Source organism: Amblyomma americanum, chromosome 1 (genome assembly GCF_052857255.1).
Source record: "Amblyomma americanum isolate KBUSLIRL-KWMA chromosome 1, ASM5285725v1, whole genome shotgun sequence".
Lineage (NCBI taxonomy): Eukaryota > Metazoa > Arthropoda > Arachnida > Ixodida > Ixodidae > Amblyomma > Amblyomma americanum.
In genome coordinates this window covers 266,292,143-266,364,231 of record NC_135497.1, presented here as the reverse complement: position 1 = coordinate 266,364,231, position 72,089 = coordinate 266,292,143, and the positions used below count along the sequence as shown (strand labels likewise).

Sequence of the window (72,089 nt, the reverse complement as noted above, 5' to 3'; positions counted from 1 at the left end):
GCTCTCAAAGGACTTGCTGTAAATAATGATGTCATCGAGGTACACATCACAAAGCTAAGATTGCCCAATGGGCCTGATAGTATGACGTCAGCCGTTCTCTGCCATACTACCGCACTGTTTACGAGTCCCATTGGCATACGGTCCCATTCGTAGTGCCCGAAAGGAGTGTTGAAGGCTGTTTTTCTGTCACGGGTATCCATCTCTATCTGCCAGTATCCACTCGCCATGTCCACCACAGTGAAATACTTCGCTTTCTCAAGCTGCGACAGGGTCTCGTGAATGTTTGGCAATGGATAGTGGTCTACCCTAGTGACCCTATGATTTCTATAGTCGACCACGAAACGGTAGCTTCCATCAAGTTTCGCTACCAGTAAGGCTGGTGCAACCTACGGTGACATAAAATGTTAGATGACGCCGGCCCTAAGCCGGTCTATCTGTGCTTCCATCTCCATTTTAGCGAAAGGGATCCTTTAGGCTCGACGGTAGACAGGAGAAGCGTCCCCAGTGGGTATCTGCTGCTTAATGGCCTGGCAAAGCTCGAGGTTGGTTGTGCTGGTTCGGAATGTTCGGAAGAAAATATTTGAATAGCGCACAAAAACGTCAACCGCTGTGGTGCAATGTGAAGAACAATAGGCGCGTGGCCGTAATAGCAAAGTACAGCAATTATAATTAAGAGTAGGTCCGACTGGCAAAAGTTAAATAAAAGAAAACAGAGAGCAATGTACATAGATCACTAAGAGGGTGACAGGTGACAAGGCTAGTATACAATACATTTTTTTACGCACTCATAGAATATTCCCGTAGTGCAGCTTCAAAGCCCTTAGTCTCAGAATTTATAACTTCATTGGGTAGTTTGTTCCAGTCATCTATTGTCCTCACGAGAAAAGAATAATGAAAAGAGTGTCTTGTAAGTCAATGGTTTGATATGTTTACTGTGTTTTGTCCTTGAGTGGATGGAACTGTCTGCTACAATGTACATTTCGAGTTTTACTTTGTAATAGCCACGTAAAATATGATAAAAGAAAACAATCCTATTGTGTTCCATTTCCATCTTAACAGGGGTTAATCCAGCTTTTATTCTTAGTTCTGAAACTGACTGCATTCTAGAATAAGCATTATAAATGAACCTATGAGCCTTGTTCTGCACACGTTCACATTTCAAAATATTCTGCTCAGTGTATGGCTCCCAAATGGGGCTTGCATAGGTAAGTAGTGGTAGGACTGTCATTTTATATGCTAACAGCTTGACATCTGGCGTGGCATCAGTTAGCTTCTTCCATAGCGTCCAAAGCTTTCTGATCGCCTTATCACAAACTTGATCTGCATGCGATGACCAATTTAGATCATATCTGAGACACAAGCCCAAGTACCTGAACTCAGCGACATCTTTTAGAATGACCATGAATTTTATAAGAAAATACAAAGGGTTGTTTTTTACGTGTCATATGCATACAAACGGTCTTCTCTGTGTTCATGTCCATTTGCCACCGTTTGCATCAGTTACTGATTATGTCCAGATGGTCATTCAGTCTCTTCTGATCATCACAAGATTTTACATTACAATAAGTAATAGTATCATCTGCGTAATGTTTAATCGTTATCTCTGGTGAAAAGCCGGTGCTCATATCGCTAACATACAAAGAGGAAAGCAAAGGACCTATCACAGGGCCTTGTGGAACACCTGATCGTACATTTTTATTTGAGCTGGCAACGTTATTAAGAAAAACAAACTGCTGTCTATGCGTTAAGTAGGCCTCAATCCATTTTATTACAATAATATTTTTCAATAAGTTGTGAAGTTTCAGTAGTAGCTTTTGGTGGGATATTCTATCAAACGCTCTCCTAAAATCAATAAAGATGATATCTATTTGCCCTCTTTCGTCGATACATTTGGCAATGTCATGTACAACTTCACCTAATATGGTAATAGTGGAATATCCGCGCCGGAAACCATGCTGATGGCTTCCCAGCACCCCATTTGCTTCAGCAAATTCTATTAAGTGTTTAGTTAAAATGTGTTCAAATGTTTTGCAACACGTACTCGTCAAAGATATTGGTCGGTAGTTTGTTACATCGTGTTTTGCTCATTGCTTATGTATTGGTATTACTTTGGCATACTTCCAGTCGCCAGGGACGTCACCAGATAGAAGAGACTTGTTAGATATTTCTACAAGATAGTAGGAACACCATTCTGCGTACCTTTTTAGGAAGGTATTAGGAATTTCGTCCGGTCCCACAGATTTTTTTCGTGTCCAGATTAAGAAGAAGGTTAAGAACTCCGTCGTGACTATTTTTTATATCCGGTAAAGACGGTATGTTTGGCGAGTCTTCTAGATGCGGTGTTGTACAATCATCCTAGGCAAATACGGACTCGAAATATTCGTTGAAAAGGCATGCCATTTCACTACTATCACTAACTGTGCAAGTAGCATTTTTTAAGAACGGAATGGGGGATTTCTGTTTTGACAGGTACCGCCAGAATTTTCCCGGAGATGTTTTAATGAACGTAGTTAATGATTCATTCATAAACCGCTGTTTTGTTCTCGCAATCTCTGCTTTAAATGCCTGGGAAAGGTTTTTAACCCTTTCATCTGTTGCATTTGAGGTTGTATTTGCGCATCTTGTTCTCATACGTTTCAACTGGCGCTTCATGTGAATAATATTCCGCGATATCCACGGATTTCTCTTGCAAACTTTCTTGATGCGTATAGGAATGAAGGATTTTATGCATTTGTGAATTACTTTTTTAAACAGTTCCCATGCTTGATTTACAGATGTTGATTCAAGAGTTACAAAATTACTGAAACCGTCGAAGCCTTGTTCTAGACAATCCAGTACCCCTACATCGTCTGCTCTAGCAAAATCAGGGACTAGCGCAGTTTTTGCGGGGTTGAGTTTTTGGCACTTGATGGCCAGCCGGACGATTACCATCATATGGTCGGAAAGACCACTCATAACGTTACAGCGTGAATGATATTGTGTTGCTGACTGACTCAGAAAGACTAAATCAAGTAGGGATTTTCCGGATTCATGCATTCGTGTAGGCGTGCTGACAAGTTGAACCAAATTTATGGAAAATACGAGATCTAAAAAGGCACGGGATGTTGCCACATCAACCGTACCCTCCTTATAATTTACCCAGTCTATATGGGGCAGATTGAAATCCTCAGCCATTATAATTTTCTTTGTTGTGTTAGCAAACATGGGTATTAAACAATCATTTAGTGACTGTATATAATCTTCAGTGGTACCCGGAGGTCTATAGACCGCAATGACTGTGAAAGAGATAGTACGGATTTTCATACTGCACAAGACGCACTCTAGTTCTGGTGGTGACGGTATTTCAATGCAGAAAATACTGGATTTGTAAACAATGGCAACACCTCCATCTCTAGTTCCACAGTCTTTACGGAAAGCTGTGTAATTAGGTGGGAGAAGTTCTGTACTATCCATAAACTCGTTAAGCCACGTTTCAGTGACAACGATTATGTCTGGTTCATGCTCGAGAAGGATGCTTTCAAAATTTGAAGTCTTGTTCACTAAACTTCGCGCATTCAAATTTATTACGGTTAGCAAGTCAGTAAGGCGACTCCGCTTGCTCCGGGGTGTTATCGTTTGAGCTGTGACGAGCTACCTGATAAGCCACACGCGTCGCAGCATCATCGTCCCAGTAGTACGCCTTATCATTGACATATAACTTGTCGTGCACTAGACGCACACGTGCTCCATTCAACTTCTCGTTTTTGGCACTTTCCCTGAGGCATTTTCTGCGATAAACCACACCCTCTGAAAAATCTTCCCCAACAGAAATGCCCGTGTTTTTAAGCTTTTTGCAGTTTTGTAAAATTGCAATCTTTTCTTTGAAGTCGTATAATCGGAAAATCACCGGCCGGCGCGATGCTCCTTTTTTTCCTATGCGATGCATTCGCTCTATACTCGTAGGGCAGACACCAACCACAGTTAATAATTTTTCATTTACAGCTTTTGACAGATCATCAGGGGTTTCATATTCTTCGGGCAGTCCAAATACGATCAAGTTATTAAGCCGCTGGCGATTTTCCAAATCTACCTTTTTCGAAAGCTGAGTGATATCTTTTCTTAACTCGTTGACTACTTCTTGTGTCTTAGTTACACTGGAAAGTGCAGATTCAAGATTATTTAGACGGTCTTCGAGAATTTTTATAGCAGTACCATTTTCTTTAACGTCCTTTTGTACTGCTCGCTGGTCGCGCTTAAAATCACCAAGCGTTTTCGTATGTTCTTTAGTGTTTGAAGAATTTGTTCCAGCTTCTCATCAACGGTAGGGGGACCCGGGTTCAATTCAACATCCCCACTTGTCACAAGCTTAACAAATACAGACCAGCAATCACACAAAATCAAAAACAGTGTACGGGGGCACGGCACGACAATAAGAGACAAATGGTTGCTTCGAAACGAACGTGCACTCTGTCTTACCTGCAGGCAGGCAAAGATGAGCACATTTGAGGCCATGTTCGGATGCGTACCGTGCCCGCAACTGAGTTTGTGAGGATCCAGGTGCTTCCTTATTTAGACAATCGGCAGGACCGTGGTCGACGGTGATTGGTGAAAACTTCTGTGGTAGATTCCGTTGTAGACAGCGCACCTCGCCGTCACTGAGGGCGGCTGAAGATAAGGCTCGGCGATCGGCTTGTACTCCAGCTCGCTGAACATAGTTGATGGCGTTGTAAATGCACCGGTCAGTAGCGGAACCTGCAGGCAGGCAAAGATGAGCACATTTGAGGGCATGTTCGGATGCGTACCGTGCCCGCAACTCCCGTTCTTTTAGAGTTAATATTTAGAATCGGCTTGTCTACCACCACGTCTTATCAAATCCCTGAGTACCCTGTTTTTCCCGAGGCGTATGTTCTGAAGGGTTAGGTTGGCCACCCTGACGGGATAGTTTCATCTTCGCATGTTGTAATGAGGGCGGGCGCTCCTACAAGTCCATTAACCTCCAGTCGAGACACCTCTATCACCACCATCTGTCCGCTTGATACGGGTCACAAACGCCTACAAGATAGAAGGCACTCACTAATCGCCGGAAGCACCGTAGTCTCGATCAGCGTGACGGGTAGGTTCCCTTCGGGCCCATCGCACGCGTGATTCTGTATCGCCGGCCTTTGGGCACCCAGTTATCGATTGGGATATAAGCTCCGCCTACACGAATACCCGAGTACCCTACCCGCCTACCCTGGCTGAACAGCCTGTCGATCCATTGGTCTCTTAAGGTGTCTTGTCTGATGATGCCGGCTACAGGAAGCACGCCACTGTCGTCGCACACAAAAAACTGCTAATGAATACGTGGCAGCCAAGTGCCAAAGGCATGCGGTAGACGCTGAACGTGCCTTCACAGTCTCCGGTGATGCCGATAAGGGTTATCTGGCTCTCGCACCTTTAGAACACCTTCTCCTAGTTTGAGTTTATACCTGTCAGTGCGCTGCGCTTTAACAGGCTGACTCTTGAACCTGTGTCCACGAGACACTTCACAGGCGCGGCTGATATCGCCCCTACTGTGGCAATGAACGTTTCGGAGTGTAGCAAAAGCCCCGCTCGTAACGCGCTCCACTTGTCACAGCCAGAGTTTCGTCTGCATCAGGAGGAGGACGCTACATTAGAGGTCTGTCAGAGGAATCTAGGGCAACACTATCCTGGAAAGGGACAGACTGCCCATTCCCTTCATCTAAAGAACGGCGTTCTTTTCCGATCATACCAAGTAGGTCCCAGTCAAGTAATCGAGCAAGCAGCGGTACCGAAGTGCTTGCGCACTCACGTCCTCAAGCTGGCGCGTGAGAGTGCACTCTCCGGCCATCAGGACATACGAAAAACTACAGCCAGGGTACTCAGTGATTTTTATTGGACTGGGGTTCAGGCTGACATAAAAAAAAATTGTCAGGTCTTGTGATGCGTGCCAACGCACCGTGCCAAAGGGGAAGCTGAGGATCGCTCCACTGGGCCGAACACCTCTCACTTCTATACCACTTGAGCGAGTGGCGGTCGACATTATCGGGCTTTCATCCCCATCCTCATTTAAAGGGAAGCGCTACCACCGGAAGGGAAAGGGAACCGTATTTTTTCTATGGACGAACGTTTAGGATCCAAACCGACCATCAGTCGCTCAAGTATTAGTTCCAGGTCAAACATTTTAACAGCCGCGTGTTCCGATGGAGCCTCGTGCTCCAGAAGTATTTGTTCCAAGTTGAGCACAGTAAGGGATCCACAAATGTTGGCGCGGATTATTTGAGCCAGCTGTGAACTTGGAGGTGTTACTTTAGGCACAACACCAGTGTGATATTGTGCATAAGGTCTTGAACGCTTTTTGCCCACCTGGTTTGTTGACTGATTTGTTCACTTCTTTTGCATGTATACTGCGTTTCAAGCGCATGTGGGGTGAACCGTGGACCAGCGTGACCCAGCGGGTGGTGCGTGCTGTATGTGTGTGGTGCGTGGTGTGTCTTGTGGGGTGTGCCTTTTGCGGTGAAATGTCTCCAGCTTGTCAGCGACCTCATCAACCGTCAAGAGTGCGCCGCTGTTCCGATAAAGTTTCTTTTCCCTGGAAAATACTCTTCGCGGGGGGGGGGGGGGGGTGGCTCTTCTGCAAGGCACCGGCGCCACACTGCGGCTGGCGAAGACGCTCATGACGAGAAGAAGAGAAGTGAGACGTGGCTTAGAGTTAGAGCGCGTGCTGGGGCAGAACAGGAGGATTGCAGTCGGCAACGAACGGGGACTCTTGCTGCTGGCTCCCCGAGTTCCCAGGCTTGGGCCTCCGCTGCAGAAGTCCGGGCTGCCAGACCTAGACAGGCTGCCGTCGACAGCCTGAGCCACCAAAACCAGGCGCCGGTGCTTCCTGCTTTTCACGTGGCCGGCAGCCTCTGAAAGCGGGCCACCTCCATAGCCCCGCTGCTTCCCCGGGCTACCTGACCTGGGGGCCGCGCCTGCGTTCCACAGGTGAGGCGAATTCCTACGGCAGTGTTGAGGCCTGCCGTGGAGACCGCCATCCATTCTCCACCACCACCATCCATGCGACGCTTCTATCAGTGCATTGACCGGAGCCCACTGACTGCACTCCCCACGCCACACCTCCTCTCTTGAAGCACCATCTACCAAGGTCATACTTTCGCTGATCATTGAACGCTGAGTGAACCTTTCCTTTTTTCCTCAAGCTCTTCTTTGTCTTATGCGAGTGTTGTTTTTGTTTGTTTGCTTTCCTGTTCATGTGTTAGTGAATCCTTTCCTCTCAAGGCTTACGTTTTTTTTCCACATGCCGCCTGGTCTATTTCTTCAACCTATTTCATCTACCGTTAAACGTGCGGTAATCTGAACCTGCAGACTTTCCCCTCATAATCACGAAAGCCATTAAGGAATTGGGAGAGAGGTTGTTCATTTAGGATCTTGTGTCTTGCACTTTTCTTCAACGTGTCCTCGCCATAACGTCCCTCGTGGCCTCCACATCGAGTCTCTTCAAACGGCTCGCAAAAGAGCGTGCATCTTCACTAAGGTTCTGGTGCGCGTTCAAGAACTTTACAACTTTCATGCTCACCGGTTCGTTATCGAAACACTTCAATGCAAGCGCTTTGAAATATTTGTATGTGGCAGCGCTATCCACTTCCTCATCCCTCCATGCGAAATCCTGAGCCACCGCCACCATTTTGCTCATCTCCATCCCAATCGTTTGTTTTTCCTGTCATCCTCCCATGTTCACCAACTGTTCAAAAATTTGCAGAAAGTCCCTGATTTTGGGACCAGTGTCATCCCATGTGAACTTTGGAGTCATACTGCCCAGCATTAGTGCACTAGCTCCTAACATTCCGTCATGAGAATTCTGTGATTGCGATAGCGACATGTTGGCCCTTTCTCCTTCGGTGCAAGGGTGAATGTCTCGCACCACAACTTCAGCAAAATGCCACCGCTGCCACCACCTGTGACGTCCTCGCCTGTCGGGGGTCGGTCACACAATCTACGGGTCTTGCGGAAGCAAGGAGAAGTGAACCAACAAGGCGAAAACCCGGAAAAACATTATTTATTCCTCCCTGCCTGAAGGCGAAACTGGTGGTTCGCTCACCGCTGGCTTTTAGAAGTCCTGGCTGTCGGTCCGGCAGGTTGGGGCTCCACTCCGCTCGTCTTGCATCAGCGGGCCGCGGCTGCTTCGGCTCTCCCGTGGTCTGCCTCTCTTCCCGGCGTCTCGGCTGGCAGTGCTGTGATCGGTCAAGGCCTCAGGATTCTTGGGCGTCTCAGCTGGCGGTCAGTTTGCTACGGTCCCCGAGGTCCGGCTTCGCTGACTGTAGACCGACGCGATCTTGCATCCGTTCGCCTCGCCCGTGTCTGGTCGAAGTTTTTTCCGTTGTCCCTTCTGCCTCCGCCGCGTTTCTCCTGGAATTTCTTTTCTCTTTCTCGGGTAATCCTCGCCCAATGGTTTTCTGCCGTCGCTGCTCATGCAGCTGACCAAGGGCACCCGCCAAATTCCTAGGAACCCGCGGCTGTTACGACGGGAAAGCCGATGGCCTCGTTGGGGATGTGTCGAAGGGGATCAGGTGTCCCTCGGAGGGCAACGCTTCCCTGGGGTCAGTGTCTCGCCTCCTCTACCGGCAGCCCGTCTGGTGCCAGCTACCGGCCTCCCCCGCCCCCTCGAGCCGTTACGCCATCTGTCGTGCCCGCTGCCAGTAAGGCCATCTGTCTTCCTGCACAGCAAGAGTACAAACGTGACCGCCTAGGATGATAAATTTGACAGGCAAAATGTCTTGGGCACTAGTCGGTGGAGTGAGTTCTTTTCAGCAATGCCTGGGCCTCCCGTATGCAGCCCTTCGCAACCAGTAGATACAGCAAGGCAGCTGACAATAAAGGAAAGGTGGAATGCTCAGGAGTGACAGCCAGCAAGAGGGAGTACATGGGCAGTGGCCGAGACGGCGGCTAAAATAAAGCTGTTTGAGAGCCTGCAGTAATGTTCCTACACTTTGAAAACAGCTAAGAGGTGCCAGTCAGTCCCACTCTGAAATAAGACGAGCGACACAATGCAAGTGTAGCTGCAGTAGGCTGCAAATGCAAATTTATTTTCCAGCTCAGCAAGCACAGGAACAAGAGTTGCAGTCTGATCAGTGCTACGCCTGCATTATCTTAACTAAAATGCATGTGTGCTGTGCCGAGCTCTGTTCTCATGCATACACAGCAAGTGGTGTCAATAAACAAACCCTTATAGACTCGTTATGTTGCATCATTATAAGCACTCACATGGTAACAATGGTCTATCTACATTATCTACTTGGTCTTCTGTTTTCGCCCTCTCAGCACGAGCGTCTGCGTATTATTTTTAGCATCCTCTTTTCATTGATGTGCAACATTCCGTGCGATGTCAAGCAGGGCGGATATAACAAACGGTTGAGTTGGAATGAGCACAGGCATTTAATGCAAACACTAAGACAACCAAGCATACAAACAAAACAACTGTTCTACACAAACCGAACAAACTTGCCGCTTCAGCTTGCCTCCCTTCTAGTGCTTTGTTACCTAGGCATGTCTCTTCAAGACAGATTTGAAACTGCTTCCTAATGAGTATTATAGCGTTCATGGTTAGTTTAAGAACTTTGTTGCCTGCTCGTATGCAAGTTCCGCAACACGCAATATTCTAGAACGCTTTGTAGGAATGAAATGTCTTTTCTTGAGCACTAACACAAAACAGAAGAGTGACGAAGTAAATCGCTTGATTTCGTGCTCGCTGAACACCATTTCATGTTTGGCCACCATAAAAGTAAAGGTCATTGCCATGCATCACTATTCGCAGGGTGCCAGACATATGTGATAAAGGGGTCAGCATACAGCGAAGCGACAATTACCCCGGATTAAAGGGGAGGGAGCCTGAACCCTGTGTAGCTTGGCAAGGGGAAGTGGTGACGAATCCGGGCGATGACGGCCCGTATCCGCTGTAGTCGGTGAGGCCGCAGTGCGATTTTCGGTCACTGCTTTCATAGGCGACACCGACACAACGAATTCGCTCGGAAGAACCGGCAAAGTTCCTTGGTGTTTGCATAGGCAACCTATTATTAAACGCGACAGAAACATCACACAGAATGTGTTGATGATTTTATGACCAGCGTATTTTTAGATGCAAGACATTATTCCGTATGTTTTGTTTAGGATAAACAGTTTTGCTTCCACCGCGGTAACAGTTCCCACGTGACCGCACGTCGCACGCTGTCTCGGCGCTCCCCAATGGTCAGTCGCAGAGCGAACACACCGACGCTGCGACTGAATTCCAACCGGACGGAACTCGATCTCAAGCCGTCTGCGACTAGACCGACGGCCCTCCCCAGTCGCAGACCGACAGAATTCGCAGTGTCGCAGGCGAAAATCGCATGCATGTGAAACGGGCCGCAGGCGGGTAGCAGTACCCTGTTGCCTCTTCCCAGCCTGCCCCAAATCGTGGCACGTCGCACGTGGCACGTCGACAGGACCAGATGGTATTCCGATTATGTTAATAAAGAAGCTAGGACCGAAATCCAAGCAAACATTAATAGAGGTAGTGAACAAAATGATAGTGGATGAATGGCGATCAAGTAGAATGAACATGATATATAGGGGAAAGGGGGACAAAGCTGACATAAGCAAATACCGTCCCATAACAGTGAGGTGCGTGGTTTATAGGGTGGTGATGCAGATTATAAAGGACAGACTGCAGGCTTGGGTGGAGAACGAGAGGGTGCTATGGGAGCTACACAATGGGTTCCGGAAGCAGAGGAGGTTGGAGCTATCGACAATCTGTTTTCATTGACGCATTATATAGAGATTGCTGAAAAGGAACACAGGCCTCTATGGCTAGCATTTCTGGATATCAGGCGAGCCTACGGCAACGTTATTCAAGAGGATTTGTGGGACATACAGGGCACATTGGATGTGCCCAGTATGGCACATCCAATGGCGATCAAGTAGAATGAACACGATATATAAGGGAAAGGGGAACAAAGCTGACATAAGCAAATACCGTCCTTCAGAAACGCACTGCGATGAGTCTCGGTTAGCCTTAGCAGCTGTTTGTGGAAGGTATTAAGCAATGAAGAGGGAGCATGCCTGGAGCGTGCGAAGATGCGGTACGCGCGCGCTTCTTCGCTGCTATCGCGGTGGCCGCATAAAAAATCCCATAGAATCATCGCTATATTGGAATCTAGAAATTCTGTATTTTAAGGTGCAGACGACAATAAAGCGGATGGCAGAAACAAAATTGTCGGAGCGAACCCACGCAAGCGCATTTCGTACAGCACTGTTTGTGCCATCTGCCGCGGCATAGTTTCGTTTTTTGTGCTATCGTTTGCGCTAGCGTCGCAGCGTCGATGTAACTGTGCCAACAGACGCACAAAAATCACATGGTCTGTAAGTATGTTGGCGTTGGCCTGGGTGCTTCCAGACGCCGCCGAACGCAGCGGCGAACAAGTGCCTATATAGAGTACGTGTATAGTATCGCTTTTTCTGGCCGGCGTCGCCATTACGCGCGCATTGAACGAATTCCGGGACGGTGTAAACTACCATCGTGAGATGACTTTTGCGACGTACGACAAGGGAATTATGCAACAATTGGATTATGTAACAGATATAGGCGATCGAGTTTCAGTTGTAGGGGCTTCTGTGGCAGCTGGACTATCTGACTAATATGAAAAAAAAAAAACGTACCAGGAAAAACGCAGCAACCGCGAACGTAACAGCTGGTTCTACTAGATGTTTGTTTTGCAAAGGGAAAAATTAATCCTACCTCTTTTCATTGCGAGGGCTGGAAGCGCCAGATGAGGAATTCCATCTTATATTGATATCACCGTTTCGCTGTGCCTCATGCAAGCACTATAATCAGTGCGTTTAGTGGTAAAACCTTTTATGCGCGATCCTTCCTCAAACACACGCTCACACAGTGAATTCTCGTCGTTTCGTGCTCGCTTTTATAGCACAAACTTTCGGTCAATCTATTGGAACTGAATTAAGAGCGCCAAGAGTGAGCGCGTGTGTGCGGCGGTGGTTTTCTAGTCGTGCTCCCTTTGAGCAGTCTCATATATAAATTTGTCGCTATAATGACTTTTGAGATTTTCGACAGGTCTTTTGAAGATGAAGACAATATATCCAACGGTCATTACGTTTAGGGACAAATTGTGCGCTCGCCATGGGTGGGAAATATATAAATGGCCACGTACCAATGTTCAGGCATTCTACGCCTCGATACTTAAAACTATTAAGTGACCGAAAATTTGTTCAAACTATGCTGATTAGAAACAAAGGGTAAGAGGACCGAAAAATAGTTCTTTACACAGACTTCGGAATAAAGAGAGCCCGACCACAAGGGTTGGTACGGGTCTTTTGATTCTTATGCGACCGCTCATCAGCACTGTCAGCGGCGCCTTAGATTCCACACGATAGGCCCCGCATACGGTAAAATAAACTGGTCCCACGTCGTGGCAGGAACAGGAGGGCAGCTGGGGAGAGAAACTGCACTTCGAAAGCACCGTGTGACGGGGGTAGTAGACGAGTGGTTCTCCACGATGACCACATGCAGCGCGCTGCATTGCCATGCTTCATCGGTCAGGACAGGTAAGCTGTACGGCCGTTGCGTATGCTCTGTCGCACTGAAATGCGCAATTTTGACGGGAGCGAAGTGCCAGTTTGTAAATACCGTCGGTTTGAATTAAGCGATTTCCCTGTCTACAGTACACACCTTACATACCCCTGTGGCAATAATGGCCCTCAGCAGCTGAGAAACAAAAAAATAATCTGACATTAACAGGTGATGCGAATTCACTCAGCCACCGTTCTGCTTGAGAAAAGATAGGTTACAACAGTAAGAGAAGACTATAAATCAAATTTAGCAAATATTTAGGGCCTCTTGTTGGCACTTAAAGTCCGATATTACCCAGTTTGTGCACCCAAAACATAAACCCCGAGAACAAGGGTAAACACAATTCCTGCTCAAAAAGTGCCTTCAAGAGAAATGTAATTTTCCAGTGCAACAGTCTCAAGCTACCGTATAGAAACTGGCAGATGTCTTGAACCTGAAGGCAATGGATAAACTGGCAATGTGATGGTTTCCATGTCATGTCATTATGCTCTTTTACAGTGCAGTTTCGGGTAATGCGAATTTCAAAAACTGTCAGCAAGAGCCCAGTGCTACAGAATCCGCCTCGTTTGCAGCGAGTAGCAATCCCAGTAGCACAGCTAGGACTGTTATCTTGCCTTTGTAAAATACCTATAAAGAACATTCAATTCAAAGGGCCTCAATTACAATGTTCAATGGGCTTCAGCACACGTTTAGCAGTTGTCTCAAAGCAGTATGTTGGCGAAATTTCTTTTTTCATTCCCTTTGTGGAGCATTTTCTGCTACAATGGCATAAACAGGAAGGCAACGTGCAGTTCTACAGCAACACTTCAGACTGTGATGCGACACACGGCAAGCACTTACCTCAAAGATGAGTAGGTTGCTCAGAGGAAACAATGTGGTGGCTGGGAATGGCCTTAAAAAAACTGCTTTGTAACACGGTTTTTCTATACGGCCAACGAAGTTGTTACACATTTATTCACACGCTACATCAATTACTGACAAGGCGTGTCGGTAGGAACACTTTATTTGGCAAGGAAGTCCTGGCCGACGTGGGCCTAATGCGACTTTGCCTGTAGGCCAAGGTGCAGACTTGTGGGCACAATCTTGAGCCAGTAGCCTGGAACGGGGAATGGGTGCCTTGGACCAGAGAATGACGCGCCATGCAAGGTCGGCTGCTGCAGTCCCTCCACTAGTGTCAGTCATACACAGGGTTGGATGCCATGAAAAGAGAAAAAAGTATGCAAGCTCACAACAATAAAATGCAACTAATAAACCACTAAGAGAAACCCACAAACAAACAGAAAATGGAATGCATATGAGGGAAAAAAGATAAGGACATCTCCCAACAGGCTACAGCAGCAGCCCATGCACTCCTGTAGTGGCTTTGCGTATGGACATTAGAAAGACCCTTAAAAAAAAAGAATAAAAGGAACATTGTTCAAGATGTGCCAGAGAAACCACACACAAAAAGAAGTGTGTACAAAGCAGAGACCAAGAATGAATAAAAACAGTCAAGACAAACAACGAAAGGGTTTCTGAAAGGCTTCTGACACTGGCACACAGGAGGTCACAAGCTCCATATGCTAAACCCAAAACCTTAAAGGGGCAGAGACATCAAATTTTTGGTGGGAGTGTTCTTAGTTTCAAACATTGCATACTCCCACCCGGTGTGTGATACGTGCTCCGCAATTCAAATATGAACATTAAATATTACCGCATTATTCATACTGAGCGATTTCGGTTTCTGAGTGTCGGGGTGCATTATGACGTCACTCCCCTGGCCATGTGGGCTCCAAAGGTAGTGACACAGGGACCGCTGCATCGTCTGCTCTCGTACACATGTTGTGCTTATCAGGGCCTTTCCAAATGCCGGCCAGTACTGCGATATGCTTTATTTTCGAGTAGTTCAAATTATAAAACAGATATTTGAAATTACAATACAAACATGTTTCCACAAAATGCAGTGATGAAAAGAAACATTTCATTCCTCTTCATAATTTATCGCATCATAAAGCTTATTGAGCATCATGTAGAATGGTACAATTAGTCTGAGCCATAACTGTGTTCAGGAAAAAACATGACAGCTTGACTTTGTAAGCTGCCGAACGACAATCTTTCGGCTTTTCATTTCTCAGCCTTTTGGCGAAGATCATAGCACCGAAGCGCGGCCTTGTGGTAGAGCATCCGCCTCAAATTCGGGAGGTGCTGTGTTCGATTCCCAGTGACGCCGGGTACCCACTGGTTTTAAGATTTCCCCGCCATGGTGCTCGGCTCATCTGGGGTGAGATGCTTGGGAGAAGGGTCTTCGACCAAACCGTTGCCTTGACGGATCAGACATAAGTTCCGCCGTCAAGCAACCCTAAATCCACCTTGTGCAGTAGAAGACCATCTTTTTTTTTTTAACCCGTCATGCACACCTGCCGATGCGTGTGAGCCAGCCAGCCACAACGGTAGCAAGCAAATACCGCTGCACTTTGCTCGAAGGCAGTTTGTGAGCGGAGAGAGCTATGGCACATCTCTCTTGAGGCTAGAGAAGTGAACGTAAGTTTTGTAACTGGCACAAGGCGAGAGTTTTGGACTGCGGGTTTTAACCATGTGGAGACGTTTTTGTGCCCGCATTTGATGGGAATTATGAGGCGCAGGCTATCCTTCCCATGCAGTGCACCCCTGGAGAGCCGAGCACTAGGCCGGGGGACCGCCTGTTAATATTGGATTAATTGGCTGGTGGACTGGAGGCTGCGGGAATCATACCCACGACCTCCCGTAGCTGAAGCGAGCACTTAAGCACGAGGCCACAGCTGCGGTGGAGATGCTCTTGTCACAGTTCAGACACTGAAAAGGCGCATGACGTGATGTGGCATTGTTGAGAAACATGAATGACACAAAAAAGCTATGAACAGCAGCTTAAGCTACAACAAAAGTGAGAGCAAGACCTCTTCCACACTCCCTTGCGACACCGCCAGCTGTGGAATGCTGCCCCAGATGCAGCATTCTTGATGGGAAATGGCCCGCTTAACTCTTGTGTACGAGTTTCACCACACTGGAATCCCTGGCCGTAACGGACCCACAGATGCTGGCACATTTCAACTAGGGATCTGTGCAGGAATTTCAGCAGCTGTTTCCCTTCTCACTAGATGAAAAGTGCCTGTGTGATCTGGAGTCTTAGATTTGGAAGTTTGTTAAAATTATGCTCACAAGTTTTTCCTTTCTTTTAATGGTTCATAAGAGTGACCGCCATATGTGCTGACATTACATGTGCTTTCGCAAAAGAAACAAACAACTCTACTTTGAGAAAATTCTGGAAAATTTCTAAACGGAACACTCTGCATGCTTTCAGAGGCTCCATACACTGCTCATTGTACTGCAAAAGAATATTTCAGGCTTTCAAGAAGGAACCCTTGAACAAGAGGGCTGACAAAGGTTGGTTTGCTCATCACTGAGAAGCTCTGCCTTTTACTGCCTTTCCAATGAAGGCACACTCTGGCATCCCTTTCGATAGCAGCAATGCCACGGGACAAGCACCAAGCGATTTCCACAAAAAGTAACAGCTTTTTACGACCTTGTCATCACAGTTCGAACCGCAGAGAAACTAGACTTTATTTGTTTGCTTCTGCAATAGCCTACAAGAATGACGAGGCCTGAGAGCAAGATTTACAGATCGATTTTGATGCCACACTGGGGTGGCGTGGCACCTTGCATCAGTATACTGAATGTGCATGAATTCTGCACATTACTATGTCTACGGCTTATTCCATAGAAAATACTTTTGAACGTAGCTGTGTATTCATATGCACCAGCCCAAATTTAATGAGGAGTGTGGCAACCTATACAGAACCAGTTAGTTAGTTAGTTATATTGATTTTAATGGCACAAAAGCAACTGAGGCTATGATGCGCCAAAGTTAGAGCTTTTGTTAAAGGTTACGCTTTTTATATCTAAAGTTTGTATAAAACATTGGCTTCTCTGAGAAATTTAAAAATGCTGGAAAAATCAACCAGTGCTTGATCTCCTAAAAGTAACATGGGGTGTAGTGGGATGTATTCATTGTACAATGTTGTGAAATATTTTTTCCTCAGTTGTTCCAGTTTTTTGCATACAATTAAAATATGGTTTACTGTGAGTTCATCGCCACACATTTCGCAGAGAGGTTTGCCTTTTTTTGTCAGTAAGAAGTTGTGAGTAAGGTGTGTGTGTCCAATGCGTAGTCGACACAAAATAACTTCTATGAAACGCTCCTGATGTGTACATGATGTCCATTCTCCCAAAACAGGTTTTATAGAATGTAGTTTGTTTGTTTGTCCCATGCAATCTGCCACTTATTCCGGAGTTTACTGTGCAGTAATTTAGAAAAATCCCTCTGTGGTATGTTAACTTGTTTTATATGGCCAATTCTAGCTTGTGCTGCGCAAGCACCTGCTCTCTCATTACCTAAAATTCCAACATGGCTAGGGACCCAGCAGAATATAATGTTATGTTTTTGCTTTGTAATTTTAACTATGTTATGTATGATTTTTCCTATTATGGGTTCAGCAGCGTTTGTAGAATGCAGCACTTTTAGCATACTCAGTGAATCGGTGTAAATGATGCTATTTTTTATGTTTTGTTTTACTATTTGTTCTACAGCTACAAAGATGGCATAACATTCCGCAGTAAATACCGATGCATACTGTGGCAATGGTATCATTTTTTCATTTGTTCCTTGAATTACTGCACTTCCGACATGACTTTGTTTTTGAGCCATCAGTGTAAAATTCGGTGTAAGTGTTATATTTTTCTTGTAGTGCAAAGAACTCTTGCAGTATGTGCTCGTGTGGTATTTTCTCTTTGTTTACATGTGTCAATGTGAAGTTACACACTGAAGGAAGGCTGTACCATGGTGGTAGATATTCATGTCTTTGTGCAATATTAGGTAGGGCGTCCAGTACTGCTAAGTCTTCACATTTATCTTCAAAGCGCATTATTAGTGGCCTGATAAAATGTGGTTTATTATTGAATAATCTCCTAGATGGGCACTTGGTAACAATGGGATAGCAGAAATGTTTAGGGAGAGAACGGGTTTTTAGGATGTACGTGCATGTTAGTGTGACTCTTCTATCCTCTAGTGTGGGCTCATTAGCTTCAACGTAAAGACTCTTTACCGGGGATGTTCTATAAGCTCCAGTTGATAGGCGCAAACCAAGATTATGAACAGGGTCCAGTCGTTTCAAGTAGGATGCTCTTGCCGAACCATATACCACACACCCGTAGTCCAGCTTGGAGCGCACCAAAGAGCGATATATTTGCAATAGGCATGCTCTATCGGACCCCCACCGTTTTTGCGAGAGTACCTTTAATACATTGAGGGCTTGGGATGCTTTCTTTTTCAGGTTGTTAATGTGTGACAAAAATGTAAGTTTCTTGTCAAAAGTGACGCCTAAAAATGTATGTTCCTGTTTGACTGGTAGTGTGGTTTGATTCAAGCACAGATTGGGATCGACCTGTAGGCCTCGTCGTAATGAGAATAAAACAGCTACTGTTTTTTGAGGGGAGAACTTGAATCCATTTTTCTCTGCCCAAGCAGCCAGTTTATTTAGTGGGATTTGTATTTGTCTCTAGCAGGACAGTATGTTGGAAGAAGTGTATGCTATCTGTATGTCATCTACATAAACTGAATACATTACGGACTTAGGTATTACTTTGGCCAAAGAATTCATTTTTACTATAAAGAGTGTCGTACTTAAAATGCATCCCTGGGGTACGCCATTCTCTTGGGTGAATGTCGTTGATAGAGTTGCTCCCAGACGGACTCTGAATGTGCGGTTAGTCAGGAAGTCGTTCACGCAGTTCAGCATCCTGCCGCGGATCCCTAGATCTGCTAGGTCATGGAGGATGCCGAACTTCCACGCGGTATCATATGCCTTCTCCAAATCGAAGAAGACACCGATACAGTGCTGTTTGTGGATGAACGCCTCTCGGATGGTGTTTTCTAGGCGGACAAGGTGATCAGTGGTCGAGCATGCTTTCTTAAATCCACATTGATGTAAATCTAAGAGTCGACGAGATTCAAATGTGAAGGTCAGTCTAATGTTTATTATGCTTTCGAAAGATTTAGCGATGCAGCTGGTGAGGGCTATCGGTCTGTAATTGTTAGGACTTGTTGGTTGTTTTCCGGGTTTCAGAAAAGGTACTATTATTGCTTTCTTCCACTCCTCAGGTATATTCCCAGTTGTCCATATTTTGTTAAAGAAGTTCAACAATGCCTGCACGGCAGCCTCAGAGAGATGGGCGAGCATAGCATAATGCACATTATCTGGGCCTGTTGCTGTCTTTTTACCACAAGATAATACCCTAATCAATTCCTGGAGTGTGATGGGTTGATTATAGTCCTCGTGCATACCTGCTGCAAATGGAAGTTTTTGTTTTTCTGCTATTGCTTTGTGCTTCTGGAACGTGTTTGTGTAATTGGACGAACTGGAAACTTCAGCAAAATGCTCACCTAGTATGTTGGCCTGTTCTTCTAATGATGTTTGTGTCCCGGGTGTAGTCAATAGAGGAAGTGTGAAAGGGGTATGGTCACTACTGAATCTTCGAACCTTTTCCCACATTTTTTTTTTAGGTTATTGAGCTGTTTATAGAGGACACATATTTCTGCCACGAGGATTTCTCGGCATTTCTCCGAACGAATCGCGCTCTGGCCTTGGCCCTCTTAAAGGCAATCAAGTTCTCCGCTGTGGGATACCGACGCAGAGAGCCCCAAGCTTTATTTTGTTGTTTTTTTGCCAATGTGCATTTTTGTGTCCACCATACTTTATATTTTTTGTGTACGAGTCCTGTTGTTTGTGGTATGGCTAGTGTAGCGGCCGATATTATGCATGTAGTAAATTTTCCATTAATTTCGTCTATGCTGAGATCTTCACAAAATTCTTTTTCTAGTGTGGCACTTGCTGTAAAAAGTGACCAGTCGGCGAGGTGAAGTTTCCAGCGCCGTGGTCTTGTGGGGATGACTGCAGTAGACGATGAGAGGCTGACGATAATAGGTAGGTGATCACTTCCCAGGGGGTCATTTAAAACATCCCATTTAAAATCGTTAAAAAGCGATGGTGATGCGAAAGCTAAATCGAGAAAGCTCATTTTTTGCCGAGCTTGGGCAACAATAAGTTGCTTTTCCTGTATTTAAAAGACAGATGTTATTTGAGAGGATAAAATCTTCGATTGTTTGCCCCCTAGAGTCGCAGCGCTCGCTTCCCCAAAAAGGGGAGTGAGCGTTAAAATCCCCAACTACCAGATATGGCTCTGGAAGTTCATCTATCAATTCTTCTAGATCATGGACTGTTAATGTAAAATGTGGAGGAATGTATACGGAACAGATTGTTAGTGTTTTATACCTGACGATGCTGACTGCAACCGCCTCAAGTTTTGTATTGAGCTTGATTTCTCGAGCAGGGACGCCGCTTTGGACGACAATTGCGACGCCTCCTGAGAGTCGATTTGCCTGCTCGCGATCGCGTCTAAAAGTTTGATAATGTTTCAGGATATGTACATGTTGTGGACCAAGATTGGTCTCCTGAAGACATAAAACTATGGGTAACATTGACCCTAAAATATGTGTTATGTCACTATAATTCCGCATAAGTCCTCTGCAATTCCATTGAATTAAAAAAGCCATGCTTGTGTTTTTGAGAGAAAATGAAAGGAGATTTACTTATGTGGTGGGCCCGTTATGAGGGGCCTGTCTTTTTTCCGCTCAAGAGAGCTGTTCCGCCTCTGTAGTGGAGGCGGAGTGGGTGCTGTATCCATCACCTCAACCGAGGTGCTGGAGAACCGCGGAGGGCCCGCGGTTGTGTTAGTTTCAGGCCTTTCCCGACGGGGGGAGGTCCTGCGGGATGCCGACCCATGGACCGGCGCTCCCTGCTTTGAGGGTGGCAGAGCAGCCTTCGCTGTCCCTGCCTGGGGCGTGGATGGCCCTGCCACTGGCTCTGTGACAGCAGCCTCGGCAGGTGCCGTAGAGCTGTGTGGTGCTACGCCCCCGCGCACCACATCAGCGAAGTTGGGTTTTGCTGTGAAAGAGAATGTGTTCGTAAGCGCAAAACGCCTCCTTGCTTCTTTGAATGAAATGTTTTCTTTTGTCTTTATGGTAATTATTTCCTTTTCTTTTTTCCAGGACGGACATGCCCTGGAGTACGCTGCATGGTCTCCTTCGCAGTTTGCGCAGCGCAGTGCTGCGTCACATTCCTCAGAATGCTGGTCTTTCGAAGTGCATTTCGCCCAGGATTTGCGGCCGCGGCAACTTTGTGAGCCGTGGCCAAACTTTTGACAGTTGAAACATCGGCGGGGATTGGGTATATAATGTCTGACGTTGACTTTCAAGTATCCAACTTCGATCGTTTTGGGCAAGGTACTGGTATTAAATGTGAGGACCATGTGTTTGGTATCTATTTCTTTGTTATCCCTGCGGATCTTGATTCGGTGAACGTCGATTACATTCTGGTCGGTAAGCCCTTCAAGCATTTCAGCTTCTGTGATATGGATAAAGTCTGATTCCGAGATTACACCTCGGACTGTGTTTAGAGATCGGTGGGGGGTTACTGAGACAGAGATGTCCCCTATAGACGCAATGTTGGAGAGTTTTGAACACTGGATGCTGTCGCGCAGCTCAAGAAGTAAGTCGCCGCTGGACATTTTTGAGACCTTGTAGCCAGGGCCCAAGGTATTGGTTAAGCATTTTGACACAAGGAATGGGGATATTATTCTTGCCTGTATTCCGTCACTTTCACTGTGGATTACGCGGAACTTTGAAAATGTTTGTCTCTTTTTTGAGAAAAAAATCAGCTGCTTCGTTCCGCCCTCTTTTTAGAGAGCGATCAGGTTTGGATAAGGGTGGAGCCATGAAAAAATTTGGTTTTTCGGTCATGGTGCCAGCCACCCACCACGGAGTCCAACAAGGGGACGGGACAGGAACTTGAAAGCAAGTCCTGCCCACGCCAGCTGTACACCTTAACTATAACCAAATATGACTCAACTCAGGGTAGTTGGTCACACAAGGTTAACCCTCACCGCCAGGAAAACAGGAAAAACCAAGAAGTGAGTAGGATATAGGAAAGTTGTGAGACAGAGATAGGAAAGTGAAAGATGGAGAGGAGGATAGGAAAACCCAGTGCCGTCTGCAGGAAGCTGGGGCCAAAGTGGTGTGTTGCCTCCGCCAAGGGGCCTTAAGGGTCCAAACGCTCGGCATCGGCTCAACCACCAGGATCCCCTTTTCCCCGGACACGGCGATGCCACGCACGGTGAGGCGCGGGTGCTCGGGTCCGTGGTGATGCACAGTTCACCATCATCCCCTTGCGGGGATGTCCCTGCGGATGCTCGGGAACCCGCGGTGTCGCCACTCACCGTCGCGACGCCTGCAAGCTGCAGGCGCCCCCCTGCGGGGTGTACAGAACCAACCTGTACAGAACCAACAATGCTCACTCAATTGAAGACAAGAAAAAGACAGCTAAAACAGACAGGCTTCCATGCCTAATACTCGTTAGAAGCAAAAATATGTCATGCCAATAAGAACGGACCATGTGCTGGACACTCACAGTATCGTTAAAACTCGCAGCAGACCTCTGCGTTAATTTGAGCCCATCGTTTTCCGAGACTTGACCACTTTCTTGATGGTATCCCTCACAACTCCCCGATTTTTCCAGGTAAACGAAATTCCTCTTGACAATTCTAGGTTGCTAGACACCCTTTAAGACCGTCACAGCCCTTCAAAGAAATACAGTAGAATCTTGCTGTTCTGTTCTTGGTTCGTGTCATCTGCAGGATCACAAAACCAAAAATTATGCGTGTTGTGCTATTTTTATTCACAATACAAATCCTGGATAACTTTTTGAAACGATTCCCTGGTATACATGTCCATAATTTTGCCAAATTCTGACCATATGATGCATTCAGAGACCAAGAGAAAATGCCAGCCAAGCTAGTCATCATTTTTGAATGCTTTGCCCACATGCATTTGAGCACTGCGGAGAAGACGCCGTTGCTGCCCTGCACAAAGGCAAGGACACAAAGCATCTTAGGAGCAGCTGCGGCTCTTCCACAATGCACAATTGTAACGGGACAAAGTATCTGAGAACGGTAAGAAATATTTGACGGACTGGACATGCCATGAAACTTCACCCCCATGGAAAAAAAAAAGGAAACAACTTACAAGCGCCAGAAAAGGAACTTTTCAAAATTTGTGCCAGCACGTTCACAAAGTTTTTAATGAAGTGAAAGTGCCAATAAATGCCAGGGACTAGGAAATGGCGCAAAACCTGGACATAGAGACAGTCACGTGCAGACCAGCAAAAAAATTTTCATAGGGGCTAATTCAAGCTTGTTGCTAAAACATTGCATTCATAACATCCAAAAAAAATATGAAGGGAGAAAAGGAGGGGGGCAAGACAAAAAAATAAAAGTGAAGGTGGCACAAGCCTCTGCCTTAAAAATGCAAAAGGCCTTGTTTCTTACCATTTGCAGAAGCTATCATGTTTCATGTCAGGATTTTGCATTCATTGAAAAGCAGTGTGCAATCAGTGCATGGCAGACTAGCCAGCAATTAAATTACTGTAATATAATTACAGTAATTAAATTACTTTTCTTGGTAATTTCTAATGTAATTCATTACTTTAGTGGCCTGGAAATTTAGTGATGTAACGAACTACTTTCAAGCAGTAATTTCACGGAAAAGTAATTAATTACTAACGAAATTACTTATGCTGCATAACGAGGCCATGCTTCTCCTCGTATCTGCCATTCTTTAGCCTCGCGTTTGTGGAGATGAGCATCTACAAAGCAAAGATGCAGTTCATGAGGGTTTAACGTCCCAAAGCAATCGACTATGGCTGTGAGGGACGCCATAGTGAAGGGCTCCGGGAATTTTGACCACCTGGGGTTCTTTAACGTGCACTGACATCGCACAGTACACGGGCCTATAGCATTTCGCCTCCACCGAAATGAGACTGCCACAGACGGGATCAGAGTGTGCCATTTAAGGCTTGTGTCTTAAAAGCGCGCAAGCAGTAATAGGCAGCACCCCAGGGAAGCGGCGCACGCGGACGAGAGGTGATGTGTGCGCAGGCGTCAGCACTGCCTTGGTGAAGAGTCTGCATATCAGTCACAGGACTGCTACGTACCTCCCTGCACTGCATAAGGTCTCACACACAAACGCACTGCATGGCCACCAGGAGAACTCGATGACCAAGGCATGCCATATGGCACCTTCGCGCAGACGCACTGCGAGTGCTTGAGCAAGTACTTTGACTTCGCCACACTGACAAGAAGTCTCAACTGACATGTGTAAGAAAGTTGGCCATGAGTAGTCGGGTTTTTGTGGCCTAATCTGAGGCCCTATTTCTAACTCAAGGGAAAGATAGGCAACAGCGTCCCAGCGACATGCAATGCATTTCCACCAACTTGCCTCCAGAACAAATCAATTGAACAGCAGAATTTGCAGCTTCTCGCGCACCTGTGCACTTCTGGGACGATGCGTGGATAAGCAGTCAATGCACTCCGGCTGTTTACGCGGATGACAAATTCTTCAAAATCAGAATGGTGGGACCATATTACACATTGAACGATGTACTTCTGATTGAAGAGTGATATGATAAAGACCTCATCTACATCAGCAAAGTGGCTGTTCAAATTGACTAAAGAGGGGCAAAATTTCTAACGCCAATTTTCAAGCTCAGTGGCGGTGCAAACAAAAAACCCTCGAAATTTTGCACAAACTATGACCAATGTGCAACATTTTAGCATCGAAACTAAGTAATTTTCATTACTTAAGGCAGGTAATTGTACTGTAATGGCATTACCTTTTGAGACCAGTAATTTGTAATGTAATTTAATTACTTCCGTGATTTCTAGGAAAGTAATCAGTAATGAAATTTAATTACTTTTCAAAAGTAATTTTGCCACGTATGGCGTGTGGTCAGCGGCTGCCTAGGGAACTTCTCAGTGTCCTTAAGTTCTTATGCAAAGAATGACACACCACCCAGTTTCCTATATGTGACAATGTCCATGAGAAAAAGGAATATTCTGACAAAGATGACGAAGCTGGCTGTGGTGCGTTACACAGCACTCGCGCTAGGCCAACGGCCATTAAATTATATCTCTGCCATCGTTCATTGCGCCTCTCTTTGGACAGCCATCACGTAACAATATTATACACCACACAGCATTTGCATTGGAGGGATTGGCCAAGAGCATTTTCCATTTGGTTTTCTGCGTGCTAAAGGAATATAGACACGTAATTTTGGTGGCATGTTTTCTTCTCTACAACGATGCAGAAAATACTACTACGCATGAATCACCATGTGATATTTGCCCATGGCCGCTAAATAATTTATAATTGAATTTTTTCTGCCCCGCTGTTTCAGTTTCAACAGCCGAACAATTGCTGTGACGTCAAAGAGTGCTTTTGTGTCACGTGAGGCATGAAAAAACGCCCATATAATCGCTGCTTCATCATTACGATTTACTGCACTGCTGAAGCAAGCCTTCCTCAAGAGCCGGAATGACAACTAATGTGGAAGCAGCGATTATATTGCAGTCTTTTCATGCCTCACGTGACCTGTAAGCACACGTTGGTGTCATAGTCCTCATTCGGCTGTTGAAACTGAGACCGAAACAGCACGAGAAAAAAATTAGACTAAATTATTCAGTGGTCATAGGAGAATACCAAGTGGTAATTCATGTATAACAACGCCTTACGCATCATTACAAACAAAAAACACGCACCCAAAAGTTAGGCGTCTATACTGCTTTAATTCTTTAGACCCACCATTCTGCTCACTGATCTTGCCTTGCAGTTCATCTGCTGAGCGACTTAGCCATATCACCTGAGAACTGCAGCTTACTAAAATATTCTCCATTAACTCTTATCCCAACTGTTCCCAATCCAGGCCTCGGAGTAGAGCAGGTATTCCTAAATGCCTCCTGTTTACAGGAGGTATTTTGTTGCAGAGGACGCACTGCGGAGACTCATTTTTTTTTGTATGATTGGTGATGTATTAGACACTGCAGTCCAAGCCTTCTTCAACACAGTTTGGTACGGACACTGTTGCTTCCATCATTGGCAAAATGCCATCCAATGAAAGTAACGCCTACATGGAAGCTGAAAACAAACTTGTACTGTTGGAAAAAACTGCATGCATGCTAGACACTTGCTTGTTCACTCAAATACGGCCTAATAGAGCAGCTGGGACACGGGACCTGGCTTACATACGTTCGAGGCTGCACTCGTAGCTATGTGATTAAAAGGTTTCACCTGCGCATTCTTTGAAATGCCTCAGGTATCGTCTTTTACCAGGTCAACGGATATACTCAGGCTGCTTTCAGTTTGGGCATATTGTTACGTGGCGACCAGCCGGATAATAAGCGGCGATGAACGATGGCGGTGAGATCATTCTAATAGCCGCTCGCCTATAGCGCGACCTTTCTGTTCCCGCGCCACTGCCAGCTTCGTGGTCTTCGTGACAATATTGCCGCTTTGCGCACAGTTTTTCCACAGTGCCGCGAGGTATGCCTTAACGAGGTTTTACTGTACCTGTGAGTACTAACGTTTCTGAATTTGATGCGTCTCAATGTGAAATCTGAACCGATTCATACACCTCCTGCAGTAAGGCCCATGATCCAAATATAAAATTGAAGCTCTGATCTATTGCCATGCGATGCATTCAGAGCAGGTGCTGCCCTTGATGGTCTCACAGATAACTTTGACCACAATGGCAACACAGGCATCAAAGGGCAACAAAGGCATCAAAGGTTGCCTCCAAACTATAGCTCTCTGCCATTTGTGGCATGTTTTTCACTGGTCTACTGTCTTTTTATCTTTTTCCACAGTGGCCCACTCATAACTCACCTCAGTTCTGACAGCGGGGCCAATCCAGCAAACAAGTCTTACGCAGTGCTGTTCGGATGGACCTTATGGCCATGCCACTGCTCTAATTACACCCCACCACTTTCGCTCGGCCCCATGGCGACATTGCTAACAGAATGGGAAGGAGGAAGTTGGAGCACCGTGAAAGCCAAATGTACAACAAGGACGTAGTGCAGTGGCCTCGCTCAAAGCTCTTGCCCTGAGCTCAAACAGCACAGGTACTTCTGGTTGAGCTTACAACTTCGTCATGCCAGAGCTGACAGCTCACCAGCCACACATATCGAAACAAATTTTTAATTACACATGCCAACAATGCCACATCTATTAAGATATGGAAGATGGTGTTAAGCCATCTATGCTCTAACCAACCCAAAATTCTTACCACTGTCAAGCAGATGACCTCGGTTCTCTTTGGCAATACATCCAGCTCATTACTGTTCACAGCTACAGTAAATTGTCATTTTGCCCTCTCAGATTTTCTCACCAAGAGGCACAAGGGCAATTGGTTAACAGTACGGTTCTTGGAACCAAGCGCCATTAAGCAATCACTACAAGCTCTGGGCAAACATTCCCTGAAGTGGCCACCGAAAATCTTGCACCAAAGCTGCAAATTATACTGTTTGAAAGGGCATTACTTTTTTTTATTTATTTGTACCTCAAAGGCCCACAAGGGAGTATTACATGAAGGGTGGGCTGACATGTATTAAAACCTCCTGCCACAGAATTTTTCAGAAAAGGCAAACTGAAGAACTAAACTATTCATCTACATCCTTGAGGCTTTTTTTCCTCCCGTAATTCCTACTGCACTAGAATCTGAATTCCTACTGCTTGAATCTGAATGCCACACATCCATATGCATGCAGCAGACATCCTTTTACCAGCATAGCACCACGTAAGATCATGCCAATGCCTCATTTGGGGACAAGGGGTGCAAGCACACAGAACAGTAGGAACAAAACACAAACACTAATGTTGTGTGAGTCACTCCTGTGCTCTGTCTTTTGGACTACATGTCTCAAGATGAACAACCCCCTTCCCCACTTTCCTCAAAAAGTGAAACTACAACAAACATCTACTCCTAACTTGTGAAAACAAAATGACAAACATAGAAGGAAGAACATAAACATGTCTCGTCCTTGTCTTTCCATGTATTCTTCAATTATGGGAACTACTTCCTCGTTCAGCTACCTGTCCTACCTACATTCATCTGTGGCTTCTCGCCTCTGCTTGCCTCTAGGGGCACAAACGTTGCCAGTTTCACAGCAGGAGGCCTACTTTCAAAATTGTAATTTGCTAGATCCGTCACAGCCTAGTTGCTTTGTTCATTATACAGGCAGGCTTTGTTCATTTAGGGTCTGCAGGTGAAAGCTGTTGTCTTAATAGTGAATGGTTCCACATTTCATTTTTTTTTCTTCTTTCTATCCAATGGCTAGGACAAAAAACTGTCACCCACCCAATGCAAAGGAAATAACCGTATAATCATAGGGTCTCTTCCATTTGGCTGCACTTTCTGCACTAGTTCAAAAAGTGTAGCACGAGTTCTAGGCTGGCTTGCACTCGCACAAATGGAAGCGCAGCTGCGGTGCAGCAATATGGCGGCTCCCATGTGTAAGTCGAAGAAGCGTAAAAGTTATGGCACCAGTTATTTAATGAAAGGATGACAGTTCTTTGTTGAAAGGTTTATGGTTCATGGGGGTTTAACGTCCCAAAAAGACTCAGGCTATGAGGGACGCGGTAGTGAAGGGCTCTGGAAATTTTGAGCACTTGGGGTTCTTTACCATGCACTGACATCACAGTACACGGGCCTCTAGAATTTTGATGGAGACAAAATTCTAGGGGCCCGTGAACTGTGCAATGTCAGTGCACATTAAGGGAGCATAGAGGCCTAATTTTGGTGTCATATTTTCTTCTTTCTAATGATGCGGAAGACACTACAATGCATGAATCACCATGCGGTATTCGCCTATGACCGGTAAATAATTTATAATCGAATTTTTCTGTCATGCTGCTTCCGTTTCAACAGCCGAATGAGAGTTGTGACGTCAAAGAGAGGTTTTAGGTCATTAGAGGCATAAAAAAACTGCGATGTAATTGCTGCTTTATCGTTTTAATTTACTGCAGTGCTGAAACCAGCCTTCCTCAAGAGCAGCAATGACAACAAATGTAGAAGGATCAATTATATTGCAGTTTTTCATGCCTCACATGACCTACAACCTTTCTTTGAGGTCATAGTCATGGTTCAGCTGTTCAAACTGAAACAGCACGAGAAAGAAATTCAGTTATAAATTATTTAGAAGCCGTAGAAGCATACCACGTGGTAACCCGTGAGTAATAATGCCTTACACCTCATTACAAAAAAGATTGGTTTGGTTTATGGGGGTTTAACATCCCAAAGTGACTCAGGCTATGAGGAACGCTGTAGTGAAGGGCTCCGGAAATTTGAACCACCTGGGGTTCTCTAACGTGCACTGACATCGCACAGTACACGGGCCTCTAGAATTTCGCCTCCATCAAATTTCGACCCCGCGCAGCCGAGATCGAACCCATGTTCTTCGGGTCGGCAGCCGAGCCCCATAACCACTGAGCCACCGCAGTGGCGTCATTACATTCAAAAGAAGAAGCCACGCACATAAAAGTTAGGTGTCTATGCTCCCTTAAAGAACACCAAATGGTCAAAGTTTCCGGAGCCCTTCACTACGGTGTCCCTCATAGCCTGAGTCACTTTGGGATGTTAAACCCCCATAAACCATAACCTTTAAGCAAATAACTGTCATCATTTCATTAAATAACGTGCCATAGCTTCTCTGCTTATTTGACCTACACATGGAAGAGGTGAGTGACTGTTTGAGGCGTCATAATGAAAACCTAAGCTGTCAAGTCGAGTCGCATGGGCAGCATTTCAGCGCTAATTGGTAAGTCGCCTGTGTGTATACATGTAAAATATTTTTTTCTCTCCTTGAAATGACCATTTCTTAGAGCAGATTCATGGTAAGACTTCTTTGCGATTTGCTGCTTGAAAATTCTTCCAAGTGTTTCAGGATTTTGGTGGTCATTGGTGTCGTCGCTTTGCACTTGGGTGCAATTTTGTGACGACAGCAAGGCTATCAGACAATCAGGCCTGCACTCGACCATTCGTTTTGGAAGCGGCCAGTGCCAAGCTGCATTTGAACTGTCTGAACTGACGCTGCAGGTTGCCGGCACCATCGCGGAACTTCACAGAAGTAGTGCAGAGAGTGCAGTCAAATCAAAGAAACCTATCATGACCACAATCTTAAAGGGGTAGTTTGGGCTTGTTGGTATAGCATATTAGAAGACATAGCGTAGCACAACGGGACAAATAAAAGGAGCACACACGACAAGCGCTTATCCTGTGTGCTCCTTTTCTGTCCAGTTGTGCTGTACTATGTCTTCTTCTAATATCACCACAATGAACTGTCACACACTGCAACAGTGCCTTATGAGCTTTATGCACCTCACAAGCTTCCAAACAGTGAAAGGACGTCAAGCATATTGTCCACAATGTTCATCTATTTAATGCCTCTTTACAGCATCAGCTGTAAAAAGGTCTTAAGATTAGAGGCCTTAAAAGGAAGCTTGCTTTTCCAGCTGCCTCATGCGGTCCATGCTATTTGGCCACCTGGGTACAAACACCTTCCCCACGTAAAACCGATGCTCAATGCAGGTGGCACAGCACTCATTTTGAAATTCTCACAGAAGGTGGAGGGCTCACCTTGTGGCACCTTAAAGCCTTTGCTGCCTCAGCATTTTAACGTCCCATTTGTTCAACCTCTGTGCCAGCAAGCAAACGCCGGACTCGAAGCTGGAATCGGGAAGGCCCGTGCATACCAGATAACTGCCCGCCAGTTTTTCAAGTGCTGTTTTTTGAAATAAATATGAATTTAAAAGAAGAACATGCTTCGCTCTGCAGACACCAAAGTGTAATCGCTTATCTCGCCGCAATTTTTGCACCTGTTTTAGAAAGCGAATTGTAACAGCAGCACACAAATGTAAAGTATAATTAAGGTAACACTCTACAGTCTTTCCCAGCTGCGTGGCCACAAAAAATCGGACCGTGTATAAAACTCATCGCACAAACGGTTTGTTCAACTCACAACCGGCTTTATTAGTATTTATTAGTATTAAACCCGGTCGTGGATCAACTGGAGCGTTGTCAAAAGTTTCTTGCCTTTTTTCGGGAGCACGCAAAAGCTGGTAATTATGCGTGTTTTACATGATCATGAGCTACGTTGGGCTGCGTTGACGAAATATATAAAAGCACTCTCAGCGCAAGCTCTTTTCTGTAGACCAGCACAGAGCTTTTGAGCAGTACTTATGATAAAGCAGATGAGTCCTTCCCTCCGGGCCTTTCAGATCCACTGCCTGGCAAGGGGCTCAGTGCTAGTCCTGGGTTATCTGCTAACACAAAATATTCGGCCGCAAGGAAGTTGACAACGGAATGCCGAGTGTCAGATAACAGGCAATCACTCAGTATGTGCATACCAAAAGCTAGAAAGAACAAATTACTCCTGTGGAACAGGATCGCGCCCTTTCCGCCGACCGGCCATAGTGTTACTGAAAGCAATGCTCGGCTCCGCTCAAACATGGCTCGAACGGCAAACGAACTGCCGGACGTGACGACTTTCCTTCACACCAGATGCGACGTCATGGGTTGAAATAATGCTTGCGTTATTTTGACCTGGTTGCAGCAGTCACTGCCATTCCCGCTTTCCGAAGTAGGCGCAAGTGAAGCCACCGGAAGTTCGGGGGCATGTCCCGGAAGTTCGTTGTCTGCTGTGTGCTTCAATGCAAAAAGTCGCGTCTTTCGCCCTTTCATTCTCAGTTTTTCGCATTGTTTTTTGTGTAACGTCTGCTGTAATATCAAACGAATAAGCTCAATGAGATAAATGTGCGCATTGCTCAGGAAACCTTGTAACTTCAGAGAAACCAAAGAAAACAGGCATGCCGGTCCCACCATGCCGCGGCAAAGGGGTACGTGCATTAAACACTATTGTCTGATCTCGTTCTTTTCTTACGAGCGTACTTAGGGTAAGTAGTGGAATGACTATCAGTCTAGGCAATCTTAAAAACAAATTTTCGTGTACCAAAGAAAAGGCAATGGCGCGGCAATCCTGACACTCGAATTGCCGCTGTTTCAGTTTCGGTTTGGTTGTGGAAGATGTCTCTTCTCATCAACGGCAGCTGATGTTTATCGCTTTAGGGTGTCATTTACCTTCCAAACGTGCTTTTAATCAAACTCAATAGCCATGTTTCATCTACACAGCGCGAGAGAAACGACTGACGAGAAAGACGAATGCTGCAGCGCATGTGACAAGCGCTGTTAGAAGTCAACTGCACCAAGCATCACGAATAACAGCCCATTCAGGCATAATTTGCTACAGTACGAAACAGTACTTGATACACAAGCTCCTTCGAAAAAATAGTACCATATACCTTTTGGACGCGCTAATGTGTACCAGGAGAACACCGACGGCACCCCACCAGATTGTGTCCTCGCCACCACTCCGGTTCGGTCTAAACATAATTCGGCAAAATGGTCACTGCACCCGCCACGGTGGCTGAGTGGTTAGGGCGCTCAGCTACTGATCCGGAGTTCCCGGGTTCGAACCCGACTGCGGCGGCTGCGTTTCGATGGAGGCGAAACGCTAAGGCGCCCGTGTGTTGTGCGATGTCAATGCATGTTACAGATCCCCAGATGGTCGAAATTATTCCGGAGCCCTCCACTACGGCACCTCTTCCTTTCTTCTTTCACTCCCTCCTTTATCCCTTCCCTTATAGCACGGTTCAGGTGTCCAACGATATATGAGACAGATACTGCGCCATTTCCTTTCCCAAAAAACCAATTATTATTATTACTAAAATGGTCACTGCAAAGTCGGCTGTCTAATGAAGGTTTCCATCTATTCTTTCTTAAATTTATACCCCATTGACGGTATAACTTGGGCTTAGAGCGTGACAACGTGCATCACAACAAAGAACAGAGTTGGCGACGCAAGCGCGATGGGACAACACAGAACTGAGCACACGAGGCTCCATACATACTGTGTGTAGCGACGTTCTGTCGTCTGCTAGTGTTGCCCCATAGCGATGCAATGGCCCCTTTTTTGAAACGTCTTTCCCGAGGACTTTGCTGCTCTCCTCATGCCGTTGACGGCGCAACAGGTAGGCATTGTCATGAAAAAAGACGAGAATGTCGAAAAGACAAGGTACTAAGTGGAAAACAAAAACAAAAAGAGGAAAACTGTGCTAAGGTCCGATTTCATGCCCTGCCGAAGGCTGACTTCCGGGACATGCTGCCCAACTTCCAGTGGCTTCACTTTCGGGCACCCGATGCGGCATCCAGCCCCCTAGTGGAGATCCGTGGGGCCGACCGACGTGACGTTTGGCCAGCGGGGCATAGTCCCGCCGTTTTTTTTTTTTATGGAGTTTCGGCAGTGATGAGTTGAGGGGAGATAAGAGGGGAAAGAAGAAACATCATTTTTAATCACCGATATCTTCGGTGTTTGTGAGGCTGGCGTAAAAAATTTTGCGGTGAGGTGATGTGTGGTGGAATACCGACAGCTGGTGCGCTTCTCTTAACCTTGGTATTTAGCTTTTCACGGCCTAATAGCGTTAAGCGCCAACTCCAAGGCCCCTTCCTCGGTGTACCCGCTCAGCGTCGGCGCTCTTGGCATAAGCCAAAGCCGGTCTGCGCATGTGCACTGCAGAAGATGCCAGCGAGCCTCGGAGAGGCGCCGATATCTGTCCGTGCTAGATATCGGCGTCAGCGCAGGCGCTCGCATCGGTAGAGGGGTCCGGTTTATAACAATAGGAGGATCCCTGGGCTCTCCGTGACTCTTTTCTTCGTGGCTTGAAGCTCTTTCAGGTTCCCTGAACTTTTCTTCGCAGTTTAAGTTGTCCTTTCATCACCCCCCCCCCCACTCCTCTTCACGGCTTGAAATTCTCTCTCTTGGCTCCAGGGGGGAAGCAAGCCAGCGCCAGGAACATGGAGATGCATATCCCTTTGCGACGCCCGTTCCGGCGTACGCCAAGAGCGCTGACACTGGACGCGTACGCCCAGGAAGTGCCCTTGGAGTTGGCACTTTAGCTCTTATTCATCACGTTTCTTGATTTCTTGGGGTCTACTCCCACCTCCCTTTGGTGTGAAATTTTCAGTCCGAGGAATTCAAGATAGCGGCCCCCAAGTAAATCGATATAGCAACCCGACTGGCAATTCATTCGTGACGTGATTAGTATATTCAACTGGTGATTGATTGGTGAGGTCACTGATTATTGTGGCATCATAATTTAGTCACGTGACTACGTTTGATCGCTTATAACTCAGTAATTAATGAGGTCATAAAACAAATTAGATATTCAAATCGCCTAGATCTGTAGAACACGTTAGACAGCAATATTAACTAACGAAGTTAATGCTTAGTTATGGTTACGCTTAATTTAATTATTGACAATTAATTGACCGATGACGTCATGATCTAACTTCGCAATGGGCTCGATGAGTCGAACATATTAGACACAGCTATCGCCTAATCAGGATATTTTGTTATGGTTAGGCTTAAATTTAATTTCTTACAGTTAATTAACCGAGGACGTCATGATCTAAAAAAGGCATATTCGTAACAGGCTCGATTAGTAGAACACGTTATACACCATTATTGCCTAATTAGGTTAATATTTAGTTCTAGTTAGGCTTAACATGGCGGCCGTGACGTCAGCACTCGGCAGCTCCAAGGCGGTAGGTGCCCGCTCGCTGTGAGGTATGGAAAAGTAGCCTAATTACGTGGTAATAGATCGCATGGACGATAGACTGCACTTCTAAACAGCTAACGCTCGTTACTTAAACGTCTTCCAGATGGTGGCGCCATAATTTTTGGGCTTCACAATCACTTATATTTACCGCACAGGCACCAAGAATAGCGCTCCTAAAACTCTATGTTCAATGTCACCTAAATTGGATGTCACCGCGAAAAGTGCGCCTCGAACTGACGGTGAGTGGCACACGTGTTGACAGCGATTGACACAACTGAAAGACAATCACACAGGCAACGTGGCGCCGACTGACGAATGTGAATACTATGGTGTTCTAGAACTGGTAATTGTGGGTCGTATGCGGGTCGTTTCAACGATGAGATCTCAGCGCGGCACCAGAAGGCGCTGCGTGTAAAAGTAGTGCTAAGAGCGCCGGGCAGACAGATTGGAGAGCATCCTCCGCCGCCGCAGTTTATGAGGAATGTCAACACGGCGCAATATTTGGCGTGGCGCCATAAGGTGGCTGCTTAGGTCTTCACCTAATAATCAGACCAAGGTGGTTCGCGCCTAATAGTTGTAGCCCTGTAGAAGTGTGGCGGGTGGTCGTGAAAGAAAAAGCGTGCGCAGAAAACAGCTTCGACCAGCGCCGTAATATCGAAAGCGGCTAAGCTGCAGAGAAAAAGCATGCAATTTTCTGAATGTGCTGTAGGAATTCGATATCTCGCACGTTTATGCAAACGTATGTTCATAGGGTCATGTAGTATATGTAAAGCTGTTTTATAGTCACTATTTTATCAGCATCACATTTAAACATACAATATCATAAAGGTAATTTTAAAAGTTAAACTAATGTTTGCGATGCTACGGTATCAACGAGGACAAAACTGTTCTAAAAATGAAAAGTGAATTCGAATGGCAAGTGTTGTTTTCTGGTCCAAAAAACTCCGCGAGAAATTGTTGTTCCCAGAATTCCAAAAAATGACTAGAATTAATAAAGATATTTACTCAAACAACTGCATTACATATCCAGACGAACTGATCACATCAAAATTCGAGAATACCGGATTAGGACGAACCTTTATGCTAATTACTTAGAGCGAATAGTAGAAGCACTGATTTTACCGTGATCAAGTGGGCAGTAGCAATGACTTATTCTTTTCAACGCTGTCAATCCTCCCGCTAGCGCGCCTTGGGCAATGCAGAATATTTCTGAGTAAAGAATAATTTGCTAAATTTTAAATTCAGCATGACTAGGAAGTGGTTCGGTGTAGAATTATCTTTACTCCAGGAAACCGTCTTAAAGGGACACTGAGGAGAACTCTCAATTTTTTTTTGTTAGCAAAATCTGATAGTTCGGCATTTAATGGCTTTTATGCCGCTTGTCCGGGAGCGAAAGATGCATTTATTTCAAATAAATTTGGATTGAAAGTAGAAAAAGTTTTTCCCGCCGCTCCAATTCAAACTTGGGAACTCTTATGACGTCACGGAGAGGTCTTATGACGCCATAGGACGGAGTGACGTGAAACGTGACGGAAACGCAGACTCCGAAATTTCTGGTGCCTAGCGGTGCAGTCTAGCAGCTGCCGGAATGAAAGCTACCCCCGCCACACGTTGGAGGCATCTATCGGGGGTTGCTATCGTCGCTTCATTTACGTTTGCACCGGCGTCTTGCCAGCGTTACGATGGATCCCGTTCCCGAACCCGACGACGTAGTTCTCGCAAAAACTCCAGCGTGCATTTCAGCGACCTCAGCCCCCCAGAGCGTGCGATGCTTTTGAGGGAGCACGGTTAGGTTAGGCGCCGGCGGGTCGTTTCCCCCTTCCTCAGTGAGCAGCCGTTGCAAACTAAATATCATAACCCCAGTGCGGGGAGTTGCGAGGGGCCAGGAGAAAGTCGGCGCGTTGCGCCCATCGGAGGCTGGCCGGGGCTTTGGGGCCAACGGATTGCGATTCCTTGAACGGCGCGATTGCACAGTGCAGCAGGCGGCACCAAGGTCTCCCATCGTTGCAAGGGCCAATTTATTTATTATTTTCTGGCCACAAAAAACGGATGGGCGCTCAAGGGCAGTCGCGTTTAAAGGTGGCGGCTTGAAACTAAAGCCGATGCACGACGCTTCAACGGCTTCCGCTGGATCCAACGGGTCCACTGGATCGGGCTCTATTGCCCACTTGCATGTACCTTCAGATGTGTACTGTGAATGAATTAGATTAGCCGAGAGCTCGAAAAGAACAGCTCCGCCCAACTGCCGAAGCTACTGAATTACGTCACAACGCGCACCTCCCCGCGGAGCCGCATCAGTCTGGCCGGGCCGGCGGCGGCTGGCGCACTCGGCGCGAAATATAGACATGCTCCAAGTCTCCGCCAGTGCAGTCAGAGTGCGCCGAAGCCGTCGAACGCGTCGGCGGTCAAGCGCAGTTGGAAGGGTCTCGCTTTGGCCGACGTGACGTCGCCTTGCAGCACGCGCGCTGTGCGCGTCACGCCAGAGCATAAACGCGCCTTAACAGGACCTTCGCTTAACCGCTAACCAACGTATTCGGTGGCGGCATCTATTGTAGCCACTGAAACCCCCCGCCCGCTCATTGAATAAAAAAAAATCCTGTGCCGAGGCTCAGAATTGAACCAGGGCCTTTGGCGTTTGAGGCGGAGACGCTATAGCCACTCCGCCACGACGGATCAAGGTATAACCATCAATAAAGGCGCATCTAGTGAATGCACTCTTCCGATACAGAAATCTCCGCGCTTTCACTACGTGTATCCTGGCCTAACAGAGCAAGGCCAACAGCAATTTTTCTTAACTGCCTTGTACCTTGTCTCCTGTCCCTAATAAACGATTTCCGTTAAGTAGTTTGAAGTTGACTGGCACAGCCGGGAATGTTTTGCCGGGCGAGCGCGCGAAGACAGAAGTGCTCTGTATACTGCGAACTGCCTTGTACGATCACCGACCATCGTGCCATCATAGTTTTTAAATCGACCATGGCGATCATCTGACCGGCCTTAACAGGCTCCTTCAAAGGTTAACTAGCACTTGAAGCGGCACTTGGAGTTCCTCTACTGTTCCGCGCTTGTAAATCGAGATGCGTCAAAAACAAAACCACAGGGCACGCAAAGCTCATAGACGCGAAGCGCCATAAAAAATCGAAACTCTCCTGGCCGCCTGTGGCGCCGCCAAGCATCAGTTTTCTTTGCTTCCAACATTCAGGTTGTCTTTTGTCTGCCTTCCTTGTGTGATAAAAGTGCACTATCGGTTTTAAAACAAAACTTCAATATTGAACCGTGCTACCTTCCTGTGTCAGCCTCAGAGATTGGCGCTGAAAAATGTAGGACTGCAATGTCGGCTGCCTAATGAAGGTTTCCACCTATTCTTTCTTAAATTTATAAATCATTGATGGTATAACTTGGGCTTAGAGCGTGACAACCTGCATCCCAACAAAGAGCAGAGTTGGCGACGCAAGCGCAACGGGATGACACAAAGCTGAGCACACAAGGCTCCGTACGAACTGTGTGTACCGACGTTCTGTCGTCTGCCAGTGTCGTCCCATAACGATGCAATGGCACCTTATTTTTGAAACGTCTTTCCCGAGGACTTTGCTGCTCTCCTCATGCAGTTGAAGGCGCAACAGGTAGGCATTGTCATGAAAAAAAGACGAGAACGTCGAAAAGACAAGGTGCTAAGTGGAAAATGAAAACAAAAAGAGGAAAACCGTGCTCAGGTCCGATTTCATGCACTGCCAAAGGCTGACTTCCGGGACACGCTGCCGAACTTCCGGTGGCTTCACTTTCGGGCCGAAGCGTCTAGGCAGAGCCCGGAACCGGCCTTTTTCTTTGTGTTTACTTCAGTCCATGCCCAGCAGTCCCTAGCTCTAGTCCCTCCCTAGAATTCTGTCCCTAGCAACATTTGTTTGTTTTTTCTCATTTAAATAAAAATTTTGGATATTTTTGCAATACAAAGTTTATGAATTTTATAAACACATTTTTTTATGTTCTGATTCTATATGAATTGAATTTGTTGCTACGTTGGTATTAGTTGCATCCAATCACGTGACTACTTTTATTTCGCAGGCGGAGATTTGAATCTGTCGGACCGCAGAGACACGCTGTCACTGCCCTTACGCAGCCACGTTACCTCGGCTACGTTAAAACAATGGGTTAGGACATCGCCATTAATTGCGCTTGAGGTGCACCAGGATTGTTTTCTAGCCGTTACGCTAATTGCGTTTGGGTCACATTCTCTCGTTCTACACTCGCCAGATTGCACAGTTGCGCGTCCTTTGTTTAAAGTTTTCTTTTCAGTGCTGTGAGCATTGTGCCTGCCGCCTCGTGGCCTCATTGGAATGGAAGGACCAAATTCACCACCTGCTGAGTCACCAGCACGAGATAAGTATCTGTGCTGTGTGCAAAGCTGAATTTGCTGTTCAGAAATCCCAAAGGAAGGCATGTGCGAAATAAGCGTCCCGAATCTGCGAGCTCATCAGCTCGTGAGAAAACTTACGCATGTGACCTTTGTTGTAATGCTTTTCTCCAGTCGTGAACTGTTGCAGCACCACGAGCAGGAGCATGGCTTTGTGGCCAGACGCAGCACGGTTCAGTTCTCTTCCATTGCAGGTGAGAAAGGATCACGTGTTCATAGTTTTTGTTTGTGCATGCACGCATGAAGGAATATGTTGGCTTGTGTACAGGCAAAGAGGTTTGTCTGAAGCACTCGCGCTGTGTTGTGCAGAGCAAAAACAAAAAGGAAATTTTATAGATTCAGTGGTTTTTATAGCAAGAATGTTAGTTTAAAAAGCTCCCTGCAGAAAGACAATAGCATGAAGTGTTGGGTCTCCAGATCGCAGCCCTCTAGACGTCATCTCACGTCTGTATACATATGAGCGCATTCCAACTTACATGCAGAGCATGAGCAAATTGTGGGCTTCAGCTCATGATTTACTCAAAAGGCGGTATTGCCAAAGAGCAATGGAACAGTCTTGCCAAAGAAAAATAAATAGAAGTGTGGAAGGAATCGTTCTCCACTGAATGATCTTTCATGGCTTCCATGCTTATCTGCTCATTTGGAGGGCTCAGTGATAGTGCCTGCATATATAAAGTGCCACTTCGGAATGAATCTAAGTCCAGTGCTTAACTTTGTGTTTTGTTGCACTGTTGTGTGTGTAATTTTTGATGCACAATTCTGTATAGACACCACAAGCAGTGACCAGTTAGCCCATTTTCGTGCTTTCACAAATGCGCAGTATTTCAGAGGTGAATCAAGATCCGGTGGTGCTACAGCTTCTGCATGATGCTCGTCTTGCTAGAAAATTTGCGTTCTTACAGCTACTGAAATACATAAGTTTCTTTGTGTTAAACATTCGCATGATTTTACACAAATTATTTTAGCTCTTTTAAAAAAGTGTGGACCTGCAGTTCTTATGAAACTTTCATTCATGTTCATAGCGTTCTAGCCTGTGTCACCTGGGTGTATATTTATGCACTGCGTATGTTGTACGAGACAGCTGCAAGTAAAACCAGAGACATTCTACCGGATACGTACACCGCTTTACCGGATGCCTCCCACGCAAGTGCAGTGACATGCATGCGGCCAGGTAAGGTAAGTTGGTATAAGCCTCCGGCAGTATGTCTCTGGTATGCTGAAAATGTATAATGACTAATGATTAAAGTAGGGACAACCCGAAATATTGTAGATGTAGGGAGCGAATGTTGACTAAGTTGCGTTTTAACGGTCTCCAAAAAATAATAATGGCCACGGCATGTAGTGAAAAGTCAAGATAACTGATAGTCATTGTGGGTAACTGATTCTATTCAGATAGACGGCAACTACAGCATAAAGCGGCAGAAAGTTAGGTGGGGAAATGAGATTAGGAAGTTGCACTGCAGGGACAAGATGGCCGCAGCTAGCACAGGAATGGGTTAATAGGAGAGTTATGGGAGAGGCTTTTGTCTTTAGTGGCCGTAGTCAGGCTGATGATGATGAAAAGATATATTCAAATCACTAAAGGAACTGCAGCACAAGGCATGGCTATGACAGCACCTTGCTTATGGTCCGCAGATTATACCTAAGTGTTCACAGTTGTGAAGCTTTCAGTACAATATTTTTACAGATTGGTAGCAAGGAAATGCAGAGAGCCTTACTGGAGAAAAATTGGAGAACGGAAATATTTTTGGAGCCGTGCACATTTTGTCAAACCGGTGCCACCCCCCAACCATAGTAAGACGTGATCGAATGGGGACGGCGGCAGCTTTGTGAAACCCCTTTTATGCTACCTATGGCAGCAAGACTACCACAACCAAAAGTACTGGTTTTTCTCCTGATAAGAGAATGGAGAGCGAGCACTATCAATGTTAGGGTGCACAGAACATACACTAAAATTTTTGTGGTCTAGTCTGCGCTGCGCCTAGGCTACTCCACTTCGGGAATACATTCGTAAATACTGCAGCATGTTTACTTTCAATGATTAAACAAAGTAAACAAGCCTGGATGCACCCACGTCGTTTTGCTTTCCTTTGGCACACTCGCCCAGGATAACGAGAATTAGATGTAGTGCGGCTGCGCCTCACAGCCAGCAGGCGCTGCCATGTATCCTATCCAGGCAGCCATGCTGCACCTCTTGCTTCGCACTTCCTGGAATGCTGGGCCATGCTAAAAGCATTTTGAAGTGTTTCTGCGCATCTTACTGAGATGGCACAATGTTTTAGGCACAGCCTGCAGCTTTTCAGGGGGCGTTGCATATGTGGCTCTCGGTGTAAAAAAGTACGTTTTTCGGGGAATCTCTCTTTGCTCATCTCATGGCGACGTTCTGCAATCACAAATGCATAAAATTTTCTCTTACTGTGTCTGATATAACTTTGTTTTTCGGTTTGTGCTTGGCTAAGTATGAAATTAAAGTCAGCTTTTAGCAGTGCTGTTGTTCTTGCTGCATTTTATTGCAAGGTAGCTATTAGCAAGTGTAATTAGCATAACCTTCTGTGATCTACATGCCAGGCGAAAGGAGGAGCAGTGCCATTGGCTCGCTTTGGTTCAAATGGCCTAAGTGTGCCGCATTGTGACCCCACTACCCATGCTGTTACTAGAAAGGCACAGGTTTGAACCGCATGTTTCAGATAGTCTGTGGATTGATGGATAGATGGACAAAATCTGCATGCAGAGAGATGCAAATACAGTTTTTAAATGCATTCCTGCATTCAACATAGGTTACATAGTCCCCTGCATAGCTTGGTTGGTACAGCAATGTATGCGACATATGGAGGGCACTGGTTTGCATTGCACATGCAGTACATGGTAGAGCCACTGCTGTGTATATGATCTTATCTTTTTGTTGTGAACTTATCTGGAGGCAGTTACTACGATGTTCTTTGTACCCCTAGCCGCTTTGAGACATTAAGCCCCATAAAACCAAACCCGTCCTACTGTTGTTTTCAACTTTTTAATCAGCTTTCAGTGAGAAAATGATTATGCTTGCAGTATACACAAGTATCTGTACCCACATATAACTTTGATTACCATCATGGTTCTAGATCCTAAATGCCCTGTGTTATTAGTATAAAACTTGATGAATTCTCCTTCTCAAAGGGCACTTTTCGGTCTTTTCATAAAGGTCTCGAGAGTGAATGCATTTCTGCTTTAGTTTCAGAAAGCCATCGATACAGATTACTATGCTCCTGGCTCACGTCGAAATATATACTACATTGCCTCTAAAACTGCTTCACTGACCATGCACAGAAAGCAGCGATAAAGGGTGTCGAAGCAGCCGTCATGCTGATGTCCTCTTGACTACATCAGGGCCCTGCTTTAGGCCCCCCTTTTCAGCAGTGATATTGGTTCTGGTGTAGCATAAAAAATTAGACTATACATGGATGACTGTTTTTAGACTACAGACTATACATGGATGACTGTTTTCATACAAGAGAGAAAGATGATTCGGACAGCTTTACAAATTGACCTTGAAACCTGTGCCCTTGTTCTCAAAAGTGGCTCTTGTCCCCAAGAGTTTTTAAGTGTTGTCACCTGAAAGCTGCACCGTGTGCAGTCAACGTTATTATAACAAATGGAAACAAACTATAAAAAAATATATTAAAAATTATATCAAAATTATATAATAAATGGGAACAAATGAACCAAATTATAAAAAATGGAAAATCTGGGGGTTTGCATCACATCTCCAACGCAACAAATTGTTCTTCAGGATACTGAGTGGAACTGCTTTAAAGCAGCGAACTGAAACTGGACCTTGGCATGTGGCCAGTGACAAGGCTTTGGTTGGCGCAGCGATGGCAACACAGACATTGTACGCATGTTGTATGGCTGAAATAGTGATTGGAAGTGCTCTCGGTTTATAAAAGGCCCAATGCGACCAAATACGGCCCTCAAAATTACTTGCTCAAGCAGTGAGTGGGCAGTGACATGCAATTGATGTTTGTGACACTGAAATGTGGTGTTGTGTGCAGAAAACACCTGAACAGAGGCCACGAAATCTGAAGACTTTAAAACGCATTGTGCAGGAATGAACTGCTGCTTGGCTGCCATACTTCAGGGTGGGGAGGGAAGCCCACAGTACAGTAAATGTTTCACTGGATTTCCTGAAGATCAAGAAAATCTTGGAATTGCCCTTTAAAGGACTAAGCTACCCAAGTTTTGCATGCATGCTTTCTTTCAAATCAAGTGATAGACATTACAAAACATGGATCACCGTGTGGCATTCACCTATGACTGCAACATAATTTATAGTCGAATTTCTTCTCTCACGCTGTTTCAGTTTCATCAACTGAACAACAGCTGCGACGTGGCATTACGTCATTTAAGGCGTGCAAAACAAGGCAATGTTTCATATTTCCTTGCGTAATTTGCGCACTTTTCCCAGTAATTTAAAGCTCCAAAAGGGTGTGCACAAATTATGCGCACATCCTACATTGGCACGTATAAAACCACCCCACAACTCGCACTGTTCGCTGGTAAAAAGAAAAGGTAGATTGCAAATACAGGCCGATGCATAACACCCCTTCTCCTGAGATGGCATGACTGTGCATGCGGAGCTCAAAGCAATAAATATTGAACAGTACACTCGCAGAGCCAGCAGTCACTGGCAGATGGATACAAAAGGCACTAAAACTGCACCCTCACGTGTGCCTGGCTCACTAGTGGCAAACGAAACCTTGGTCTTGCGGTGTCCGTGTGGTTTCATTTTTGATGTGCCGTGATTTACAACTGTGGACCAGCAGTTAACCCAAACACTTTCTAAGTGCTCCTCGAACGAAGTTTGTCAGTACAGTAAAACCTCGTTGATACATTCCCAGTTCGTACGCTCAAAATCATGGACATTATAATTGTCTTTAGAGTTAAACTATATTTTTTCAAGTTAATACGTTCCCGGAAACACGATTTCCCAGCTACTACGCTTAAAATTTTTGACAAATTGCGGTCGTATAATAGTAGTAGTAGTAAAAGACTTTTATTAGACCATAATTTATAGGCCGAGCATGTCGACCGCCTGGGCGACCAGAAGCCGCTGTTCTTCCCCTTCAGCGCCAAGCCAGTCGAGCCAGGTGGTGATGGATAGAAAGGGTGGGGGGAAGGAACCCGACTGCTGAGCAGCCGGGCAATAGAAGAGGCAATGGGCCATGTCCGCATAGATACAGGGGCAGTTGGGACAGGTAAGGGTACGATCGATAGCGATAGAGGAAGAGGCGGGACGGGGTGATAACTGCATTCATCTGAATGTGCCGAAGAAGGCGAGACTCCGGCACCGTGAGTGATGGATGAGGGGGAGGGTAAAGGCATTTGTCGAGGCGGAGCTCAAGGTAGACCTCTTTTATGGTGCGGCGAAGGGTGAGTCTCCCACCGTCCTCCGAGGGCTTCGGCCAGGGGATCAACGGTGCCCGGAAAAGTGTGTCGCGGGCGAGCTGATGGGCCAGCTCATTGCCGTCAATCCCTGAATGCCCAGGGACACAGCGGAGGAAAACGATGGAAGGCTGCAGTGCGGAGACCGCTCGTTCGACCTCCTGTTGGAGAGAAGGGGTCAGGGTGCGTTTCTGTATGTGGTGTATAGCGGCTTGTGAGTCTGAATAGACTGTGTACTCTTGGAGAGAGGGAAGGAGGGCAAATGACTGGAGGGCATGCGCAATGGCGAGGACCTCGAGGGACAATGCGTCTGGAGGGTGTAGATACGGCCCGCTGGTGTGGGTTTCAGGAGCAGGGAGGTGTGGATGGTACAGGGCGTAGCCGCAGGAACCTCGAGGAGCCACGAAGGAGGCATCCGTGTAAGCTACACCCTGGGTATCAAAGAGCGGGGAATGGTGCTGTGCGGCCGCATGAAGACGTCCGGCGTGCAGGACGGGGGACATGTTGGTCGGGAGGGGAAGGATACGAAGATTGGGAGCGGGGGTGGGAATAGGAGAGGTAAACGGGGAGATTGGAATGGGCAAGATACCCGCTTGAGTCAATAACCACTGACCCTGACGGGTAAGGGAAAGCCGGGCAAGCTGCGAGTCACGATGGAGACTGAGAACGAAGAGGATGGAGGAGGCCTGTGGCAAAGAGCTTAGTGGTAGAGGTAGTGATAGGGAGGTTGAGAGCTGCCTAGTAGAGGCCAACAAGGGCAGTCTCAAGAGCGTTGAGTCTGGGTAAAGGAAGCGTAGGGTGCAAAGTACAAGACCTTGTTGAGGGCCAGCGCATGGGCAACGCGGCACGCGTGAGCCTCGTGGAGACCCGAGCGTCGAGTGACCACGCGCCGCAGGAGGTGAGTTACAGAGTGGCAGGTGGTGACAGCGCGGTGGAGGGCTTGCACATTCTTAGCCGCATGCAAAGGGAAGCCAAGAACTTTGCACTGTGTGACGACAGGAATGGGAGAGCCAGAAAGGTGGAGAGAGACGAAGTGGTTGTGTGAGCGCTGGTAGGAGGAATGGTTGAGAAGGAGAAGCTCGGATATCTCAGGTGCAGGAGAGAGGCCAGCGGTGGTGAGAAAGGAGTTGATGAGATCTAGGCCACGTTGCAGGGTGTCCTGTATGTGACCGGGAGAGCCAGATGAACACCAGAGAGTGATGTCATCGGCGTAAAATATGTGATGCAGGTTGGGAATTTCAGCTAGCTGGGAGGCGAGAGGGGCCATAGCGAGATTGAAAAGGGTAGGAGAGAGAACAGCACCTTGAGGGGTGCCACGGGTGAGGTGGTGTGGGTTAGACAAGTGGGTATCTACTCGAAAGCGAGCCACACGTTTAGAGAGGAATGAGCGGATATAGGAGTACATGCGGGAGCCACAATCGAAAGAGGCGAGTTGAGAAAGGATGTGATCGTGGCAAACACCGTCAAAGGCCTTGCGAACATCGACAGTCACAAGTGCGTAAATTTGAGTGGGTGTAGGGGACAGGAACGTTTGCTGGAGAATCAGAAATATGTCCTGTGCACAGACGTGGCGTCGGAAGCCAATGAGAGAATGGGGGAAGAACTCCCGTGCCTCAAGAAAATCAGAGAGGCGAGTCAGGGCCATTCGCTCAAGGGTCTTACCAACGCACGATGTCAGGGAGATTGGGCGGAGGTTAGAGAGAGAGGGAGGTTTGCCCGGCTTTGGAATCATAGAAATAAGGGAGGATGTCCAGGAGCTCGGCAAGCAGCCGCTCTCCCAGGCCTCATTGTAGGTTTGAAGGAGGAATTCTTTGGCACAGTCAGGAAGGTTACGAAGTGTGGTGTAAGTAATGGCATCCTCACCGGGAGCCGAGCGTGTAGCATTAGCAGCCAGAGCAGATTCGAGCTCCCGGAGAGTGAAGCATTGGTCCAGATCGGGGTTAGGTCCACCTGAGTACACCGGGTAGGAGGGTGCCAGAGGGGGCGGGAGGTAGAGAGAGGCGAGTTGATCAAAAACTTCGGAGGGAGTCCCCTGAGTGAGGGCTTTAGCTAGAGTGGGAGCAAGGGCAGGCTTAGTGCCAAGGAGGGATTTAAAGAGAGACCATGCGGATCGCGAGTGCAATGCAGAATCAAGGCCATCGCAAAGAGCACTCCAACGAGAGTGCTCGAGGGAGGCGCAGTGGGCGACGATCTCAGCCCGCAGAGCAGTGATCCGGGAGGAAAGTTGGGCATTGTGTGGTTGGGAGCGAAAGGAGCGTTGAAGACGTTTACGGCGACTCCATAAACGGATAAGGTGAGGATCTGGGTCTTGGATTGGGTAACGAGAGCGAACGCGACGGCTACTGGACGTGAGCGCTGCAGAGATGCGCGACGTCCAGTCGTCGTAGGATTGAAAGGAGTCTGAGGCGAGATTAGTGCGAAAAGCATGCCAGTCAGTGTGAATAACCGGATGACAGCGAGGGATGTGGGAAAGAGAGGTGGTGATACGGATGAGAAAGTGGTCACTTAGAAGAGTTTCGGCTGTCACCTGCCAGTGAAAGGAAAGTGAACCCCGAGAGAAAGTGAGGTCGGGTGTCGTGGGGCATTGTGAGGCAATGCCCGCTCGAGTAGGAGAGCCAGGAGTATTAAGAAGGGTGAGGTGGCGTTCCTGGGCCAGACAATGCAGGAGGCGGCCGGGTTTGAGGGTTTGTGGGTAGCCCCAGAGTGTGTGAGGGGCATTAAAGTCACCACCAAAGAGGAGATGGGAGGTAGAAGGAAGAGAGTGAAGGAATTTGCCCAGAGCAGAGAATAAAGAGGAAGTGACAGGGGGGTTGTAAAAAGACAAAAGGACGAGTGAGATGCGGGAAGAAGGGTGGTAATAAACCACATAAACTAAATATTTAAGGAGGGTGGAGGGGATGTCAATTTGCTCCACGAGCACGTCACTGCGTACATAAATAGACGCAAGTGGTGTGGCCGTAGTGGCATGGTAGGCGCGGTAGCCTGGGACATTGCGGGCCGTCCGGGTCTCCTGGAGAAGGAGAAAATGAGGCAGAGAGGGGCGGGTGAGTAGATGCTGGTGGAGGGGGGTCTTATTGTGGCAAAGATTTCGGCAGTTCCACTGCACAATTTCGAGGTCCTCGCCAAACGCCATTATGAGAGTGGAGAGGAACGCGATGGTACGCGTTCCTTCTTTTTTGCCGGGGGCAGTGACTCATGGACGGATTGGAGCATAGATGTGAAAGATTCCAATTGCTTTGATTGTGCTTGGTGGGTGGTAAGAATCTGGAGAACCGAAGTTTCCAGCTGAACCAAGCGAGTGTGATGTGCCTGTGTGGTGGTTTCGACAAGGTCAGCCAAAGGGGCGACCTGGGCGCTGGAGGAGGGAGTGGGGAACGTGGCAAGGTGCTCATTTAGCTTGCTAAGCTGGGAGGTAAGAGAGGAGGTGGTTGTCTGGAGGGTTTGAGTCAAGGCATGTATCTGCTGTTGTAGATCGTGGGAAATGCGCTGCTGCTCTCGCTGCTGGCGTTCCAGCATTGCGAGCCGGAGGTCGAAGGAGCGGCTCGCGTCAGTCAAGGATGGAGAGGGTGGTGTAGTGGAAGGGAGGGACGCTGGCACCGAGGATCCTTTAACTATGGTGGTGGTGGTGACGTGATCGGAGCTGATGGATGTTCATGATTAGAGGAGGAGGAGGAGGAGGGGGTGGTGGGTTGAGTGGCAAGGCGCAAAGCTAGGCATCGGAGATAAGCAGCTTTAGCACACTCGCGTTGTTTAGCAAGGAGGAAGGGGCAAGTGGGGTCGAGGGAGCGGTGGGTGTTCACCTGGCAATGAACGCACCAGGGCTGGGCACACACATGAGCGGAAAGGTCAGCGGGTAGAGGAGCAGCACAGCGACGGCACTTTGCCGGAACGCTGTGCTGGGGGCATTGGTGGGCGCAGTGGCCTAGAGTGAGACAACGGGTGCAGGTGGGAACGTTATGAGCACTGATTGAGTGGATCCCATCATGCGAGCAGCGAGAATATCTGTTTTGAAAGATTCTAGATCATGCATGAGCTCATCAGGAGTGAAGTGGCCACCGGCGTTATGGATGACGCCGAGGCATGAGATGGGAGGATGGGGGGAATAAGTTTTGATGCTGACAGGCTTACCGTGAAGGTGCATGATAGAAAGTAGGAGGTGGGCGGTGAGAGGAGAATGAGTTTTTAAAAACACAAGGCTTTGGGCTGGCCTGGCCTGAAGGGTGATGTCTGCACAGGTCTTGGAGGAAAGTTGTGCAGTGGAGGTGACTGCGGCGAGCACGTCGTAGAGAGGCAGCTTGGGATTGAGGATACCAGGAGGGAGTTGTATGCCAACAGTGATGAGCTCGGAGCGGGGTCGGGTGGCGGAAGCAGGCTTACGGCTGGCACCGATGGTGCTCCAGCCGATTTCCGGGGATGGAGTGTCGTCTACCGGGGACGCCATGAAGTCCATGTCTGCCGACGAATCGTCAGCCTGAGGCGCAATCTGCGACGCTGGTGCCGGGCTGCAGGTCTTGGTGTCAGCGGGTAATGTGGCTGGTGTAGGCGCGGCGGCACCGGCGGCGTCGACGAACGCAGGCGGCTGCGACGCGTCTATGGGCCCAAAGGTGTTGGCGTCCCTTAGAGCGTGGAGTTGGCTAGCAGTGGATGCTGCGGCGACGACGACCGCTGCCGGCTGCGCCGCGGCTGTCGATCCGGAGCTCCCAGCGTCGCTCACAGTGTTGGTTGCGACAGGATTTTGCACGGTGGCGTGGGCGGTTGGAGTAGGCCCCGCGGTGGCGGCATCAGTGAGTCTGGGCTGCAGGGGCTTCGTCAGACGCTGCATTGCAGAGGTGCAGGCGCGGCGCGTTAGGAATAGCGAGGCGCCGTGCTGCTTAAGACTTTCAGACTTCGTATAATACGTTTATTGACCAACTGCACATGTGCAAATATAGAAGTGGGCCGAACGAGAGGGCACACAATGTGTTTTTTGCGGCAGTCACCCACTGTGGTGGCTTCTTTGCAGTGCCTCAATGCGACAAGGCGAAGCACCACCGCCGCCATCAAGCACAAAAAATAAAAACTGTGCTAGCGTTCACAATGGCCGTTTCTGCGGGGTCGCAATATGAAGAGGAGAAACGCTGAGGCTTCTTCGCGGTGCATAAAAGAAACGAGGCGAAGCTTCTATCAACTACAGCGATCAACTTATATATGAATTGGCCGGGTCTAGGACACGCAGCTTAAAAAGCAGAAGCCCTGCGACAATTAGCTGCCGCAGTGGCTTTCCCACAGTACTGGAGAGCAAAGGAGTGAAGCATCTAAAAATTGCAAGGCAGATTTTTTGGTTACTTTCGTCACTGCCATCGACGGACCGTACGCGTTACGAATTTCCTTCTGCGCTAAAGAAAGCACGAACGCAGACTGAATTCAGCGAGCTCTCGAATAGGATCTGTTCAGCTCTTGTGCCAAGAAATGCCAATCGACATTTTTATAAAGTGAAATTGCCAATAAATGTTTTTTACCTCAATTCAGCAGTTACATTTCTCAAAATGAGGTGGTTTGGATAATGTTCCTTCCCGCAAGTAAAAAAAAATGTACGAGGTTTTACTGTATTCCTGTCAATCAACGGTGCCGACACATCACAGCCGCCACTTAACGCACCTGCGCAGTGCTCACAAGAAGCCTTCCTTCAGATTCTTTCCACAGAGCACATGGTTAGCAGCGCTAGGGACGGCACATGCAACGACATCCATCTATCTACTGAACACAAGGGTTCCAAGGTTCGAGCGACACTGTCGAGAGAGAGACTCGGCAGTAACATACGACCGCACTCTGCAGGTCGAAGCGGTAGCTCGTTTGCTGCCAACTCGTCAGTGCCCAATACTCTTGGTATCCAGCTAGTCCAGTTTCCTAAGTCCTCAAAAGCATTGTGCACTCTCTGGGGCTAAGTTTGAGGAAATGCAGGACGGAGCTAACAGTTTATTGCGAAAACTTTGTTATCGGGAACGGGATCCATACCAGCTGCCGGTGTCAACGAAGATACAAAAGATGCCTTCAACGTCTGGCCGGTGGTTGCTTTTCCTTCGGCTGCTGCTAGCCCCGCTTGCAGTCAACAATCACAGAGTATGCATTCACGTCATGGTTCACGTCACTTTTTGGAGGTGACATCATCAGAGTCCAGAGTTTGAATCAGAGTGGTGGGAAAATCGTTCTGAACTCAGAATCCAAATCTCTCTGCAATAAATTAGTCTTTTGCTGTTGGACAAACAACAACTCTTTGAAATGCCCACATATTGGATTTTGCTAACAATAAAGTTGTTCTCAGTGTCGCTTTAAGCTGAGTCAGGTGAAAATAGTGGCTCTGTCATTAATATGCAGTTAGCAGGCCAGCTTTGAAGGATGGAGATAGAAAGGGCACATACATAACCAGTGCATTCGTCTTTGCACTGTGGTTTTGCAAGGAAAGGAACCTCTCTTACAGCTAAACTAATTCTGCGTGTTTGTTTGGCTCTCTTACATGTGCGCGCCAAAGACCTGCAGCATAGCATCGCCAGTGGTTCGTCTGCTGCAAGGAAGCAACTTCTTTAATATTCAGCATTCAACGTGTTGCAAGTGCAATACGTGAAAGCTGCTGTCCAACTGTGGATGATGAAAACAGCCTAAAAATTCCTGCGGGTGAACTGCTTCATTATGAGAGGTCATGGTACTGGAGGGCACTGGCCCACAGAATAAATTGCTGTTCCCTAATACGTTTCTTTTGTCACATTGATTGCAGTTTTATGTGTTGACCTATACTGTTGGGGAGAGAGCGCCTTCGTGTGCTCTTTAAATGACTGCATTACAAAAGCCTGAATATTGACAACGTAGACCTGCGTGCCTGGAGTGTGAAAACTTACCACAGCGCTTGAGTGTGCTTAATAAACCTGCAATTGTGGTCTCGCCGTCTTATTTACTGGGGCCTTCCTGTAGCATGCAACCTTGCAAAATTGCAGTCTGCGAAAAGAAATAAAAAGAAGCATTAGGCATAAATCCACGACTCTGGGGATGACTTTCCATTTATTTCCATGGACTAGATTTACACATGTACAACCACCATACTACATTAATGACAAAGGTAGCACCGTGCTTGCAGCAAGCAGATTTGACAGAATTGAGGAAATAGAAGCAAACATAAAAAACGAGACTAGGGTAACGCATTAGCAGAAAAGTAAAAGTCCTTGCAAACGCAGCAAATGCAACCAACAAGCTACTACAGCAACATAAAGCCGCAGTAGCTCAGCTGGGCGCTAATTCGACCCTGGCTGCAGCGGTCACATTTCAACGGAGGTGAAATGGTAGAGGCCTGTGTACTGTGCATATTAACAAACCATTCCCCCTGCTTGGTCGCCTGCCTGCTTCTTGCCTGCCCTGGTATTGAAGTTGCCCATCAGCACGGTGTACTCAATTAGCCTTATGTCATCCCACAGCACAGCCCATATTCCTCCTTAAAACCAATTATGGGGCAGGGCTTGGTGGAGATATGGCAATGGAACTGTAGGAACTTTGCAGAAAACGGGAGAACCTACAGCTCCACAATGAAACCCTCTCAAAAGAAAAAAGCCTACAAGAAACAAAGGTAAAAAATGATTAGGATATAAAACAGCAAAACCGATCAAGGTGTGCGAAAGTGGGCTGACTCAGTTGATTTGGGCGAAGTTAATTTTGAGGGGTGATCCAAGCATATACCGTGCCATTCCAACATATTGAGACATCCTAGATTATTACAGGGGCTGATGGAAGTGCTACTCAGCCCCGCACAAAAAACTAACCAAAAGAGAGGTGGTAGATTAGAGAAGGCTGCAGACAGGCACCTGCTCACACCTGCATGAACTCCAAAAGATGTGCCCTGCACAATACACTGACAAATGCCCGTGGTGCAAGCTAACCGACAATCGTACATGTAACATGGACCTGCCCGCATGCAGTTGGATCTGAAAAGACAACCCAAGCGTGACACAGTGGAAACACCTGCTGCCCAGCAGGGAAGGAGATGTACAGAGGTTTCTCATACGTCAAGCCAATACGGCAGCAACCAGGTGCGGCATCCTAGACCAAGGGTCAACCACAGCACGTGGCAGCCTTTAAGGGCTACTGATGTCTCTAAAGATGTGGAAATAGTATTTGTCTAATACTTAACTCCAAGTCAATGTACATAATGCCCTAATCCAATTTTGGGTATGGGCCAAGCAAATTTTCACCTAGCAGCAACTCTAATAATAAATGGCAGTTACCAGTATACCTCGAGGGAAATAAGAGTTGTGGCTTCATAGTCCCCTCAGGTTTTTTTGGATTGCTCGTGAAGCAGTGCTTTAAGGCTAAAAAGTAAAAGTTCACGACCATAAAACGTGAAAATGCTAAGGAACGAAGACCACTCACGGCCGTCTTGGTCCACAGAAATATGATGACAATACAGCACGACACACAATGAAACTGTGCACACTACCTCCCGATTGAGCTTGTAGCACAAAAAAAGAAGCAAGGCACCATTCTTCATTCTAGATATATATAGCAACCCCAAAAGCGGAGTCCTATAATAATGAAAGCCATCAACGAATCCAGAAAAATAAGCAAAACGAATCCCTTAAAAGTATCAACGCAAAACGCATGGCAGGGGGTTACAGAACAATTTTAAATAAAGGAATGAGCCTCTGGCAACACATTCGAGGCAATGGCTACACATGTGATGGATCTGCTAGTGCCAACTAGGATAAAAAATAGTGTGCAAGCCAACACATGCCCGGACTTGACCCTATGCTAAAACATCATACATGCACAATGTAGAAACATAAATAAGAACCTAGGAAGTGACCACCACCTAGCAGCACACCCAAGAAGGGAGACACGAGTGGTAAACTGGGATAAGAAAGTAGGCAAGGCAGTGCAGATGGCAAGAAGATTGAAAAACAAAACGAATGCACTGACCCTTGAAGGATGCAGAGCACACCACAAAGACTATAGGGATAGAAGCAGAAAACAAAGCCACTGATAGTACGTTATTACACATGTGTCAGACACATAATAGCTTACAAAAGAGATGGCTGAAACAAACACAACAAAAACTAACGGTTATAACAACCAAACTAGACAGACAAATCAAAAGCCATGCTCGAGAAACAATAATGAGAACAAATCTAAGATATATTTTAGACCCAGATAACATTAACACAAACAGAGCATGGAAGCCCACCCAATGACGAAGAGATGATCAAGAAAATGCAGAAACACCTACACAGCATAAAAAAAAAAACTCTTCGCAACTACAGCAGCAACCTCAACCCTAAAATGATAAAGACAAAACAATACCATAGGTAATAGCATCCATGCAGAAAACTACCACATCCTCTGCACCAGGAGCAGAGGAGCTTGCCAACAAAACACTCCAAAACCCAGAAAAGGACTCTATTCAGGAGATCAGAGTACAACTGCTGGAAAGATGGACGGCTGCCAGACACCTGGAAACACGCCAAGGTACTTCTCATAGTCATACCTAAGCCTGGAAAGAAACTCGCTAACCAACCTCACGCCCATATTCCTAGCCTAATGTTTACGGAAGGTTCTGGAGCGTGTGGCACTATCTACTTTACAGGACTACATGGACAAGCACAATCTCTTCCCACACATGATGACAGGCTTCCAACCGAACCTATGTATGCAAGCTATAATGCTCAAGCTTTCTGAAGATGTAATATGCACACTGACTAAGGCCAACACTAAAGCAATACTGGCACTCGACCTCATGAAAGACTGATAATGTCACCCACACTGCCATCACAAATGCCCTAAAGGCAGAAATCACTTCTGTAAGCATCAAGTCAGATACACTACAGCCAAGGATCAAAAGCACAGCAATGCTCTCCAAACTTATTGCATACATTGGAGAAATCAACAGGCTCATAAGACAAATGACAAATGCCAGAGAAAGATGGAAGCAGATTTAAGGAGGCTAGTGCAGGCCCTAATGCTCAGCCGTATAGTATACTCCCTCTCCTTTTCTCAAACTTCAGGCAGCAGATAAGGAGAAGGTTGAATGGCTCGCAGCACAGTCATGCAAGGCAGCCTTTCATCTCCCTAAGAACACATGTACAGGCTGCTGCAGCTAGGCATCCACAACACGCTTCCGAAGCAAATTGAGGCACATAGAACCACGCAGTACAACAGACCAACAAAAGCACCAATGGGAAGTCCCATTCTAGGAACATTAGATATAAAGCAAGAATTGCATAGGGACAAATACTGCAGAAATCCCAAGAGACATACACAGGCATCAAAGAATAGATCCAATCCCAAAAAACACGCATCCTGGATGTCACGCAGAAAGACAGAAGGAGAGAGCTAAAGCCCTCCACAGGCAACACTCGAACAATAAGGAGGCAGTATGCATGGGCACTGCAGAGCTCTGCGATCATGATGCCTTTTGCAGAGGCATCATGGACACGGATGTAAAACCAGTATCAGCTGCTTCCGTATGGAGCACAAAGGTACACGAAGCAGAAGAAGCGGCCATTGCCTTACACATTATAAAAACGGAAGCCAAGACGATTTTCAGGAACTATATAGTATACTACAAGAATACTAGTCCAGTACACTACAGCTACTCCAAGACAACCGTTCGAAACATTGCAAAAGGGAGGATCCACAAACCCGCCAGACAAATCCTAAAAGAGCAATACCTTAACACAAAACCCATTAGAATCATATGGGTTCGAGCCCACACGTTGTATCCCGGGAATGAGGTGGCCTGCAACTTAGCCCGAAGTTTCGCTAACCTGGCAATGCATGAGCCGGTCCTGCAGTCGCCCTGAGAGACCCTGACCACCTACCATGGAATTGCACATTATAGAAACAACAGAAGGATGCTCCCACCGACTGAAAAAAGCCTTAGCATACATCAACAGGTGGCATGGCAGAAACCGCAAATAAACACATTTCCAAACCCCCATGTTCCAGGGCTTCCTACACCCGCCATTGTAAGCTCTGCGGGGCCACAAAAGCAGATTTAAAGCACATTTCATTCGAATGCAACAATCTGAAACCGAAGAAAGGTTGGCAACTCTCAAACGAGCAAGAGTGGGAGGATGCTGCGTTCAGCTTGGACCCACCGTCTCAACTGCAGGCTGTCAACTGCGCTTTGGAACTGGGAACGGAAAGACCGGACCCCACGACCAGAACATGCAGAACCGGAAGGCCTGATCGAACAGCCACCTCTTGTACTCTGGAAGCCCACTAGAATCAACCAAATCCGTTCTGTCAACGAAATATAGTTACCACCACCACCATGCGCAAATGACACTCTACAGACAAAAGCACAGCTATAGTTTTTTTCCCAAGCAATTCAACAAGTCACGCACACAACTACACACAATTTTTACACACAAGCAACGATAGCGCGCACAGCGACAATCGACTGCAGCACGCAAGGAACAGATACACGGAAGACCAACGCCAAGGACAAAAGATGTGTCGTATTGCTCCATTTTAGAAGGCAGACTCCTCACTGGTGAACAATATAGTGCAGAGGTTTTCGGAACACGGAAATACGATAAAGCCCGACGCTATGCAGTACAAGTAAGCGGTCACGAACTCAAGGATATGCTTTGTACTTCCCTGTGCCACCTGCAAAATGCAGTCTGCGTCACCCCTGTGCAGAGCGCTCGAGCAATGTGCACCGTGCAATAAAAACAAGATGGAAAGGAGCCCAAGCTTTCCGGGAAAGATGGTTGTGCCCATTTTGCTTGCAGGCTGTACTATCAATACCTGGCTGGGCCTCTCGGCGATGTGCAATTGCACGTTTTTCGTGTTTTTACTGTTCCGAAAACTTATAAGGCTCATGCACAGCAGCGGCCGAAATAGTAAGGTCCACGCTTCAACGTGTAACTTATCTCGCGGCGACTGTATAGAAGATAAGCTTTTATTTTCTTGTGCTTGTATTTAGGAGATCGCACCACAAGCAATGGCTGGTTTGTGTATAACGCGTGCTCCATATTATGACCGCATCTGTACGAAAGAATAGCCCGCCTCGAATAAGCAATGAAAACAAACACCGCACACTGAGTACCGGCATGCTAATTACGAAGGGTTATTTGCGTTATAAACAACTCACTTTAAAAACGCCGCCACCATCAGTCACTCGCATTCGATCTTCTTGGCACCCTGATTCCCTGGAATCGGTAGCTAAATGTCAGTTATCGCTCTCGCTTAATATTCTACACGTTCGCGATGGCTTTACCTGTTAAGCAGGTCGAAATGCAGGATGAAGTACACTACACGTCGCACGCACGCACTCCGCCTTATTTGTTTACGTTTCTCCGATTTGTGCTAGGCTACAGGCTCGTTTTGACTTGGAATGGATACGAACTCGTGAAGTAGGAACTGATGCGAAAGTTTATTTTTGCTTACAAACTGATACAGAAGCAGCCTTATATTAATTAACAACAAAAATTAAGACAAATTGCGCATTATTTCTCACGCAGCGAGGCCTAAATTTCTTCTGCATAGCCCCTTTCAAAATAAGTCCAAGGGCGCTGCCATAGTGAACACTGGGCTGTGGTTGTAGCGCAAGAAAGAGATCAAGATTAAACTCCCCCCTGCCCACTCCACAACTGACCCCCCCAAAAAAAATGATTAACTTTTTTACGCAGCCCCTCCCCCCCCCCCCCCCCCCCCCCCGGTAATACGTCGTCTGTTCAAACCCCTGCCACAAGCTAGGGTCTAACTTATATACCTAGAAAGTTTATGCTGCACGAAACGCTGAATTGCATGACACCATCCAAAGCACTGTGCAGCAATGTTACATTTTTTTTTACTCAGCCCCCCATTATTTACGGCGCACAGTGCGGACAGCTTTCCGACCGAACGAGCTGCATATGCTGTCACGAAGAAGGTTTTGTTGAAAGTCATGCAAAAGGTCTACGCAGTATACGCAAATTCCACAGGTCTTAGCCCAGCGGGTGCTGTTGTGCAGCTTTGCTTCTGCAAGTAGTACCATAAGTGCCGACTGCGATGGGGCTTATGGGCCGGAGCCCCCTTCTTTTTTTTATGTGTCCCCCTCGGAGGTTGCATGATGTGGTTAGGGGGGAGCATATCTTGTTTCGTACGGTTCTAGACAAATTAATTAAAGAATTACATTCTGAATTATTTAGGGCGCAAGGACAGGATGAAGGTAGAAAAACACAGGACGTCCTGGCACCCTAAATAATTCAGAATGGACCAAAACCAACTAGCCCAGCAACAAATTCTCTAAAGAATTAAAGTTGCCTAACCACACTGCGAGAACAGCACGGCCTTAAATTGCCACGGGTACATATAGATTTGTTTCCCACTTACGATTATACATCCAGTTCACCATCAAGGATCTGACTGGCAACAGGAGCTCACCGAACGTCTCCTGTTCCAAGTCTCTATGCGGAATCAAATGACTGGCCACTTGATAAGTGCGGTTTTTTGTGCTTGAACATATAGTCTCTTTGAAGACTTAGAACTGTCCCCGAACATTAGGATCTTGTTTTGATCCGAAACATCAGCTATGAGCGCACCTTTCAAAATCACTCTTCTTTAACTCTGCTTTTTCCTTTTCACATAGAGAGCACACCACAACATTAGTTTTGATATATGGGCATGGATAACCTTTCTACGCAACGAGATAACTAGTGGGTGCTTCCAAGAAGTGATGGAATTCAGGGGCAACAGAAACCTGAGAGAGTGCGTTGTGGATTTCATTAAACCATATTCACATAGCCCTTTTCCATGGGCACACAGATCTGATTTGAAAAATAAATCTCAGTGGGATCGCGGACAATGTTATTCGGAGATCAACTGCGAAAAGAAACATAATCTTGATTTCACAGTAGCCTTTGTATGAAACGAACGACAGTGAACTTCATCAAATTAAATTGTGCCAGCTTTCTTCAAACTGTGACAGTTCAAATTATCTCTTCCCATAAAATCAGCATTCAATTCCTTGTGTTTCCGCTGCCTCATTACAACTTTTGCTCTTTGATTCCAATTTCTGTCTTTTGTTTCGTATAGAGTTTGGCATTTGGTTTACAGTTTTGATAGACAAGCAGTTTTTTATTCCATGTTTAAATTTTGGATCATTGCCATACTATGGAAATGTTTGTAGAGCCCAGTGTTCCTTAGACACAAAGAGTTTAAAATCTTTTTAGTTTTTGTAATCTTAGCTTATTGTGGAAATGTTTGCATTGCCCAGTGGTTTTTGCAAATGAATAATTTGTAATGAGTCTGTGACATATGAATTGTTAGCTTGTTGTGGAAATGTTTGTGTTGCCCAGTGTTTCCTTTCACTTCAACTAAGGACATTATGGATGTCTACCTAGAGGTTAGTATTTTTTATGTCTTTTTGTTAATTTATTTATTTAGTATTTTAAGAACCATGGGGTCATTCTGTCTAGCATATTCGCTCAGCTAGAGACAAAACTGATGTTTATATGTATAGCCGCATATATAGTGCTTGCCAAGGAGCATGCATGGGGGGGATAGGGAGACAGAGAGAGAGAGAGAGGGGAAACAATTAAAAAGAGAGAGGGTGCTAATTGGACCCCACCCCCTCTTTTGGCAGATTGAAAACTTGCCGTCTATGAGTAGTACATTGACTCCCAAGTCATCTCAGTATAACAAAGCGAAACTGAACACTAAGATACAGTAGATACATAACCCAATGGAATACATTTTATGCGTACGAAAACATTTTGCATGTAACAATATTTCTCAGGGCGAAGTGTACTTGAACAGCTTGAATGCGGTTTTTGGGGGTCTCCTGTCCCAAAGCGACTCAGGTTATGAGGGACGCCACAGCTTGAAGGGCTCCAGAAATTTCAACCAGCTGGGGTTCTTTAACATGCACTGACATCACACGGTACGCGGGCCTCTAGAATTTCGCCTCCATCGAAATTCAACCGCTGCGACCTGGATTGAATCCGCGTCATTTGGGTCAGCAGCCAAGCGTCATAACCACTGAGCCACCGGAGCGGCCTGGGACAGCTGGAACGTGTGCACTGTCAATGCCAACCTGACAGGCTGCAGCCAAAGAGCAACTATGAAAGGAAAGGAAATGGTATTCCAACATAAAGACTGGTTTCAATATAAATGTAGTTTGAGAACAAGCGTTTAAGGACCATGCATTGTTTAGCAACTATGGTCGTCACATAAGAAAGTGAGCAAGATAACTATGGAGTACCAGGCTGAGCACTGTGACCACAAGAAGAGTATGAAGCACCAGCACTTGTCAGCCACTCAGATGGAAGCCATAGCAGCAAAACTGAGTGTATGAGCCCCCATTATGAAAATCATTGCAGATGCACATCCACCTGTGGAGATGGACTGGACATGCTCTGACCAGGAAAAGACATATGCAACATAAAGTACAAATTTCTTGTTGGAAACGCACATTCCCCCTGTAGTAATGGATCGGACACTATTTGACTGGAGCAGAGATCTGCAACATGAAGTACAGGATTCATGTTGAAAATAAGGGCTCTTCCAAATGCACAGTGCCACGCTGGAGATATTTAGGTACCTTGACTGCAAAAAGACAGGTACAGTCAAACCTCACTATAACGAAATGGTTTGCGATGAAATAATGGTTATAATTAAGGAGTTGGCTATTCCCCTTGGAAGCTCCCATATAAGCCCATATAACTGACATCTCATATTTACAAAGTAAAATTTTTGTGCAGTGGCATATAACGCACATCCAATGAACCGCATTGGTCAATTGACAATAAGTGTAATGGTTTTTAACAACGCCCAATGCTTCCATGCCAATTTTGTGCACAGAACTCTAATTGCCACGCATTACCTGCTTTGTCGAGCAGTGCATAAAATATGCGGAAAATTTATCCTGCTTCAAGCAAGGACCCGCATGCAGCCTTCGTATGGACAATTTGTTAGCTTTAATGTGTGGTTTGATGCTGACACACCTCTCAAAGGCCATCACCCTCCATGAACTGCTTCAGGGTCTCGCGGCAGCACGGACAGCTGCCTGAGGTTTTTTTTGCTTCGCTTTACAGGTGGGTGAATCTCATAAATAACTACTATAGAAGCGATTAATTTCTAGTGCTGTTGGCAGACCCCACTGTGTTTGTTGTGCTTGCTGAAACTAGTAGTTGTTTGTCATCAGGGATTGCAAAAATTTTGCTCCTTCTTTCTGGGGATGTTGAGGCTAACCCTGGACCACCCTCGAACATGGTGTTAAGTCGGGATCAGAAAAAAATGTTGGGTGAATTACTGGCTAGTCAAGCCCGCTGTAGCCAAGAACTTGTGGCCCTCACTGCTAAGTTTGCCCTGTTTGACGATCGTTTCACAAAACTGTTGGTGGCAGCTACCAACAAGCACATATGAACACATCCTTACCGGAACGCACAGGCAGTACTGCATTACCCAATATTCAAATAAATGTCTCTTTTGTGGTGCCTACCCTACCCTCTACCATATCTACTGGGAACAGAAGACTGGCCCAGCCTTTCTGGCATTCATGTGTATGCAGATGCCACATTTGGTGCAGGAAGCGTTAATAGATCAACGCAATCAATGCCCTAATGTGCACTGGAAGCTCTGAAGCTAGCCTGATAAATGCAAAATTCAGAGCTGAGAAGCGCGAAATTGTAGTTAAAGAGGAGGAGTTCTCCTGTAATAAATTTCTGACTTCCTTACGGCACCTACTGTCAATACGTCAAGTACACAATAAAAGTGTTGACTCATTCTGACATGTTCTGTGATATGACATGCTGCAATGTGAGCTGCATCTTTTCCACTCTGCATAGGGCATGCCCTCTTTCTCTTTTCCACTTCCCAGTTATGCTGTCCTAGCTACATAAGGAAGCACCTAACAGAGCTCGATAGATGTTTTCTATGATGCCAGGCCATCAATACCTCATTCACACAACACCGATACAGTTCTGCAGTCCAAAGGAATGTTCACTTATGAATATTTCAGACTACATATAGCATGTAATACAGAATTCATGTTTATGCCATGGAGCGACAACAGATGGAATTTAAACATTGACTGTTTGTGCCGCAATGGACTCTGGACCTGTTTAGAACTCTCTTGGCAAAACTTAGATTCAGAGAGCAGTCTCGCAAAAAGTACCGCCATTTCACAAATACAGCACGAGTTTTTTCCTCACTTCACTGGTTTCAGAATGCATATCGCGTTATATTCGAAAGCAAGGACAAATATAACGTGATTTTATTTATTTTTCTCGCTGCTCCTGAAGCTAGCTACAGCAAGCTTCACCGCAAGACTACCAAGCTCCTAGAAAAAGCGAACTTCGCGACGACCTTGGGGCCATGCTGAGCGCATAGGGTGAAAATTTGTAGAAATAAAGCTGCACAGGCCGCCAAGAAAGAGAGGGCACTGAAATAGATGGGTGGAGTAGCGAAAAGAAAGAAGGGCGGAAGGACACAGGACTGGGCGGCATAAAACATGCTGCAATGGTGGCACGGTGCTGATGGCGGCTGCTACTGTGTGGGAGACTGCATTTAACTCATCGAAGACTTCGCTGCGCTCGACGATATTGCATGCTCTTCTGGAGTGTTGCCTCTGAAATAATGTTTACGTAATGTTCATGTGAAGACAATACATCGCTTTCGTATTTTTGCGTGCCGTCTCCATTTTTCCAAGCTCTCGGTTGTAGTTGACATGAGCAGGCTGGGATTGCGTTATAATTTAAAAAAAAAATTTCATTTTTTGTTACGTCTCAAACTCCACACTCGTGTTATATTTATGGTCGCTTTATTTATGTGTAAATACGGTACCTCCAGAAAGCATGGGCAGTGTCCAGGGCCGTTCTGCTGCGCTTGCACTGACAGGCACCATGTGATTTGAAAATGACTGCAATGAGAGCATGTCAGAATGTGGGCAGGTAAAAACAAGAGCAGTCATTGCCATGGCGTAATTATTCATGATTGCAGTATAAGTATAATTGCAAAAGCAATTGCGATGCAATACCAGCCACTTAAAAGGTGATTCACTGCAAAGCTGAAAGAAGCCTGCAGAAATATAGAAGTGTATGAAAGTGTGACAATGATTAGCAGATGATGCCATGCTCCAGTCTCTTTTCTCCCGGTAACCAATGGCATTTCCCAGAAGTCTAGCCAATGGCCTTTCCTAGAAGTCAGCACAACCATGCAGAATTGAGGGTGGTACAAGAGGCACACCAAAGTTAACAGCATAGAAACTTACTAGACTGTTTACATTGTAAGCAGAATTTTGTAATCAAGAGATGCAAGGAGGTAAGGCATCAAAAAACACCTCTGTGAGTCATGCGGTTACTCTAAATGCTAACCATAAGCATGCGCAGCTCTCTCCATATGGGGGGACAAAATTTGTGCCCTCTTCATCATGCCACTTGGGGGTGCACTACTACCTCTTTGTGCACGGCTCTGCTGCTAATGCACAGCAATTAGGTACGTAGACATTCCAATGCAGTTTCCCTTTAAGAACACACAGACAGAACTAGGAATGTGACAAGGCTGTCCACTGGACAAAGAATGGTTGCATGTGATAACAACCTTCCTCAGCACTATCTTTGGATGGCACTCTGCAAGGAGCGGGAGCAGAACAGAGACAGAACCAATATATACAGTAACCAATTAGAGTCGCTTCTTTCGATGAACAGACACGAGCATCAAGCCACAACAGGTAGGACCATTAAACCAACGCTACACGTATTGCCATTCCGTAATCACTACTTGTACCCAGATAATTTACCATTCCTATCACTGCACTACAAAAAAAGACACGAGCGGAGGATAGGGAAACAAATGTGCAGAGCTGAAATGTTTTGTACAAATCGAAACAACTGCATACCACAGCACTTGTACTCTTTAAGCCTTATCGAAATTCACAATGCACGCACAACACTAGGAAACTATCTGTGAAAGAGGAAATTCAATTAGCACTCAAATTCACTCTGTACACATCACATCATAATACGTCACATTAGCTACGTCAAAATGAGTGAAGTGATCCACCTCTCCTTTCAACAAAATGCAATCAACAGCTGCACAACCAGTCTCCTATAAGAGCAGCTACAGCTCCATCCAGGCAGTGACATGTGAGTCACTACAGCAGAATGTGCACGTGACAATGCTTTTGAACTTGATGCATTTTGAGCTCTAGAAATTCTCCTATCTCGGGCTCCCCATCCGAAGGTGGCCCAGGTTTTCACAGGCACAGACCCCTAGTTTCCCAACACAGCTGGGTACCAAGGTAACACTACTAACTATCCGGCAGCTTGACACCTAAAATATTCTGTGCATCAATTACTCTCACTTATGTCCCCAGGGCAGGTAGTAACCACAAATCCAGACCACAAAACTGAAGTAACTAGAGGAAAAAGAATGGGATGGAGTGAATTTGGCAAGCATTTTCAGATCATGAAGGGCAGTTTACCAGTATGCCTCAAGAGAAAAATATACAATAGTTGTATTCCAGCAGTACTAGCCTATGGGGCAGAAACTTGGAGGCCGATGAAAGGGGTTCAACTTAAATTGAGGGTGACACAGCGAGCTATCGAAAGGAAAGTGATAAGTGTGGCATTGAGAGATAAGAAGAAAGTGGGTCAGGGAACAATGCGAGTTAATGTCATCCTAGTCGAAATGAAGAAGAAATAGACATGGGCAATAGGCATGGGACCGATGGTCATTAAGGGTAACAGAATAGATTCTAAGAGGAGGCAAGCATAGCAGGAGGAGACAGAGAGTAAGGTGGGCAGATGAGATTAGGAAGTTAGCAGGGATAACGTGACTGCGACTAGTGCAGGACTGGGTTAATAGGGGAAACTAGGGAGAGGCCTTTGTCGTGCAGTGGGTATAGTCAGGCTGATGATATTGATGCACCTGGAAGGTCCTGGGTGGCGGTCTCAGACAAAAACTGCCTCATGTGGTCATGAAGGAGGAACCAGACATGTCACATGTCATCACTTCTTTCTGCAGGACAAACGAAATGAGATCCGGGTGCAGCACGATGAATGCTACCTTCAATTTCCAGTCCACCAGCAGCTGTGCACATAAAGACCCTGTTTTGTCAAAGACTTGCCGCATATTTCACCGGTATCTGACTGAGCTAGCTGATTTTTATCAGTGACTTTCCTGAGTGTGGACTTAGGTGTTCAGACCAAATCTGCAGCAACACCATTATGCAGGTCCATTGTGGTGCAGAAATATCTTGAAACCAGCAGTAAATGCTGGACCTCAGTGAGAGGCAATGAATTCAGGCAAGCCATGGCTATAGAACATGAAATAGACTCCAAATTATGGCTTCTGATGGGCAAATGTGCACTTGAAAATATTTAAACCTTTTTGCAAAACCATTCACTATGACAATGTGATATCAACCTGTAAGAAGTGCTGCAAATTCTACAAGAAGGCACAACTGCAGCTGCTAGGGAAATGGCTAAGGGAACGTCGGTCTGTGATGGTCCTGGCATACTAGCCAATGATAGACTGTGACAGTTGTATGTTCATCGACAGAAGAGCACTCGATATGCCTTTAGCTGTAAGATTAATTTTAATGACACTACATTGTCTTTTGTGACACAACTGCAGGATGGCATGGTGTACAAATGGAGCAATTTGGCTCAGTTCTCATGAACACGGCTACATTTCCCTTGGACACTACTTCAAAGCTGTATCAAATGAGTCACTGCATTAGGAAAAAATGTTCCAAAAGCTTCAGTAGGGTTTGCATGTTTACAGTTCTCTCAACCAGAGCACAGGCAGGCAACACCCTTGGGTAGGACTCCTCTAGCATGAACCCTTCTGCAGGACAGACTCCAGAGTTGGAGACGACGTCACCAGTAAATGACTGAGTACATCAGCATTCACAATGCAAGCAGCAGGCCTCTACTTCAGAATGTCTTTTTATGTTCACAGCACCTTACATGGCCAACATAGTACAACATGTTTTCCGGGACCAGTCTGTCGCTGTGCAATGCTTCATTAGGAACCAAGATGCTAGGCAACCCTCTCCATGGCACCTGATGCAAACAGTGTCAGTCAATCAAGACTGGCCTGGAGAAAAAGCTTGTGCACGATAAACTGGGAAATGGCTAAGCAGCAAGCTTACTTCATAGCACGAGGCACATGCACGGTGCTGAGGTGATTTGGTGGACTAGAGAAGTGCAGCAGAGCTACATGGCTATGTCTGCTATTGCCTTCAGTTAAAAGAAAACTTCAGAACTGATCACCTTGAGCAAACAAGGCTGAAAGGGGCATTCACATGGCTGTTACTATGATGGCTCATACGAGTAGGATGGCCTGCAGATTCACCGAGACTGTATGTAATGGGGAGCCAGGCCAAGGTCCGTGCAGATTGTGACGAAGGTGACGACCGAGGATAAGCGCTCTGTGTGTGTGGCTGGACTCGTACCAGTAGACTGGCGCAAAATGCCCAGCAGGAAGGCTCCACTCCACATACAGAGGTGACGATGTTGGCGAAGGGACACCGCAAAGCTCTGCGAGTGCTATGGCTGCATGAAAAGTATCCAACTAGTGCCAACACGCAGCGCTACAAGCCTGTGGGGTGCTGCTATTTCTAAACAAAGACATGGCTGCACCATAAATTAAAAAAAAAACCTTGCCATTTGCAGGGACGCAGCTTACAGAGCAGTAAAGGTCCACACACAATTCATGTCCTTCACAATTTTTCTTCCCACCCAAGATTTCTAACTTGCCATTGGTAGAAATTCTGAAGGAGGACAGCACAACATAAGTCAATGTGAATAATCCTTGTCACATGGGCTGTAACGTCCCTAAGGTCCACATGGGCTACATGCGATGCTGGAGTGGGGAGCTCCGGATTGATTTTGGTCACAAATGCCGGCAGGTTTGCTGAATGCAAACATTCCTGTGTGCTGTGTGATGCCACTGCATGTTAAAGAGGCCCAAGTGAAGTGAACAAATTCCAAGCAGTATATATGTACAGCTCAGAAACACATCAGAAAGAGGCCTCACTGTCACTGCAGTAACCACTGCTGTGAGTAATGCAGGGAGTAGTTCAGGTTCTACAACCTCTGGTACTCAAAGGAGTCCCCGTGCTGGCGGCCCTTGGCAACACAGTGATATGGCAGTACAAAACGAACTGCCTGGCTGGCGAAGGTGCAAGAATGCCTGCTACGTATACCTTTGCCAGGCCTCTGATCCAGCCGTCTTGAGGAATTGAGGAGCCAGCCGCCTTGGCTGGCTCCTCATTTCTTTTGCCTGCCGACAGGTCGTACCCATCACCAGCAAAAAGTTGCGTCTTCTGCGCTTTTGCTGCATCCAAGAAACGAAGCTGAAAAGAAAACAGAATTTGATCAGAAATAGGCCAAATTCAGGAAACATGCAAATTGTGATTTGGCCCGTGGTGTCGTCGTCTTTCCTGTGTGTGCTGTTTTGGCGCAAAAATCTTTTTGTTATGTATGATCAACAACTAGTCCAGCAGTTAACTCTTCTAATGATATGGCCATCAACATCATCAGCCTATGTCCACTTGAAGACAAATTTTGGTAGGTCATCCCATGCTTGCCACATGCAAGTGGTCATTTAAATAGTCACCGCCTGGTTATGGCCAATCCCCCTTGTGGGTATGTGCCATTGTGTGAGGTCAACAACAACAACAACAAAGACAAGGGCTTCTCCCACATCTCTCTAATTAACCCTGTCCTGTGCCAGCTGCGGCCACCGTTTCCCCGCAGACTTCAGAATCTCATCAGCCTACTTTCTGCCACTCCTTGCTGTGCTTCCCTTAATTCCCTTGGAATCTTATCTTACCCTTAAGGACCAGCGGTTATCTTGCCTTCACATTACATATGCCCTGCCCAAGCCCATTTATTGTTTTCAACTATATAGTATGTTGTTATCCTGCATTTGCTCCCTGACCCACTCTACTTTCTTCTTGTCTCTTAATGTAACATTTATCACTTTCATTTCCATAGCTCACTGCGTTGTCCTGAATTTAAGTTGAACCCTTTTTGTTAGCTTCAGTTGGATGTCGCTGACGCGTGCCCCGCGCAACGCCACTGCAAATCGGCACTAAGAAACGCTGGAAGCGACAGCTAGCACAGCGAGAGGAAACGAACCACCAATTTGGTCGCCCGCTCGAAGTTCGCGGGGTTACCTCGCGTGAAAGGAAAGCGAGATGACCAGGTACTTTTTGACACGTAAATATCGCAGCCTAGAGATTTCTGAAACGCCTAAAATGCTTAGGGGCCATAAGGCGCTAGGTTTCTGCGCTAAGGGGATGGTGTCCCTATCGGTTTCCTCTCCAAATAGACGCGCCCATGGCGGCCTGCAAGAAAACAGCTGATTCCATGGCTAGTTCCTGTTTTTTTTGCGTGTCGTCTAAAATCAAGGTACTTTGCGGATGTCTTAAGTGCGCAAAAAAATCTGATTGAAGGCAGTGAATGCTACGGGCCTGCCGAGATGAACTTACAAGGAGCGCTCGGCTCGAAAATCGACGAAGACAACTTTAGTCTGTGTTCCCGGTCGGCGCCTATCGATGACCGAGTGACGTGTGATTCTGTTTATTTTCTTTAGAAAATAGCAGAAAACCATGAATCATCACACAGAAGCAACTGCCGATAGACGGGAGCGGACAGGTGCAGCTGCCGATAGCTTGCAATCTCGGTGCGGGAAATGAGAGCCGTCACGGCCTGCCTCTGTGGCAGCAATCACTCTTCTGCCTCGTAACCAAGTGATGCCGCCCACATCGGGCTAAGCACATGGTGTTCCGTTGGTATTTTTGTATCTCCGTTCGGATGATGTTCAGTTGTTGCGGTGTTTCTTTTTTTTTTTTCCTGTGCAAGATGCAGAAATTGTGATGTTTATGCTCCACTTTGTTTATAGAGAAAGGAAGCACTTGATTTGATAACTTTGCTATCGTCACCGAGGAGAGAACGAGCTTGTTCCATTAGCGTTATTTCCTGATCTTGTAGTAGATCCAGGGCCAACCAGGAAATTAGTTTGCTTGTATGGCTTGTGTAGAGGCTAATTGCAACTGGGCAGAAAGTTGAGCAAGTTTGTTCATGTTCGCTGGTGCACAGCGCTTGAATTGCATATGATCCAGGGAAGTGAGGTAGGTAGGACAGGGCAGCGATGTGTAATATGTTATTGTATTTTGCTCAGCAGGCGGAGTGATGTTGGTCCGGTTTGGTGAGGGCAGTGTTTGAAGGGCTTTAAATACTTTGCACAGCTTTTAACATGCACTTCCTTTCAGGTCAGAAGACCACTTAGGTTTTTTTTTTTTTTAATTATGGCACCCTGTATGCAGGCCTCTCCAGTTAGAAACGGGACAACCAGTTGAAAATGACTAGGATATTAGATGAAAACTAGCTTGAAAGCAGTTGCACTTGTCACATATTATGCGATAGCATAAGGAGCTTGTCCAGACGTCCGGAATTGTCACCGTCTCATGTCATCATGGACAAGACTTCATAGCCTTGTGTTATCGCAAACCAAGCTAGGTATCAGTTCAAGGATAACCAGGTGCTCAAAATTTCCCATAATGGAGCTGCCTGTATATTCTTAGAGCTGTAGAGCATTTCCAGTAACTTATGTCATCAATGCACATGCATCTGCTATGTTTATTTACCTGTGACTGCCTGCAGTGAACATTGTTTGCCTGCAGGATGAAGGCGATGGTGAGCCTATGAGAATGTATTTGTCGTAAATGTAGATTGCGTCCTAGAATTCCTTCGCCTTCTTTGCATTTCTAAATTTGTTTGCTTGAATGCAGATGCTTGTTTGCACCTTCCACAATGCTCTGCTATAGGTTTCTGTAGACACGCATCTGTTCCCATTTGTCGTATGGTCGTGACAGGGCCACATTTGTGCATATTGCCAAAACCATGTTAATAAGGTTTATTTTGATTTTTCAAAATGTGCTATGCGCTATTGCACTGTGGTTGGCCCTGCAATGCTGACATTGAGCCGTTTCTGAAAGTCCTACAGTGCCGGTGCAGCCATCGACCTGTCGAGGTTGAGATCACATTTAATTTCAACCCATTTCTTTACTGCTTGGATTGTATTTGAAGATTCTCTGCTTTGCACCTGTGCTGAGCTTTCCTCGTGGCCGACATGCTTTAACTCGAGTAGTTTTTGTTGTTCTTGCCGTGTGCTCAGTTTAAAAAGAAACATTAAATTAGTGTTGCAAGTAAACATCTGTAAGATTATAACAAAAAGGTTATACAGTCAGCGAGCAGCTTAATTAATTAATTTGTGCAGTGAACAAGGTGCGCCAGGAAATGAGTCGCCGAGCCTTTCAGTCCCAAGGATTTTGACACCAGAAAGAGTAGTGCTTTGCCTGTCTGAAAGTGCAAGCGGAGAGAGTCAGCGTGCCTGTCAGTTCAATGTTTAACAAAAACTGCATGCTATGCTGCAAGTGGTATGAGGGCAATTCCAGGGTGCAACAGCCATATGATCCAGTCTGTATTTGTCGCCAAACACTTCTAGCACTCCTTGCACTATGTTATAGTATCTGGTTACCACAGTCCAGACTTCCGCATCGCAGTCTATATTACACGACAAAAATATCCTGGTCCCAATTGGCTTTGTGCATTTAAGCCCTGTCATTTGTCCAAACAGCAAGTTTCCATGTTAAGGCATGCATGCTTTGATAAAGTTTCATCCCCAGAAAAACTGTCCATAATTCAACCCATCATATCACGGGGGGGGGGGGATATTAACGAGGCATGGCTGCATACAGCAGAATGCAGTAAATTTTTTAGTTCTGATAATGTCGCAAGCACCAAATCATTGCACCATTTCTATGACTGACTAGCATGGGTTCTTAATTGTGAAAAACACTATATACTCTCACACTGCTAGGTTGCTATGGCTCATTAAATTGTTCCTTCCAGATCGGTACGCTTTTTGAAAAGCATTCCTGTGATAGCCAATTTTCGTTCTTCGTGACATACACTTGCTCCTTAGTCTCTTTGAGAAAGCATGCAATAAAATCCTTTATTAAATAATGTCTTGCATCGTACCGTTCTGAGTGGGATTTAAGTGATCCTAGCCAGTTAAGAGCAGTTGGCCCATGCTAATTCTTGTTCATCCTGCCTTTCTTTTTTTGGAATCTCGGTCAACCCCAAATGTGTTATGCTTGGCCCTTCCCTTTTTCTTACATTCATTAATGACTAATGACCTTCCTTTCACTTGATGGGAATAACGCGCTACACACGGAGGAAAACCGACAACTGAAACGACGGACACAGGATAAGCCCCCCCTTTGTGCAAATCACCAATGTTCACCTTACTTTGATTGGACTACAATTTTAGCTTGTGCAAGGGACAAGAAAGAAAGAAAATAAAACAAGCCTTTGAGATATAGGAGGCCGGTGAAGACAAGAGCGCAAGCACACCCTCGGTGTTGTTATCAAGTGAGGAGTTAGAACTAATCAAGAAACGAAAGAGCATGCAACACAGCCGGTGGAAATAATTTCATTGTTTTGAGCATGTGCATGAAATGTATTTATTTGCCCTTGTGCCAGAATAAATTTTAGTTGTTAGCGTGCGCTTTTCCTGTGTCCATCGTTTCAGTTGTCGGTTCTTGTCCGTGTGTCGCGCATTATTCCCATCAAATGTGCAACCAACTAGCCCACATTGCTGCCTTGCTTCCTTTCACTGTTTCATTTAAGTAGTCTTCATTGATTGCTATATGGTCTGCCATCCCACTATCAATATCAACATTCCAACCCTCCAGAACAGCTGTCTGCGTGCTCTGGAATGGCTTGTTTGGGAGTATTAATAGGACTGCAATAATAGCTTTTAATGTCAGCCATACCCGTCTCCATTGTGAGCTGATATGTGTAAGTATTTCCTTTGTGCTTGTGTCGTACCCTGTTTCAAGCAAAGCAACATGGAGACTTCCATTATGTGATGCGGTTAAAATGCTGGGTGCTTGTGTTTACGCATGTGAGTTTTATGTGCCTGTGTCATTTGGTCCTTATCCTCATCTGAAATGGCCAGCCAGTTATGTTATGGGGCCAGTATTTACAGTGTTTATAAAAGGGTGCCTCCTGCTCCTCTATAATAAAGCTACGTTTCACATACAGTTCTGTTGTCATGAATGGAGCGAGATTACAGCTGCTGTGAATTTTGCGTGTGAATGTGGTTTTCTTACATTGATGGCAGTGAAACGCACAGAAAGGCACAAACCTGTACTCAATGCTAATTTGTTCATAGAGTTGCTGTTTTCCTTACCTTAGTAACAAGTTTTCATATATGGCCCTAAGGAGGATTATCATTTTAGTGCATTATTTTGAAATTTTAAAAGGCCACAAAACGACATTTGTTTGCCTAATAAATGCAGCCCTTCTAGGGCTGTTGAAATTCACATACACTCCCTGTATGAAGCCGAAAAGTAGGCGTAGCCTAGGCAAAGATCTTCAAGCAGTTAGGTATTAACGTAAGGCAAACCTAAAGGGAACTTTGCCAGTTGGAAAACCAAGTGGCAATGAAAAAAGCTTTGCTTTGCAAAAGATGTTGCTAATAACAACAGCTAGCACGGTCAAAAATTTTATACATGGCAAGTTGTGTAGAAAATGCCCACTTTTAGCTGCTGTTTTGGGAACCAGAATCACTGCTACAATCCCTCAATTTTTTTCTTCTGCTCAGATGAGAGTCTAAACTGTACTGTAAAGCTACATGATAGGATATACGCCTGTATGCCCTGCACACACTTGTATGCTTTTTTTATTTCATTGTGTTTTGCAACAACACAGCTTTCACCTTGTAAATATATTTCTACAAATTCTGCTCGAGATAACCACTATGCATGGTCAGTGCATCCTGTTTCCCTGAATATATGAAGTATTCTTTCCCAACCTCAACCAGGAGCCGTCCAGATGTAAGCCAGTTTACCAACGCCCACATCATGTTATGTTTACGCTGAAGGTAAAAGGCATGTATGGCTTTTTACTGAGTACTAAGCAACCACTGTTCTCATTCAAATGGGCACTTTCAGAACTTTTTAGAGTTGTACAGATAACATGCCAGCTTGTTTCTGCATGTGT

The 72,089-nt window shown here is 46.2% G+C and overlaps 1 long non-coding RNA gene across 1 annotated transcript; it reads right to left on the bottom strand.

Moving 5' to 3' along the window:
- Window positions 1-13,586: 13,586 nt before the first annotated feature.
- On the bottom strand, window positions 13,587-56,364 carry LOC144115039 (uncharacterized). Its single transcript, XR_013311208.1, has 3 exons — window positions 56,174-56,364; window positions 50,931-51,027; window positions 13,587-13,769 (listed from the first exon to the last, which is right to left on the bottom strand). It is a non-coding gene; the product is annotated as an uncharacterized LOC144115039 (long non-coding RNA).
- Between the last annotated feature and the right edge of the window lie 15,725 nt (window positions 56,365-72,089).